Here is a 72,089-nt window from a genome sequence, read left to right as displayed (position 1 = left end):
TTTACACTTTATAGTCTCTTATGAAATAGGTTGAGGAGGGGAGAACTGTTTGTCTCATGTTGGTCATTCAGAATTATATCTGTGTTTTTTAATTTGTTAATTGCCATAAATTCTAACAAAGATAGCTTAAGGCCTTTATTTTGAATGTAAAAAATTTTAAATTTGTCAATAATAATAATAATAATATTGTATGGCTTTTTTGCCGGGGAGATCCTTTCGCATTGTTCTGGCGCCAATTGCATCTTTAACCCTGTTTTAAGTAGCTAGTGCGATGCACACTAGCTCAGGGGAACCGACGGCTTTACGTGCCCTTCGAAGCACGGTGAACGGCTCGTATCATTTTTAAAAATGAAAATGTCGTTGTTGGTGCCGAGATACATACGTCCATCAAAATTAATTGACGTAAGATGCCTCAACTAAGCAGATGTAGATAGCCACCATAGCCTAGTATTATGTAAAATAAGAATTATCAAGAAATACCTCATATCCAAGGGAGCGGCGTCAACACAATCAAAAATCAGAGTCGAAGGACCAAATACGGACTCCACGGAATACTTACAGAAAAAAGAATATCAGAGAATATTGCTGAGAATGAAATATTAGAAAAGTATAACATCAAGAAAAGTTTGGAAAAACTAAAAAATAACATAATATTAACGAAGCAACAGAATCACTTAGAGAAAGAAAAGTAACGAACACTAATATATCAAAAAACAAAACCCTTTGGTTTAAAGAAAAAAGTAAAGACAAACAGTAAAGTAAAAAAGAAAGCCTTTTTACAATACAGACCACAACAAATACAAAAGGTATACAAACACTATAAACGAATCAGGAATGAAACGAATACTTTAGTTGGACAAATAAAAAGAGAACACTGGCAGAGCTACTCAAAACAGATGGAAAGCGACTTCTACGGAGCACAAAAAGAAGTATGGATCAGAGGACAAAGAAAAAAAATGAACGAACTAATAAAAATGAAACAAATTCAGAAGGAAACATGAGCAGACTACTTTTGATCTCTATTTGCTGAAGCTGACGATAATGAATTACCAACACCAGAGGTGACGTCAAACAAAGAAATTAATTTTGTGGAGGAAGGAGGTAAAGGAAGCATTAAGGAAACTAAAAAAATAGAGATTGACTGAAGATCATCATCGAGTTTTAGTTCAAATCTAATTGACTTGGTTTGTAGACCTATCTCCAAGACTTTTCCATGTTTAGACTCTGCGTATGTGTAGTAGACTTCTTTCACCTATGCCAAATTATCTAACTTCTTCTTCTTCTTGTAGTTCCTTCTCCTATCGGAGGTTGGCTATCATCACAGCTATCCGTACCTTATTGGCGGCTGCTCTAAGAAGATCTACTGAGCTGCAACTATACCATTCTCTTAGGTTTCTCAGCCAGGAAATTCTTCGTCTTCCTATGGATCTTTTACCCTTGATTTTAACTTGCATTATGAGCCTTAATATCTCATATTTCTCACCTCTGGTAATGTGACCTAAATATTCCAGCTTTCTGTAATATTTAGGCCAGAATTATCCAACACTATCCTAATATTATGTGTGGTGTTGCCAAATTTTACCGTAGAATTACCGGAAATTATGATTAGCTTCTTATTTGTAATTAACCATATATGTGTCTGTAATTTTTCGTAAATTCTTCGATGTACTATTCTACTAAAACAAGAAAAATTGTTAAAGATAGAAAGTCTTTTGTGTCTGTATTTAACAATATTTTCTTTCATACGGCTCTACAATTATCTTCTAAATCTAAACACATATTGTTTGTACTATATTGCTACAGTAAAACCTACATTAGTCTATTTTGCAACCTATGCATTATTTAGAACACATTTTGTTGGGAAATCTCATAAAAATAAAAAAAAGTCGCTAAACCACGAGAAATTTGTAAAGTTTTGTAAAAAATCTATGTATGAACGATGGTAATTTGAAAATAGGTTGTTTAGTTCTCCACACTATATTTACCTTAAAACTATTTCATCCTTTAACGGGTACGCAGTTGTGGTATACTGTTCCAATTTAAGAAAAGGTTCTTCTCTTCCAAGACGATGAACAACTTCATTTCTGTCAATATAGAATCCTGATGAAAATGCTTTTACGCAGTTTTCTGACACATCATAGTGGGGACCATTTCTGTCATATAATACACAAGACATTACGTTAACAATAATTTTGGATGTGGTCCTGTAAATATAGACATGTCCTTTCTTTATGATTGGTCTGGAACATACCTGCGCCTGAGTTTTTGTATCATATAGTATGATTAGTAGAAGAGACAGCAGAATTTTCATTCTAAAAATACAAAAAATATAACTGAGACACTCAAAACTATTGGTCAACTTTTTATATTAGAAAGATACCTTTAAGCAGAAGAGACAGAATTGAAAACTTGCTACAAATAGAAATGAGAATGAAAAATACGGTTGAATATTAAAGCAAAAGTAATGAACAATATATACCAATATATAAAGATGATAATATATGTATATATATATATATATATATATATATATATATATATATATATACAATTATATACATTAAGAAGAAGGTAGTAATAAAAGCCTTTCAACATTGTAGAGTCAGAAAAAAAATTTTAAAAAAATGTTAAAAACCTAAATGAAAAGAGTATAATGCAGTAATATTACTTCAGTGGTTTGCAGCCAACCGACTACTCCACAGACAGTCGTTGCGAACATCTCTAATAATCTCTTTTAGGTATTAAAGCAGCTAATAAGACTAGCCCTAAAGTTATAAAAGACACTGACGTGAAAGATTTTAAGTTAGGCAACGAAGCTGCTGATCGAGCCGCAGGCCGCAGGTATACTGTAAGAGTAACGTGACTCCCCGTAGCCTATCGCGCTAAGAATTACACAGCCTTATGAATAGGGTATGAATAGGATACTTAACCAAGGTAAAGAAGAAAAAAGTGGCAAAATTTTAGAAAGAAAAACTCCTGACTTACCATGACATCGGCGCGTAGGATAGCTAGTCTGGTTTTTCGGTAACTTGCACGATTAGATAGCCAGCCAACACTGGATATTGAATAGAGCTGTTTCTTAGACAAGGGCCTCTACTTTAAAAATGACTAAAAAGGAGTAATAAAGGAATATCCCTTTCTATTCTCAACGGGATCCCATCTTTACAAAAGAATCCCGCCTCTTTCTCCCAAAGAGATAACACGTTAACTATCTTTCGATCCACCAGTACGTTTTTATAATATCTATCACCTTATCAAGACTTTTATTAAGACCTTATTAATTCCCTTAGGGTATCAAGGTCAAAATTGAAAAAAAATACAATAGTTCCGATTTAAACTGCCATCCAGCCCAAGAACCCACAAATATCCACCCACAACATTTCCATCGAATCTGTTATAAGTAAATCGAAAATCAAACTCAAACTCCACCAATACAACACAACGTTGATTATGCTCTATATCTAGGTGTACAAGATATTTTCTGTAATAAGAATGGCTCCTCCCAACAGCAGAAGAAAGTAATTTCTTATATTCTTATTACTCTTATAGTATGCCTTAAGCATCTTCTCGTACGATGGATTCGATTCTGTCTCTCTTTTAAAGAGTCTTTATAGTAGTATGTTGTCTATTTGTATTAAATACCTTATTTCTCCTTGTCCATTAGTGTAACATACGGGTTTAATTCATGTCTTTTCTGGATGTCTCTTTGTCAAATATGCTATATTTTACAGAGATGTCTTATTTGGTTATTTCTGATATTCCAAGTATTTCTTTCTTTTTGTTTCTGCTGTATCTGCTCTCGTTTTTATTGCATATGTTATTACATGATGTATTCCTTAGTTGTCCTACACTATCTTTAACCATAAAAACGATGTTCTCAACACCGACACGATGCTTTCCAATGACTAGTAAGTAAGATCCCATGAACATATAGGACAGGTATGAATCACGTATAACCAAATAAACACCCATGTATAAAGTGAGAATATGGCACAGAGGCTGCATCTGTATCATTACAGAAGATTTGCTAATTAAACATGACCCACATAAACGCACGTATCCCACTCTTAGTGAGTAAATTACAGACAGCCGCGCCACAACTGATATGAGAAAAAAGTAAGATTAATAAACAAGAAAAATGGCAACTGGGATCTAGACAAAAGAAAACCAGCACAAAGTCAGATCCACAGAAGTATTCAAAGAGGGAAAAGGAGACCTCGAGAAGATACTATAACCCCTAAGCAACAAAGAATTGCAAAAAAACCTAGGTGAGCTAACCAGCAGACTAAATTATATAGCAACATCAAAAAGCTTTCAAGATAGGGGTCGTACTCCTACATTATACTACAGATACTCAACGAAATCAGGCTCAAATAGATTTCATGTTCAAAAAATTAAAACAAGCAGTGAATCAGGCTCGCATTAGAAGTCATAATCAACTTTAACGGTTCAATAAAACAAACTTTTAGCCCAGAGACCTTGTGTGTAAATTGTGCTAAAGAATATACCAAGAAAGTAATTATTAAAGTGGTAATAACTATAATAGATATATAAAAGGAAGTAGACTTGAATATAGTGGACCTCAATAACATGCCTAAGTACTTTATTGTCCTCACCCGCGTAACCGAGAAATAGGTTGAAAAAAAAATCACAGAACCCACCAAATGAAAATAATTAAAGCTTAAGATAAAATCCTAGTTATTAAAAAACAAACGATTGAAGAGGATAAATAAAACAAATAGTCTTCTGGATAAACGAGGTCCTTTAAAAGACTTGGAGGAAAGTTATACTTTCAGAACATCAGAGGCTTCGATGTCTTCAACAAATGCTCTAGTGGAATAAAAACCTTCCTGGCAAAAGATGAAGTCAGTGGGAGGATTATCGTAAAGTTAGGAATGAATGTGAATAACAGGAAACTAAATCCAATAATTAAGGAAATAAATATCGCGGAAAAAGACTTGTGAGAAGATAAAGTACAAGATAGACTACAAAAATGACAAGGATCTATAAAATTCTGCTCAAGAATCTTTAGATAAGTATACCCTTACTACAAGACATATCAGGTCAATTCATTTAGAGTAATAAAGAGATCTTAAAGGCACTTTTCTAAGTCTGAAACGAAACTGATACTACTATAGACATAGCAGTACACTGAACTGGAGATTCAAACTTATAGTTGTAAAGTGTCAAAATAAACCCTTCATGGTTAGAAAAAAACCTGAATCCGAATAAAACATAACTCTAAATGGAAATTTTACCTAGTAAATCACATAGCAATATTGTAACAATAACGCCGCCTGAGACCAGCGTTGCTTCCCAACAGCCAGCTTTCTATGCGGTCGCACTCACATCAACAACTAACCACTATCCTCGAGATGCACACTTCTGGAGATGGAACAGCGGCCTAGAGTATAAAATGCCATAAAGAACAACGAGAAATAAGTTCGATCCGCAGTAATAATCTGGCAAGAACTTCTATCCCAGTCTCAGTACTTATCAGAACCTTTCTTATTGCTGCGACTGAGTGTTGATCGATTGTTTCCATACCACACCTCACTTGGCCAAGTATTGATCGGCAGCTCCCAGATTTTTGGGTATTGACTAAAGATCTTCCTTCGACCCAATCTTCCGAACACTAACATTTATTTTCGTTAACCGGAACCAACTTCGAGGACCAAAGTCAGTTTGTTATTGATTTTAGTATATATTCAGGGATTCTAAAGTATTCACTGCCTTCCCTCGCTTAACCGTTTCCATCTCTCTCTGTTGTCCCATTCTCCATCGTTTAGGCCTCTCTTACTCATGGCGTCGTCTACTTCGTTCCTCCAGGATTTTCGGGGTCGTCCTCTTTTCCTCCTTCCTATGGGGCTCCATTCGGTATTCTCTTTATTCATTTGCTGTCGCTAGTTCTTCTTACTTTCTTACAAAGACTAAAGTGGTATGGACATGTAAGAAGAATTTCGTCTTTATGCATGATAATGCACGGCCTAATACTGCAAGAATCGTGACAAATTACTTGGGGGAATTAGGAATTAATACTTGCCAGTCTGCAGCCCTGATCTCAATATCATCAAACATCTTGAACATCATGAACTTCATCATAGGGTTAGAAGTCAACCAGGCCGCCGGAAAGTCTTGCAGAACTTTAAAACATGCTTTGTAAAGAATATGAATGTATTCCTTAACTTTTTATTTAAAATTTGTTCTTTTTACTTTCAAATTATATGCAAACGTTTATTGATGTTTAAGAGCATAATCCCCGATATTGGACAATTTTGTTCAAGTTCAGTCGTAATTTTTATAGTTTCTAATTCGTTTCGAAATTCATTATTTTCTTTTGTAGCTTTCTAATTAAATAAATTGTGCTAAGGAATCAGGTAGCAATGACCATTTTTTGTTTTAAAAATGAAAGATATTGAGTATACAATATGAAACAGTGAATAAAACTTTCAATAAATTTTTATTTTCGGAAATTTATAGTTGCCACTTTTTTGTCGGTCAGTGTATTATATATACAAAAAAATTAGTCGGACATATATATCTTCAAAATTATACGGTGGCGAAAAAAAAAAGCAAAAGTAGCATCAGCAAGAACTAGAGCAGTAGCGTATATGAATCTTTATTAAAAAAGCAAAAGATTTTGATCAAATTATGTGTATCCGATGATGAAACTCCTCGAGAGATTCTATGGTGGGCACTCAATAAGAAAGTAGTCCCGGTGAATATCTAGAGTGATATATGAGGGAGTAACAATTAGTGTAAGGACAAGTAAGTGGAAAATACTGATAAATTGCAAGTGAAACTAGAATGGCATCAAGGCTCGGTGCAGTCTTAGGTTAAGTAAAAATGGGTTAAACGCCCACTCATATTGAACCTAACCTATGGCTCGGGCTTAGTCCTTATTTATTCTCATTAGCGTTGAATCAGATAACAGCTAAACTACAGGGTAACGTTCCCTAGTGCTTAATGTATTCTGATGATGTAGTATTAGTAGAAAATATTGAAATCGATTTAGAACAAAACTGAAACAGTGGAGATAAGCTCTTAAGGAAAAAGTATTGAAAAAGTACCTAAGGGTGGTATTACAGAGTAATGGAAAATAGATGCAGATGTGCGTAATAGAATTAGATTTTGATGGATAAATAAAGGAAGTCAATGTTGTGTTATGCGAGAGAAAAATCCCAATGAAGATAAAGGGAAAATTCTATACAACTGCCACAAAATCAGCTGTAACGTATAGAACTAAATGTTAGGTTACGGTAGGTTGTAGCAAAAAAAAGAGGAACAACGGATGTACGGGGCGGAAATTAAAATGCTTAGATGGATAAAGAAAGTGAAAAAAAATCTAAAATTAAGAATGAGTATATAAGGGAAGGTTTAGGAATGGCACCAATCGATACCAAAATGAGAGAGCATAGTTTAAGATGGTTTGCTCATGTTCAAAGTCGAGATAGTAGTAAACCAGTACAAAGAATTGCTGATTTGCAGGTTCTTGGGACCTGTAGGCAACGATAGAGAAGTAGAGGCAACGGTAATGATGATTCATATTTTGTGCATATAAATCTTATAATTGAAACCGAACTTATTCTGGTGCACTCCATTATTGGAGGTTTTGCGATTACTAAATTACTCTTCTGCACCACTTTAAGTAATTCTTGAACTTGCATGCCCGTCAAATTTCTGATTACAGACCTGAATGCATTAAATAAGCGAAAAAAGTGTCAAATCTTTAAGAACACTATTGAATGAAAAAAGTAAATAATATATTTTTGATAAAAAGAATTAGATATTATAAGTATATGTCCAAAAATTGACAGATAAATTATCTGACGATAAACACATAACAAATATGCAAAAACACTCTGTAAAATTGCATATCCAGTTTACATATCGCATTTGATAGATAGTTTATATTATATTGCACATATAAATACTTACTTTGATATTAAAATTTCACAGTTAATCGCAATAACAAAACTCCATATATATTAAATATTTAATATAACACTTTTTTAATTCGCAATCATTTCACATAGGTATCAATAATGAATATCACTGTTTCAATGAATATTTTTAGTATAAAATGATAAGCAATTGTTTTAGGAAGACACGATTTTATCGTCTTCACATCCCACAGCCGATTTCATATATGCGAGGGAAACACTTATGCGTCACTGAGTGATAATAAATTTACAATAGTGGTTAATTTTGCATGTATGTTTTTCAATATACAATTCTGATTATTTTGTAGTACACTACACATAGATATTGGTGCGTGATGGATAATAAAAGTGCGAAAGTAGTTTTTGTCAAGTGCATCAAATATGTTATTACAATACAACAGAGAGAAAACTCTATTCTATTCTTCGTTCACAAATTGTTGATAGCACGAAATATGCCTCAAACTCATAAAACGGTCGCAAATCATAGGCGTTCCTAAGGTGTTTATTCATTAAATAATAATATAGTGTTTTAATACTGTTATATATAATATTGATAATATTTTAATACTAATATATTTAGCAAAAAACAATTAAAACTTTCACGACTAATGTTGGTTATTATATTATATTAATAAAAATAAGAATTTAACCATTAACAATTTTGTAAATAAGAATACCTTATCTCTTTGGATATTTCAATACTAATCTTCGCGTTTAATCACTGGAAGACACAGAAAACCTGGAATTCATATCCGAAGGTACTATTCGTTGCAAGATAATTAAGATGGAATTCCCCAGACTTTTAATAATATAATTATATTCGAAACTTAACTTGAAAGGGTGAAGTTATTACGAACGAAAACAATTTTTTTGTTTAGTATGTTTTTGATCGCATGTAATTTACGGCTCGTCGGTGTTTCCGCGTCTACGGCAGTAATTAGCGTCTCGAATATTTCTTTTGCGAATTATATGCAGTGCGTGAGTGATTTTTTATTCCATATACCTACGAACATATACGTACCTTTCGCTCGTGCTCGTTTTGTTGGATTGTTTATGATGGCTTCATCATCAAGTTTTACACCGGTACTGTTGCGTACAGTCAGTAAGTCTGTCTATTCACCAAGAGAGAAGACTATTGTCCTGAATGTTCACGATGCTCTGGTTTCTCAGAATCCCATAAACACTGTTCGCAACATAGTCGAAAGTTGTGCCAACATGACTGGCGTAGGTGAGTCAACTTTATATAGGTTCCTATCAGAAAGAAAAAAACACGGCATAGCTAATCCAAACACAAACGAACACTTAAAGAGAGATAAAAAGCCTATTGAAATTGATGAATTTGTCAAAAATGGTATTCGAAGGAAAATTCATGGATTTTTTTTCAAAAAAAAAGAAATACCAAACCTAAACAAAATTTTACAAGAAGTTAGAGACGACCCGGATTTGCCTCATATCGGACGAACTAAATTGTGGCAAGTTTTAAAAGAATTAAATTTCCGGTGAAAGAAATCAAACCGAAAATCACTTTTGATTGACCGGGAGGAGAAGATGATGTTGGAGAAGAAATTATCTAAGATTCATACGAAAATTCCGGGCTGAAGAAAGGCCCATCTTCTACCAGGATGAAACGTGGGTAAACTCAGGTCATACTCTAAAAAAATTTGGTCAGATAAAAATATATTAAGCTCCAGGCAAGCTTTTATGGAAGGTTGGTCTACTGGTATCTCCCCACCTTCTGGTAAAGGCAGTAGATTAATAATTTCTCACATTGGCAGTGAAAAAGGATTTGTTAAGCATGGTTTGTTGGAATTTCATTCCAAAAGCACAAAAGACTATCACGAGGAGATGATAGCTGATGTTTTCGAAGAGTATTTTGAGCAAATGATTGAACACATACCACCAAATTCAATTATAGTATTAGATAATGCACCTTATCATTCACGACTAGTAGAAAGACTTCTAACGAATGCGTGGAAGAAACAGGATATTCTTGACTGGCTGCGGAATAAGTATCTGCCTTACGAAGATGGAATGGTAAAAGCAGAACTTTTAAAAATTGCCCGGCAACACAAATCTAAGTTCAAGAAATACGTAGTTGACAAAATGGCGGAAAGGCGAAACATCACAGTCTTTAGACTTCCACTCTACCACTGCGAAATAAATCCAATTGAACTCATTTGAGCACAAATGAAAAGTTATGTGGCTAGAAAAAATACGTCATATAAAATACAAGTTGTACGTGAATTGTTATACGAGTCTTTATAACATATTACAAAACAAAACTGGAAAGATGCAGTAAGACATTTAATAGAAGAAGAACAAAAAATGTGGGATCTTGATAACATAATTGATGCGACCGTAGAGATTATTAACCTAATTATTAACCCTCAAGACGACTCGGATTCCGAAGTTGATCCTATTTATTTTGAATTTGAATAGTTTTCTAATCGTAATTATATAAGGTAAGTAATAGTAGTAATCGTAAGGTATTAAAGGGGAAAGGCGCAAAATGTCGCCTGTCAAAATGTTCAATGTGTTTTAAATGTATCCATTTTTTCTTCAAATCCTGAAAAAACTAAAAAGCATTTTTTAAAAATTTAAAAGCAGAATGAAATATTTTTTAGAATAAATAAAAAGTTTCTTTTGCATGCAATATTTTCAATTAAAAATTATACTATATTTTCTCTTTTATTTTCACCCCTGTTACATAACATATTAAAATAAACACTGTAGAAGTTTTCAGGGACTTTCTGCCCTGAGTAATAATGTAATCTTTCATTCTGCGTTTAAATTTTTCAAAAATATTTATTAGTTTTCTCCGGATTCGAAAATAATGGATACATTTAAAACACATTGGAAATTTTGCCAGGCGACATTTGGCGCCTTTTTCCTTAATTAAATAAATGTATCTTTTACAAATGGCAAGAAACTTTTTATTTTTGAATAAAATAAATAAGTTTTATTAAAAAATACAATTTACATAAGTACAATTTAAAAAATATATTTATTTATTTCAAATAAATGTTTCAATCATATACTCTACGACACTGGTCGTTCATATCTAACCATTCAAAATACCCACGTAATAGGATTATAAGGTATTGTATTCCTTCAGATATAAGGTGGGTTAGTCGAAAACGTCTTAAACCGTCAGTTTTAGGTTGGTTTTTACTATTATATCGTATTACCTATCCTCTCTGTATTTCAGTTTTCTAATTAGGGTTAAACTTGTAGTGAGTTATCAACAAATTGTGAACCGTGTATAGCCCCCTCCCCTACGGTGGAAGTTTGAGGGGAAGCCCGGAGGTAGAAGTGACAAACTTGTTTGTATCCTTTTGGGGTCTTAAAATTGATATTATTAGGAAAATTCAGCTTTCATCTTATAATTTTTAAAGATTGAGTGGAATTTTCGTCTCTGTCGTCTGGACTATGAAGGAAAAACAAATTCGACATAATCTAGAAAAAGTAAGAATAGACAAAATACATAAAAGAACATCATTTTATTACACAGTCTGTTTGATTGCATTCATTATAAGTACATTTTGAAGTCATTTGTATATATCTATCGATTCTCCTTTTTTACCTTCCTCTTATTTTATTTTATGTTAAATTCATTAAATTTTTATCTTGCAAACTAAAATAATTTTTATTTTCTTTTATTCTTAGTAAAACTGTAACGTACACCAATAGATATAAAACACCTAACACATTGAGCAAATTGAAAGCCCCATATCTTTCTTATTCTAAATCTCCACGTTCCCGTTAAATAAAAATCCCCTCGAATAATATGAGCAAACATTTGTATTCGGATTGTAGCAGCGAGAAGAATATTTCAATATTTGCTTTGACTTGATTTATTCTAAAAATGTAAAGAATAATACCTCGTTTTCCGATATTTCGATTTGTAGGGGATGAAAGAGCAAGGTTGTAATAGGGTTGTGAAGACAGTAGAGGACCTCCAATGGTTTTCTACAATTTTTCCATATCTTTTTCATCGTACAGTTTCTTCATCGTCAAACTTTTTCTCTTTATGACAGCTTTCATTTCAAATAATACTTTAGACATTTTCCTTTCGTGTAGTCTAAAATCATTTTTTATTCATAGTATTCATTTGACTTTTGTCAAGCAAATGAATAAAGCCTTACGTACGGTAATAATTAAAAACTGATTGTGATACAAGTTTGAAAGTTCTAACCTGCAAAATTAAAATCCTATTATCATCATCACGTAGCGCTACAACCCTGGGTTGGTCTTGGCTGACTATACAATTTTTTTCCAATTTGTTCGGTCTTCCATCAACCTAGGGTCAAATGGAATGTTCATTTTCCGGAGATCTGCTTGGATATTATCTCTCCATCGCATTCTGGGACGTCCGAGTGGTCTTTTGCCTGTGGGAATCTCCTCCCATACCAGTTTTACAAGTCTCTCGTTATGCAGTCTGTGCACGTGGCCTGCCCATCTTAGTCGATGTGATTTAATTTCTTGAGCAATATCGGCGTCATTGTAGAGTGCTTCCTATCACTTTAATAACTAAAACAACAATCCTCCTATAACTTCTCCTGCAACTCCTACAACAAAATCCTATTATGATAAGGTAGAAAAGTTTTATATTCACAAATAGATAGTTAACCTGTTAAATCTTTAAATAATCCAGGCACTGCCACACCATAATATGAAATGGGTGTGCGTAAATATAGAACAGAGAATATTTTTCCCAAACAGCAACACCTAGTGAGGAATAAACTCCTCACTGAAACAAAATCAAATGCTCTTTACTGAAAATCAAGCAACAAGTCAAAATAAGTAGATGTTATACGCCTGGGTACAGGAAATACAAGAAAGAGAAAATGTAAATATGGTCATACACCAAATAAAATGGTATGGACATGTGAGAAGAACAGATCATACAAGGTGGATAGCAAAGATTTCGGACTGGAACCCAATACGAAGGAGGAAAAGAGGTAGACCCCGAATATCATGGAGGGATGAAGTGGACGAGGCCATGGAAAGACGAGACCTTAAAAATGGAGAATGGAAGAACAGAAAGGGCTGGAGACGTTGGCTGAAAGAAGGAAGGCGGCGACAGCTGTAAAAATCCTTGTATAGATAGACCAAATAAAAATCCAAAAAGATACACTACAAATGCAAATAGATAAAAAAATAACAGCAAAATAAAGATATAGAATATCACATAGACAAGAGTGAACTAAGTAAAGAAAACAAATTTATTTGAGTTCGAAACGCAAAAGAAGGAAGGCAAGCAAGCGACTTTTCAAAAGAAGTACAGCCCTACTTCCACCAACAGAGAAGTAAATTAGAATAGACTCAAATCGCACCTAAACCACCACCAATCATCAGAAAAAATTGGAAAAATAAGATACCCTAATGAGACATCTATCAGGTGAGTATATTTATCATCGAACTAGCGTCCTACCAGGTGGAAAGATAAAAATTAATGTAGACCAAAGATCCGAAACTACGTATAGAAACAATTAACCGTGGTCACGAAAACCGATATAACCGTACAAACAGAGAAGTGTTAGAACTGCTAGATAATCAACCTAGTCCGCAGGCTCAAACGCACCACAACTTTCGAAATTTCTTTTAAACCTCCACATGTCCCTCAAGTTATTTTCCACCTCCATGTGTTTAAGTTTAGCTCAGTTCAGTATTATTTTTGCTTCCTCTTCTTCTTCTTATTAGCCTTCTGTCGTTCATGTTTGGACATAGGCCTCTCCCAACTCCTTCCATCGGTCTCTATCCTGAGCAACATATTTCCAATTTGTTCCGGCTATTCTTATAATATCATCAACGCATCTCATCTGGGGTCTTTCTCTTGGTCATTTACTTTCGTAAGGTCACCAATGATGTATTGTAGTATTCCAAAGTTGGTCTTTTTGTCTAGCAGTGTGGCCCGCGAAGCTCCATTTAAGTTTGGCAATTTTTGTTTCTATGTCTTCGAGTTTTGTTTTGGATCTTACCCAGTCGTTCCTCTTTTTATCTGACAGTCGTATACCTAACATTGCTCTTTTCATTGTTCTTTCTGTTGTGGCTAGTTTATTCATGTTTGCCTTGGTTAGGGTCCAGGTTTGACATCCATATGTCATGATATAAAGGATGCATTGGTTGAACACTTTGCTCCTTAAGTATTGGGGTATTTTGCGGTTCTTAAGTATCCAACAAATTTTTTCAAATCCTGCCCATGCTAGTCTTGCTCTTCTAGTAATTTCCGCACTTTGGTTCTCTTTGTCAAGTCTCAGGATTTGGCCTAGGTAGATGTATTCCTGGATTTGTTCTATCTCACTGCCATTTATAGTTATACGTCTGGGGTCATCTGTGTTTGTCATTATTTTTGTTTTTTTCATATTCATTTTTAGGCCGACGTATTGGGAGCTGGCTGCTAGTTCCCCCATCATAATTTGCAGTTCCTTGAATGTACTCGCTATAATCACTACGTCGTCAGCGAATCTGAGGTGGTTTAACTTGTTGCCATTAACGTTAATGCCATAGGTTGACCAATTTGTAGTTTTGAAGACGTCTTGTAGGGCTAGGTTGAAAAGTTTTGGCGATATTACGTCTCCTTGTCTCACTCCTCTCTTAATTGGGATGGGATTTGTATTTTCATCTAGTTGTACTAGCATAGTTACATTTTCATATATATTATGTATTAGTTGCATATATCTCGAATCTATTTTACAATTATTAATAGCTTGTTTTATGGCCCACATCTCGATACTATCAAACGCCTTTTCATAGTCGACGAAGGAAAGAAATACGGGTAGTTGGTATTCATTTGCCTACTCTATCAATATTCTCATTGTCAGCAGATGGTCTGATGTACTATATCCTTTGCGGAAGCCAGCCTGTTCAATCGGTTGGTAATTGTCCATTTTGTAGGTTAACCGGTTGTTAATAATTCTTATAAATAGTTTGTATACTTGACTGAGCAACGATATAGGTCTATAATTCTGTAGATCACATGTGTCCCCTTTTTTGTGTAAGAGTATTAATAGACTCTCGTTCCAGTCTTTAGGGATCTTGCTATTATGGAGACATATATTAAATAGCTCTGTTAGTACAGGGATTGTTAATGTCTTGCTTGTTTTCAAGAGCTCGGCAATTATACCGTTGTGTCCTGGAGCTTTATTATTTTTTAGCTCTTTTAAAGCTCTTTCTATTTCGAATCCCTTTATATTTGGTAGTACTTCTGATCCCACGTTTTTTATTTTTCTTTTGACGTTCAAGACAATTTTATAGTTGACAAATGACAATTGTTAGGTAGTTCTGATACTTATTGAATTTGGTTCTGAACGGTGCTAAGGTATAAGTCGTCGGTAATTCAGATCCAATACTTACTGACATTGGCTCCTGTGTTGTCTGGAATGTCTGACACGGATAACCCATAGGTACTCTACTGAAAAGCAACAGCACTAAATAAAAACAAATACATATTTGTAAATATTTAGTGTATATAATTAAAACAGTTTATTATACGTTATTCAACTAAAAGCATAAACATTTTGATAATTAAAACCACTAATTACTCTATAAAATAACGTTTATTTTTATTTTTCACACAATTTTTACCAAAAATGTTAATTATTTTTCTTGTTTTTCACTCCCCCCTACTTTACATGCTACACATATTCTTTGGACAAAGATACCAGCGGAACAAACGAATAAATATAGTAAGATATTGGAGATTTGTGTTAGATTTATTTGTTTTATTGACCTAACCAATCTTTAAAAATGTGTTGAGTTATGAACGGCGCTAAAAATAAAAAATTTACCCAACAAAAAAATAAAAGCTACGAATACACGCTGAGAAGAGTTTTAAAACCAAGGGGTGAAGATTGTATAAAAAATTACATCGGTCATACAGAGAAAACCTTTAAAAATCATTTTTTGCGCTTCTTCTTAGAATGCCTGTCCTTTCCGAATGTTGGCGATCATTCTGGCTATGATGACGTAGCGCCCACTATAATGATGCGCAAAAAATGAGAATACTCTTATGTCAAACTTCAACTTTTTCTGATGTGTCGCTGACAATCCATGATCATTAATGTTTTGACTCAAATTATTTTTAGCCATGATAGTTAAAACTAGGAGTACCAAGAGGCCTTTAATACAGCAGTTCTCCTTTGATTTCTGCATCCTTACGTCGTTAACTAATTTATAGTTTCTCCGCCTTCGAAACCAATTTGGAGCTCTGGATTTGCCGTTAACCAATTGCTTATACCGGCAAACACTTGGACCTCACACTCAGAGCCTTGTTTTTTATCTAGCAGGATACACCTGATGAGCAGAATCAAGATTATCACACGGGCACCACACAAGGCAAGACATACGAATTGTGTATAGAAAGAAGACGAATAGTGGAACGAAAAATCATGAGAACCATACTAGGACCAATAAATATTGATTATAATGAATAGAGAAGCAGAACAAATGCAGAGATTAAGAAAGTACTGAAAGAAGATATCGTGACTAATATAAAGCAATGTAAAACTAAATGGCATGGCCACATCTGGCTAGCGGGAGAAAAAGCAGTGACATACGAGATGATACGAAGGAAGGAAGAAATAAAAGGGGAACACCAAGATCAAAGTGACAGCAAGGAGTTGAAAAAGACTTTTGATTTGCTTGTCCTTTATCTTTAATTACCTATGTACCTAGATACTTATATTAGAAACTATTTAAATGTAGATGAGAACTATGAGATTACAGTTAGTGTCAGCGTGGTACTTAAAAGAAGGATCCTGGTTCTACAGAAAAATATAAGCGAGTGCAGGACAATGCTGTACTTCGTTTGCGTTGGTAGATTGATACAATATAGAGCTTATAGCCAAATTATGTTGGAAATAATGCTGATAGACCATAAAGAAAGATCAATAAATAGAAAGATTATAAAATATTTTGAAGATGCAAAAAGAGCATTTCTTCAGATTACCAACTGAGAACTATGTCAAAACGAATATCACTACAGGTTATAAAAATCAGTATAGGATGTTAGAAACTTAAAAAAGTACTAGAAAGTAAAACATGAACATCTTCTGTCACTCATCATCATCAGCCGTTTTGAGTCCACTGCTAGGCATAGGCCTCCTGTAAATAATTCCAATGCATTATATCTTGAGCACCCTGAATCCAATTGTGCTGAATACGCTTGACGTCATCTGACCACCTTGTTGGAGGACTTCCTCGATTACGATAAGCACCGTGTCTAGGTCTCCATTCCAGAAATTTTCTTCGTCCACCTTCCATCTTTTAATCTGGCAACATGCCCCGCCCAGTTCCATTTCAATGTTGTAATCCTTCGAACTGTGTCAGTAACACCAGTTTTTCTTCTAATTATTGTATTTGATACTATGTATCTGATTGATATATTCAGCATTGACCTCTCCATCGCTATCTGTGCCACTTGTATTTTATTGATTACTTTTCTGGTAAGGGTCAATGTTTCTGCTCCATACGTTACTTTATTCAAAGACCTTCCTTTTCAAGCACATGGGAATATCTTATCTAAAGACTTCTCTCAGTTTTCCGTAAGCCGCCCATGCCAGACCTATTCTCCTGTTTAGCTCCGGTGTTTGATTATATCTTTCTAATTTAATGTCGTGGCCCAGATATTTATAGCTATACATGTGTTTAATTTGCGTGCCGTTAGTTGAGATGTTTTTCGCCAGTTCTAGGTTGGTCATATATTGTGTTTTGGAGAAATTAATTTTAAGTCCAACTCGTATAGACGAGCTCTGAAGGTCTTGAAGAAGCTGGCAGGAATAATCTACCCGGTCTGCAATAAGGACTATCTCGTCTGCAAATCTCAAGTTGTTCAGAAATTCTCCATTTATGTTGAATCCAATATTCTCCCAATTATTGTTTCTCATAGGATTCTGCAACAAAGCGGTGAATAGCTTAGGAGAGATGGTATCTCCTTGCCTAATACCCCTCTCAAAGGGAAATGTATATGTGTTGCCATAATACATTCTAACTGCAGCTGCTGCCCTATTATATATTTTTCGAAGAAGAGTTGTGTACCTATGATCAATACTGCACTCTGTAAGAGCTCTTAACATGGAGCTATGCTGGACTGAGTCAAACGCTTTCTATTAATATTAATATCAATGGCTTTTGGTATTCTGTAACTTTCTCTATTAAGAATTTTATTACTTGTAGGTGGTCATTCGTTCCAAAGCCACTCCTAAATCCGGCCTGCTCTAATGGTTGGTAAAAATCCAGCTTAGGTTCCAGTCTGTTAGTAATTATTCTCATAAAGAGCTTATATAAATAAGATAACAAGCTGATAGGTTTGTAGTTTCCAATTTCTGTTACATCTCCTTTTTTGTATAATATTATCATAATGGCACTATTCCATTTTTCTGGTGTAGCTCCTTCAAAGAGGCAGGCATTATAAAAGGTTTTTAAAGCTTTTATGACGCATTAGCCTCCTAATTTTGGCATTTCATTTACAATGCCATCTTCTCCAGGTGATTTGCTGTTCTTCATACCTTTCAACGCTTATTCGATTTCCTCTTCGGTTATATCTGAAAGTTCCTCTGATCCTTAATTTTGTATGGCTGGGATTTCCAGCTCTGGAATGTGAGTATCTCAACGATATATTGTTCTATAGTACTCTTCGATAATTTTCATAATTTGTTGTTGTTCATATACAGCATGTCCTTGTCTATTTGTTAGCTTATAAATGTTCCTGGTTCCTGTCTTCAACTTTCGTTTTAGAACTTTAAGGCTTTTATTTTGTTCTATAGTAGTAGTTGTTTCTTAAGTGTTAAAATCCCTTATGTCTTTCCTAACAGCTTTTGAAATGGTTTTATTTAAATTCCTCAGCTATGCGATGTTCACTGTGTGCTTATCTTTCATTTTCCTTCTTTTTTGCATTAGGTTCCTTGTGCCTTCTGTAAGTTTTTCATTTTTCCTTGTTTGCTTAACTTGACAGTTCTTCTGTGCCTTCCTTAGAGCGTCCACCAATCTTTCGTTAAGTTGTTCAATATCGGTTTCATCTTTCTTCTGTCACTAATTTCCAATAAATTTAAATGTAAACGGTCTATTTCAAAAATAATTTTATTCAATCCTCTAGAGCCACACAGATTAACAAAATTTTTTAAATATCTAACTTCTAACATTATCGAAACAATCAGGCAACTTCCACTATTGGCTAAGAAATGCCAAAATGCTCCATTCTCTGTTATGAGGAACGGCATTAGAGAGATAGAGGGGAAAAGATTTTTAAATCGTATTTTAATATACCTAATGTAATATAACTAAGATTATAGATCTCCTTCTTCACGTGCCATATCAGAATTATCCGATGTTGACGTTAACCATTGCGAAGCCTTCTCAATCTTCTGCCACATCAAATAATTGTCTTGCACTTGATATCCGAGTCCATTCATGAATGTTTTTAAACCAAGAAACCTGTTTTCTACCTTCTACTTTACCTTTAAGGATCAGTTGTAGTATTCTTTATCAATTTCATCTTTCTCCTTGTTGACCCTCGTTAGTACTTCCTCATTAGTTTTTCTTACTTCCCAAGGTATCTTCAGCATCCGTCTATAAATCCACATTATCAATGCTTTAATTCTGTTATTGCTTGATAGTTTTAGTGTCCACACTTCTGGTCCATACAAAAGTACCGACCAAATACAGCAGTTAAATATTGTTTGTCTTAGTTCTAAACTGACATAATTATTGCAAAGAAATGCCTTCATTTTTATAAAAGTGTTTTAGTCATTGCTATTCTGCGTTTTATTTGTACCTATATCCGGATCTAGTAAATTCATTATAAGATTTCCCAAATATGTAATTTCCTGAATTTTTTGTGAAAATGTTATATGTATATTCAACATTTACATAATTTTCGTTAACCTTGTATAAATACCCAAGCAGGTTTTTGATTTTTCTAATGTGCCACGTTTCTTCGTCGTCCTAATTAAGTGAACAAACCAAAACAGCGATGCAAAGACCCTCCCAAAGACAAAAGCCAGCCTGTGCTTTCTGCTCAACACTTCAACTGGAAGAAGTTAACACTCTTTTGTTTCCGTTTGTTGTTGACTTTCCTTTGTTTTTCACGCGACAATGTCGTAATCGGCTGGAGAAAATAACACGCGTTCCACCTAATGTTTTCAAAGAGATTCTCTTTTAGTCGGAATAAAGAGACGAAAAGGAAGCGTTGGGGTGACACTAACATTGTCAGAGTCGGTGAGTTGGGACTACATATTTATATATTTTTAAAAGATTCTGTTGAATTTGTCATCAAGTTAATTTATTATATATATATATATATATATATATATATATATATATATATATATATATATATATATATATATATATATATATATATGTATATATTAGTATTATATAAACATTAATTGTTAAACAAAGTGCAAAGTCACTAGGGACTTCAGAACTTCAAGAGACCTAATTAATTCATGTTTGCCGTGAAGTTGTACGGATCGAGTAGTCGATGATCTGAACTAAACAACTAATTCCTAAGTTGCCGGCTCTTCCTGCTCGTATCGTCTTAACATCTCTTGAATACATATTCGTTCCCTAATATCTGTTCCCTTGATTAATTTAACGAGAACATTGTTTGCCAAAACGTTCCAAAATGTAAGGGGTGCAAACAAAATGAAGGTTTACTAAATATGTTTCAGTCCGGATTGGTATATGTTAATTATTAATAATTGTATTTGAAGACAGATAAAAGTGGTGGTCATCTAGCTTAATATATTTGGTATGGTTTCATTTAATCTCAGTTGTGGTTTATTAAAACAACATTTTTTTCTTGTCTATTACGATGAGATTTATAATCAAAGAAGAGTAAAACTTTTATAAAGTGACCGTAAACTGCAATGAAATGGACAAATACAAGAATTAGTATATTAGCACTCGTTTACAAACACAAAGGAGATGTACAACATTGCGCAAACTACAGGGTCATAAAAAGTACATCATGCAGGCCTCTGTTCAGGAAATATGGTATCTTGACATTTTCTTGCATGTATATCCTTGAATTAGGGTGCTTAATTTTTAAAAAACATAAAGAGGATATTCGGACAGATTCCCCTTATAATACTCGTCTAAATTATATTATTCCACTTCCAATTCCCTCTTCTACATTAATTAAAAAATCATTTATTTACACTTTCTCAAGCAATATTTTTGTATTCCGAAGAGCAATCAAGAAATTTTTACTATCTAAATGTTACTATAGTATAGAGGAATTTTTTGAGGACAGTTGCACTAATTGACGTAATATATATATATATATATATATATATATATATATATATATATATATATATATATATATATATATATATTTTAATTATGGAAATTTCATAATTAGTATTTTAACGTATCTTGCACCTTGTTTATACTATACCATGTTGTGTTTTATAAATGTAAACTCATTTTAAAAAACAATAAATTTCTCTCATTCTCTCTCTCTCTCTCATTATACCTACTACTTTGGACAAATGTCACTTTTCTTATATACTACGTATAAGAGAAAAATTTTTAAACAGTACAAAAAATATTTATAACTACCGAATGAACAAATTTGAAATTGTTCAAGTCACGTGTTGGAAAATTACCATCATTTCGCTGAGGCAAACGCGTGAAACTGCAAGAGGCAGCTTGAAACGCCTTTTTACTATTAATAATTTCAGGGGTAACTGTTTAATAATAGAAAACGTGACGTTTTTATAAGAAGGGTCCATATTAATAACTTTGGGGTGACTGTTACGCCATGATCGCTAATATTTGCTACAACTGGATAATGATGTCTATATTTAATAAAAGCCATTAGTCAGCAACAATAAAAAACACCAACTTTAATGTGACTGGACTAAATAATATAATTTGTGAGATAGGCTTACAAATATTTAGTGCCCATTTGACATATATGTTGGCGAGACCAGGAAGCCCTGATGATCGTTGATCTGGGGTAAGTGTTACATTTCTGGACCTCTTGATGAGGTTTCTTATCAGTTTTCACTTAACGTATAGGTATTCCTTCAGATATAATCCTTCCCGAATATAACAAAATACAAGCAATATCAGAATACCCAAGTACTGATCTATTTTTTGATCACAAAAATTTAAAATTCTTAATTGCGATAAAAATATATCACAAGAATATAGATAATGTCCAAAGAGACGGCAGAGCAACTAAAATCAGTCATCAATCTTTGCCGTTTTTCTCAGCTTTTGCCTTTTTAAAGGTCGCTCTTCCTTCTCTTCTTCGCCACTCATTGCTGTCCATCGGGTCTTCTTCACCCAAACCTTTCAATCTCAAAACAAAAGATTTCATAATAGTTTCAACAGTGTTAAAACTTACCCACGCCCTGATATTCAATCTGACCACAATCCTTTAGTGGGCGTGTATAGAACCAAGTTAAAGACTACACGCGGAAAAATTGTAAAAAAAACAAGACATGAGAAAACTGAAATGTAGTGAAGTAAAAGAAATAGTCAGCAAAGCAATAAATAGGACATTTAAAGAAATCGATAATACAACGGAAAGCACAGAAGAGAAAATAGAATCCCTTAATAAAACGATAGACGACATTAAAGACAATTTGATGAAGAACGAAGAAGGTAAGAATAAGACGTGGATGACGACATATATATTCTGCAGCTGATGGAAGAAAGAAGGACAAACTAGAAAAATAACTCTATGTATAGAACATTACAACGCGATATGTAGAGAAAGATCAGAGAAGCCAAACAGAAAGAACTGGCGAAAAACTGTCAAGAAATCGAAATTCTACAAAGTAAATATGACGACTTCAACTTTCATAAAAAGGTAGGAGAAATTACAGGTCAATTTAAAAATAGAAGAGTAAGTACTTGTCAATGACAACGGAGAGGTAATCGTGGACAAAAAGAGTATTGATAATACCTGGAAAAATTACATACGAAATTTATTTTTTGATGAGAGGAAGAACTAGTCCCTAATATCTACGTAAATAGGACACCCTATACTGGTGGCAAAAATACGAGCAGCCATAATATCACTAAAAGAAGGGAGAGCTCCAGGAATAGACGCAGTAGGTACAGTCTGAATTACTTAAACTTCTTGATGATGAATCTTTAAGAATACTATGTAAAATCTTCAATAATATCTATGACGCAGGCAATATTTCAAAAGATTAGCTAGTTTCAGAATTTATTACGTTACCAAAGAAACTAGAATGTTTCGAAATAAGCAGTGGCCTAAAACAAGGAGATGCGCTGTCACCTCTCATCTTTAATATCATCCTGGAGAAAGTAGTAAGAGCAGCTTAAAACAGAATTACTGACAGTAAATGGACCAAAATTACTACTAGCACACGCAGATGACATTGACATTGTGGGAAACACAGTCACCAATGTAAAGGAGGAGACTTTTAATAAATTGGAGGTAGAAGCTGATCTTAGGCTAAACGAAGAGAAAACCAAATGCATATGCATCAACAGACAAAAGGGACGAGATAGAATAGGGCAAAATGTTACAATAGATCCATAAAGTTTAAAAGAAATAATATACGACAATATTATTAACTATCAAAAGACGAAAACTTTAGTACTTAGGACATGTGATGAGAGGGCAAAAATACGCATTATTACAACTTATTATGCAAGGCAAAATTCGAGTAAAGCGAAATGTGGGAGGACGAAGAATATCCTGGCTTAAGAACTTAAGGTAATGGTTTGAATGCAGAAGTGCAGAACTTTTTAGAGCGGCAGTCAACAGAGTCCGCATAGCCATGATGATTTCCAACCTTCGATAGAAGATGGAACTTAAAGAAGAAGAAGTTTGAAAGAGTGGAGAGTTTTAAATATCGCGGAGCAACAATCACTACAGATAACGATAGAAGATGGAACTTAAAGAAGAAGAAGTTTGGAAGAGTGGAGAGTTTTAAATATCTCGGAGCAACAATCACTACAGATAACGATATCGCGGAAGAGATTAAAAGAAGAATTGAGGCAGCAAACAGATGTATGTACAGCCTCCACAATACTATTAAATCTAAAAGCCTAACACGAACATCAAAAATTAGAATATATAAAACGGTGATTAGACCGGTGCTCATGTATGGATGTGAGACGTGGACCCTGACCAAAGGAACTGAAAGAAAACTTAGATGTTTTGAGATGAAAATCCTCAGAAAAATCTTTGGGCCTTATCACGACATTAATAGCAACCAATACCGAATGAGAACAAATGCTGAAGTCAAGCAGATGTAGAGCGAGCGATATAGTCCAAAGATTAAATCACAACGTCTAAGATGAGCTGGCCATGTCCATAGACTCCCCTAATAACCGCCTTGCCAAACTAATATGGGAGGAAGCCCCCACCGGAGGAAGGCCCTTCCTTCGGTGGGGGCTTTTTTTTACTTTTTTGATAACATAACAAAATATGAAACAAAGAAGCAAAATGAAAGAACTAGTTGAAATAGAACACATACAAGAGGATACATGGGTGGCCTTCCGGACAGAAATGTTTAAAAAACAAAACGAAGAACCTTTACTAGAAACGCCAAATATAATAACTGAGGAAAAGACCGAAATCTCCCAAAACGATGCGAAAGAAGGAATAAACAAATTAAAAAACAGAAAGTCACCAGGAGAAGATCAAATACCAAATGAACTTGACCTACAAAGATTAATTAAAGAATTCGAAGATACGGCGCTCATATACAACATGGAGATCTCAACACAGAAAACTAAAACGTTAGTGATATCAGCGGAACCGAGACGATGTAAACTAGTCGTAAATAATAAAATAATAGAACAAGTGATGGAAACTGAATACTTGGGAATAAATCTGTCAAGCTACGGAAAAGTGGAAGAAGAAGTACAAAAACAAGTGAACATGGGAAACAGAGCAGCAGGATGTCTCAACAACAATCTAGAGAAACAAATACCTTACAACGGAAACGAAAACCAGGATATATAAATCAACAATAAGACCGATAATGACGTACACAGCGGAAACAAGATCAGATACGGCGAAAACACAAAGACTACTGGAAACAACAGAAATGAAAGTCTTACGAAAAATAACAAACCAAACTCTAAGGGACAGAGTAAGAAGTGAAGAAATACGAGCGAAATGTGGTATAGAGGAAATAAACGCGTGGACCAAAATAAGAAAAGTGGAATGGAATCAACACATCGAAAGAATGACAGAAAATAGAATAGTACGAATAGCAAGAGACAAATCGCCAAATGGAAGAAGATCATTGGGACGACCGAGGAAAAGATGGTCAGACAACGTCAATTGAGGCTAAAAACCAAAATAAAACAGGCATTAAGCCTATTTATAAAGTAAGAAGAAGAAGAATTAAGAAAATAATAATTTTAGACTATAAATGCCTATATTTTTAAAGTTGTTTTGAAAGTCGAATTCAAAAATGAAGTAAGAATATTATCGTTCCATTTGAAAACACCCCGATGACGTCATCAGTATTTCGAATCGTACAACCCGATACGCAATCCAAAATATAAATCGACCTGTCCGAGGATTTCATCAAAATATTTTTAGTTACAAAAATATTAAATTTATGCAAACCTTTACGTTCTCACTGTATATAGATAAATCAATCAATAAAATATCTGCATAGTTTCGTCGAATACATTTTTCTAAAAGATATTTTAAAAATTTTTAATAAATATTTGAGGCTATGAGAGCAAGAGTGGGCTAACCCCAAATATTGAATAATGGATTTACATGAACCAAGAATATATGCGTTTTTTTGAAATTTTATAAAATTAAAAGATGATGCCAAAAGGTAGTCATTGTTTACAAATCATTAACTAATAACAAAAAACTCGAAGATCTTGCAGTATATTTAACAAAAATATTAAAATTTCAGCTTTTTTGTGGATTAGACCGCTTTTGCATCAGCGTGCCCTTAAAAATATTAATAGGAATGTGGATTAGACCTAGAGTACAATACAATTAAACAGTATCAATGTTGAAAATATGCTTTATTAAAAAAAACAAAGTAACAAAAATACTTAATTTTCATCGTTAATGAACTCTTCTTTCTGCTGTATAGTGGATATTATTGTTCTGGTTATTGTGTAAAATCGATGATGTATTGGAGCTATAAATGAAAGTAATTCCAAAATATCTTTATTTTTGCTTCGGTTATTGGACGTCTTTAGGGATAAAGAAAACCTAGCTGAAGTATTTCCCTGGGTGTCCTCTTTTTGTCATCTAGTGAGTAAATTATCTACATTATTGCTCTATTTGTAGTAAATTGTAAATGGATTTGTTTTCTTGTATTGCAACCACTGATTCTGTAAACATTGGACTTTTTGATTTTTGTGTATCATGTTTACAATTTGTTATATTTCTCTCTAACTTCTTAGTAGAATAAAAATCGTTTTCTGTCATCTTTATTATCGTAAAATATGCTTTCTTTCGTGCATGTGCTATTACCTTTATTCAGTCGTCAGGTACGTAGATACCTTTAAAAAATCTTTTTTGCTTACTTATTACTCCGAAATCTTGGTCACAGACAAGGTAAGAATGTCGGCTGACTAAAAACTTATGATCAATATTTTCCACCACAATATCAGGATGTGACAAAATAAAATCGCAAAGGACAGCCATTTTAATGTTATGGTTCTGCCCCCCGCATTGATCGGAATATAGTATTGCATTTTTTGTTGTAACAACATTTTTAAAATAATGCAGTAAACAGGATCCTTTTTTTTGAGGTCCTCGTGATGCTTGTGTCTCATTCCAAACATACATATGAGCATTATTAGTAGCCAAATTATGGACTCCTAAGCCGTAAGTCAACAACAACTGGCGTTTATAGTAAGAAATTTGAGTGCTGATAACGGATGTGGGCAACATTCGCATCAAGTCAAATGCAATCACTGTAATTTCTTCAGGAATATGTTCTGCATACTCTGCATCTTGTTTCATACCACATCTAGCACGGTCTGCTTTTCGTTGGTGAACCTCTAGTGTTACTTCAAATTCACGTTTTTCTGCTTGCACTGTTGAGAACTTTATTTTATCGTTATACAAATACAGTATTAAATTGGGTATTAAATATTACTGATGGACGATGGTTAGCCCACTCTTGCATTCTTTTACGTATTTATGTATTGAACAATTTTGGTCTATTCCACAACTTCGTGGGTTAGCCCATTCGTGTTTTCAAATTTTTGATATTTTCTATAATGCAAAATCACCTTACTGGCGAGATTTATGTTATAATATACGAAAATGTTGGTTAGACCGGTTTTGCTTTAAAACTTTAGGTCGTTAGAAGTGATTGCAATATATAACTCAATTATCAACAAAACGTTGGTTAGCCCACTCTTGCTCTCATAGCCTCATTTGCTCTTGATCTATTTGAACAATGTTTTAAATTCTAATCGCAATAACATCTAAAAAAATTTTATTAATCTATAACCCTAACAAATTTTTGGTTATATTGTTTCTGTCTTGTTCCCGTATATTCTGACTACATAATTATGTTTCTAATATTTCCCTTTGCTGTTAAAAATCTAAAAACCCTGTAGAAACTCCCAGCATATTTAAAAACGAAAAACATCCCTAAAACACGTAGATAACTCACCGAGCTCCACTCTCTCTGTCCCTTTCTTTAAAATAAGCCAGGATCGTCGGTATAAAGTTGCAAATGCAACTGAACTTCATCAAGTTACCTTCGGGATAACAGCTGAAAAGCGACAGTTGTGGTGGGGATGAGGGGGCGGCTTGGTGTGGTGCGTGGCATGTTAGGGGAGGGCCTAACCACGGCTAGGCCTCAAAAACCACGCAGGGGATTGGCTATATACCGTCTCTCTCGTTATGTTTTTGTTTCTCTCTTTGTCCAGCCGGCGAAAGACTGTTTTCTGTCGCTTTTCCTTTATTTCTCGCTCTAATGCACTGTGATGCGTATAGATTGCGCTTTGTCTAATGAGGTGTTATGTACTCTGGACCGTATTTGAGATTTTTTGGGACAGTGTACATTAATATACTGGCCTATAAAAAAGGAAGGCATGCGAGAGGAATAGATCGCCAATTTATCAAGTTCAAAATATATACATAGACACAGATATTTAATTACTGCTGAAATGTACATGCATACTTTACTTGGTTTTATTGTATCTAATTTTTTTTTGTGCTATATGGATAAAACAATTTGTTTTTATATTATATAAACTTTTTTATTTCTTTTAATGTTTTTCTAGCAATTCTCTTGGTGGATTAAGTAATGTTTCCCATAAGGCAATGGAAATACATTTGTTTGTCATAATTGTCATTGTTTCTGCGACTAATTTTTTTTGTAAAAACTATTTTCTTGTTCATTTTTTAATTAATCGCTTATGACTAAACTGACTATTTTCTTATAGACTATAGTCTTATATTTTCTTCATATAAATTGTATTAAACATGTCATCGTTAAAGAAAGTACGGTATTAGTAAGTAATTTCTCTCTCTATATATTTTTCTTTACTTTTCTTTTGTAAAGTTAATGCCAAATAAAAAAAGAAAACACAAGTCACAGAAATAAAATAAAAAGAAAACAAATCAAGAAAGATATAGGTCTAAATATATAGATCTAAAACTAGATTAAATAATGCCACACAAAAATTAAAAAGAGAAATTAAAAAATTAAAAACGAATCGGTTAGCATCTACCTAAGTGAACTATCAAATGATAGCGCTACTGATTACTCATTGTGGAAGGCTACCAAACGATCAAAAAGGCCAATCTTACAGAATCCACCAATTAGAAATACTAATGGTAGCTGGGCAAGAAGCAATATACAAAAGGCCAATAGGTTTGCTGACCACCTAGAAAATACTTTTCAACCAAATGAAGAACAAGAAATAATTAACTGGGAGCTCCCTGATCAAGATGAAATGGAGATTAGCCCTGTAACCCCAAAAGAAGTATATTTGGAAATACAAGAAAATATAAATCCAAAGAAAGCTCCTGGATTTGATCTAATTACTGGAAAAGTGTTAAAGCAACTTCCAAGGAAAGCTATAATAAAATTAACACATCTTATAAACGCTTCCTTTAGGCTGAGGTACGTACCAAAGATATGGAAGGTGGTAGAAATTATAATGACACTAAAACCGGGAAAACCTCTACAAGAAGCTTCTTTATATAGGCCTATTTCACTGTTACCTGTCATGTCTAAATTATACGAAAAATTACTAGTGAAGAGACTAAAACCTATTATATTATATAACTAATCATCAGTTTGGGTTTAGAGCAAGCCACTGAACGATAGATCAGGTGCATAGAATAACAGATATAGTAGAAAAAGCTCTTGAAAAAGGAAAAGTCTGTTCCGCAATTTTCCTCGATGTAGCGCAGGCTTTTGACAAAGTGTGGCATGACGGATTATATCATAAAATGGGATGTTACTTACCAAAACAATATTCTGAACTACTAGAATCATATATATATATCATATAAACAAAACCTGTTCATGCCAATTAACAAAAGAGAACAACATATCCCAGTTAGTATAAATAGAAACCAAATACCTGATGCAAATACGGCAAAATATTTGGGTATGACATTAAATTCCAAGCTACGTTGGAAAGCACATATTAAGAAAAAAAAAAGAGGAATTAGAAATTAAGTTCAGAAAGATGTACTTGTTGATAAGAAAAAAAGTCCACTTTGTGTACTTAAAATTGTTATTGTATAAGCAAGTCCTTAAACCGATATGGACATATGGGATACAGCTATGGGGCTGTACAAAAGAAAGTAACATCCAAATTATACAACGATATCAGAATAAATTATTAAGGAACATCGTTAACGCTCCATGGTACTTCAGAAACTGTGATCTTCATGGAGACCTCCAGATGGATACGGTTATTCAGACAATAAGTAAGTTTGCCGAGAGTCATGAACAAAGGCTCTCCAACCACGTGAATGTCGAGGCCATCAAACTCCTAGACAACACCAACCAGATAAGAAGACTTAAGAGAACAAAGCCGTTTGAGTTGTGCTAGGTATAAGTGAGTGAAAGTGAAAAAGCAGAGCAAAGTGCAGCTAAAGTGTACAAGTTGGCTAGTAAAACTATAATGTATTAGAGCCTAAGGAATTTTGCTGAATGTAACCTTAGATAAGTTTTTTTGTAATATTTGTATATAGAACTAACTTGCTTATTGATCATAGTGAATGATCAGATAGCAATAATCATAAGATTCCTGTTGAAGTTTTATTAAAAAAAAAAGATACAGGTACTCTGTTTGACAATATATGATAGCATAGTTTTTATTTCAGGAGATTACTATGGTCTATATACAGGACTGTTCAATGCAAAAATAATAAAAATCACAACCTTCTTGTCTTTGATTTGTACAAGAATTTATAAAAATAATAATATGAGCACCCAGATAAACTTTACCTACATTACAACATAAAATGCAATAATTCTTGGTACTTCCAAAAAGATTTAGTGTATCACAAACATTCCTATTAACAAAAGCTTTTTTTATTTCAAAATAAAAGGGGACAAAAGACTATTATGTATTAACATATTTAAAATTAATTAAGAACTTAATAAAAGCGCATACAGTGACATCTAAAAGTAAGTTATTTTATTATTACTTCCTTTGCCGGAAAATATTTGATTTTGCTTTTTATGACTTCCTACTGAGACGCTCTGATGAGTCCTAAGATGACAAAATACATGTAAGCGAGTTGTAGAAGTACTATACGTGAAATCGAATCTTAACTGTCTTTTCTATATCTTTATTAGCTCGTATTTTGAGTATTAGAAGCCAATTCATGAAAGGTTCTTACTTAGACGAGTCGATATGATGAGGAATGTAATTTTAGATGACCATGTCGCTTTATGCATCGTCTTTTTGCTTTTGAAAATCGTAGAAGCCATAGACTTGGGTAAAAATCTGAATTTTCATTTTGAAAAAGTAGCAGAAATCTTTGGATTTTTACTTTTTGCTTTAGTATAATATTGTTTACTTTCTGAAAGTTTTTCTGATTATTAAAATTGAATATTTTTTTCTTTGGGTGATTTTTTTCGTAACAATCTTTCATAGCACTTACTTATATAAGGAGTTATACCATGTTCAACTATCAAATCATCAGAAAGTAGCACTATAACTGACACGTGATATTTGTTCTGGGACTAATGAGGTCCAAAGTTCCTAATTGTATCACCATTATTCCCAAGGATGCATGATAACGTGGAAAAAGTGTTATAATACAAAGATATGTTGAACTCTAGAGAATTATACCTGTCGTGGCTGATACCTTGCTATTTATACTTGTAGGATTTGGAGATGGAGACAATAGGGAAAAATTGGTCCACAAGAGGACTTAAAGATGAGTGATTCCTCTTCTTCTTCTTCTTTCAGTACCCTATCCGATTATTGAACGTTGGCGATCATATTGGCAATAATAACTTTGTTTACGGCGGCTCTAAATAAATTAGCGGTGGTTTCTTGATACCATTCTCGGAGATTTCGGAGCCAGGATGTTCTTCGTCGGCCTGGGCCTCTCCTTCCGGCGATCTTACTTTGTATTATGAGGTGTAGAAGGTTATACCTCTCTGGATTCTAAGTAATTCCTCTTAGTTTACAAATAAAAATATTAAGTAAACCAAAAATGGAGGTAAACCTTAGCTCAGACTCTGTATCTGCCCGAACCGATTCAGCAGAAGTATTAAGATTTATTAAATAATCATAATCATAATATACTAGATGATTTATTACATAATCATAAGCTCTCTACAAAGGATACTATTGGTCATTACCAATGCAGATTCACTGCCTTAAAGTCAACTATACACCAAACACATGCTATGACAGTGTCAAAATTACCGCACTAAATAAGGAAATGGTAGACTTTGGGATACCACCTGTTAATTAAAATGACAAAAATAACAATGCAAAACGTAAGTTTGTGCGTTAGAATTCAATGAGAAAACTTTACGTTTTTTAATATTAACAATGTTATAAGATAGAGAGGCACTAGCGCCCCTCCTCTTTAATATTGCCTTTTAAAAGGCAGTCAGGCTGATTAATTATAGATTGAATTGAAGCATCTTTAATATATCGACACAAATTCTAGCATTAGCTGATGATATAGTTATAATAGGCAGAAGTATGGGAGACGTAGGGCAGTGTTATACAAAGTTTACAAACGCAGCAAGTAAACTAGGTCAACTAGTTGGAAACGACAAAAAACTAAATATATGTTGGTTGCTAAAAACCCTCAAAATGTTCAACTGAGAATTCAAATTAAAAACTAAACCTTTAAACAAGTCAAAGAATTAACATATCTTGAATCTAGTAGAATACTACAACAAACCTGATAAATGACGAAGTAAAAAGATGCATATTAATAGCAAACCTCCATGGTTGTTTAAAAATAAACGTGCAATGAAGCTTTACATTTACAAGACCTTAATAAGACCGGTTTTGATATATGAGGCTGAAACATGGACTCCAAACGACGAGAAACTACTTAATATCTTTGAAAGAAAAACATTTTTGGGGTCGTAAATCAAAATAGTCTATGACGTCGAAGATATAACTTTGAATTATTATACCAGCTATATACAGATCCAGATATTGTGAAATTTATTAAGGTGTAGAGACTAAGATGGGCACGATACATTGCTAGGATGTCAGATAGTGAGTACGCAAAGAGATTGACATTATCAAATCCAGGGGGCAGAAGTAGTGAAGGATGACCGAGTAGAAGATGGATTAATGATGTGTACGAAGACCTTAAGATTCTTAAGATCAAAACGACGGTAGTGCAGATCCACAAAGGATTGTCGATCCAATGATGATGATGAACTCTGTTTTGTTTTATTTTTCATACGTTCAAAAAACGTTAAACCTTCAGTTTAAAATGGTTTACTTGTCATATAAGTCATAAACGTTTAGATAATGAAGCCTCTCTTCAAAGAGGGACAATTCTCTCTAAAAATTCACATTTATCTTGTTGATATAAAAAAGTTGTTGGCCGTTCAAAACATGTATTGATTAGGTAATTGATTTTTGTCATTTCCTTTCACCAAAAAAGTTCATATTTTCTCAAAAATCTAAAAAACAGTTTGATCTACTTACATTACTAACTAAAAACATTTGTGTACAATTTACACAAAAATTTTCTATCAGTTATTCTAAAATATTTGTTGTATTGTTTTCGTTTGGAATACCCGTTAAAAGTACCAAGCTGTTCAACAACTATTTACTTCTTTTCTTTTCATTGTTACTAATACCACTAATCTACCTGTCTTAATTATTCAAATCTTTATAAGCTAAACAATTCGTTGACCACTATCTACCTGCTGTGATTCTAACTGTTCTTGAAAACTTTTGTTTAAAGGGCTACGGCTGGGAGCCAAAATTATTGCAAATAATTCGTACCAGATGTTTTCTGTTAAACTTCTTTATTTTACAATCAAATACTACGAAATGAGGATTTATTTGACGTTGATGAAAAATTAAAAGTGTTCTTTGTGTGGCTTGTATCATGACTTGCATTTTGAAAGACCGTTAAAGAAAGTTAGGTATTGATACAATCAGAAATACATATTATATTGTATAAGGATATCACTAAATTTTTAATTATAGGTAATATTGTTATATAAATAATACATTTGCCTAAATATCGTGATAACTAAAGAAGAATTAGAGCGACGTGTACATAATGGTCAAACTTAATTTATGGAAACTAAAATTTACTTTAAAAGAGAATTTTATAGAACATAATCAGAATTTGGTCTCAATTGCTTATAAAAAAGGTTTCTTTTTATCTGATAAATCTCTTTTTTTGTTGTACCACAGTTAGTCAGATATAATAAGTGATTATTTATAAAGACAATAAAGCCCATTTCGCTTAAAAATATGGCAATTATTCAACTCATACATACAATATAATATAGATATATACAATGGAAACATTGTACATACATCAAATAATCATTATTACAAGATTTATCCTACGTTACCATTCCTAACAGAATTAGCACACTTATTCCATTAAAGCATATCCAAACGATCGGCAGCAACTATCACAAGATTAAAAACTAGTCACGGTGCTGTTCCTGCTCACCTGGCTAGATTAAACATTATATAATCAGAAAAGCGCTAGTGCGATAATATTTTCAAGTGTGATACTAATTACATACTTTTTGGATGTATTAAATAAAGCACTTTTAACTACATTTTATAAAAACCTGGTTAAAAGTAATGTGTAACTTCCAGCGTAACCCACCTACTGTCAGTCAATCAGAAATCAATATACGAACTCGTATGTAATCACTTATATGAATCTGGATATATAATATATATTTGTTACAATCAAGTTTCAATTCTTAAACAATACAAATCATTCAAAGATCTGTGGCAAGTGGACTAGTTTCCATGCCAAACACCTTATCATCAGTATTATCATCATCATTATCATCATAATTATCATCATCATTATCATTATCATCATCATATATATATATATATATATATATATATATATATATATATATATATATATATATATATATATATATATATATATATATATATATATATATATATATATATATATATATATATATATATATACAATGAGCCAATTGGCAGCAGTACAACTACAGTAGTTGGTCTGATTTATATCTCATGTCAAAAGGTTTTCAAAAAAAGACTCGAGACTTGTTTTTGAAACTTTACAAAAGTTAGGTAAAGAGTACGACGTATTTACTAAGTCACTTACTAATGTTTAAGACAGTTATGGAATTAGACTGAGAAATACCAAGTTCTTTACGTTAACTCGAATATAAAGATGAATAATTAATAAGTATATAAACTGAAAAAATATTCATCTACATCTACTGAATAGAGAATTTTCTTAAATTTTAGAGGTAGAGTTTTTATTATTGCGTAAGTTTCGAAAATATATTTTTTTCTCAGATATTTTGATATACTTTTTGCTGAATTTCAATTTATGTTCATTGATTTATATAAGTACTGATTTAAAAGTAGTTAACACGAACTAGCCAATAAACTGTTAAAAGGTTTCAAATAAATCAATTAAAATTTATTTTGCAATTGACGAATGTCGTGATGGTGATAAGGGAAATTAACATGAGAAATGCTGGCATAAACTCGACAGACTGGCGAAACATAACAGTGTTACACTGGTATGGGTTCCAGGTCATCGGGGAATATATGACAATGAACCAGATGATGCACTTGCTAGAGCATCAGCTACAGAATACTTCGGTTCAAAGCCGGCCGTGGGAGTGCCAAAAAGTATTGTCCGTGACCGGAAAAAAGACTGGATCCAAAGGCAGGAAAACTCACACCGAGAACGTATATCCAGTCAAATGCATAGCAAGGTGTATATTGGAGGTACATATGTTAATCAGGCTGAAGTACTGCGGAAACCAAGCAGGAATTAGTAGTCATAACAGGCTTCCTTACTGGACATGCGCCTGTTAAGATACATCTACATAGAATGGAATTGCTCCATGGAGACTTACTGCAGACTCTGTAGCAGAGAACCTGAAAGATTCAACTGTATCTTGCAATACTGTGCAGAATTTTAGAATACTGAACTGGGTATCATAAAGGAATCCAAGATGTACTGTAAGCCAATTGGCTGTAGTGCGACCGGTTTATAACAGACGGCTTCCAGGAAAAAGAACTCATGTTCTCTGTCACTGAGGCATGCAAACCATTAAGGTTCGCTGATTTGCATTTAATGTTGAGTTTTAAACAGTTTTATAAAGAGACCATTTCCAAATCAAGTATATTCTTCTTCACGTGCCATATTAGAATTATTTGACATTGCTGATCACTATTGCGAAGGCGTCTTGATCTTCCGCCACATGGAATAATTGTCCTGCATTTGATATCTTAATACATTCACAAACGATTTTAACCAAGCGACCTGTTTTCTTTCTATACCTGTAACGACCTACTATTTTGTCTTTGAAGATAGATAAGTTATAATATTCTATATCGATTCTCCCTCATTGTATCTCCTAGGTAAGACATTTTCCGATCTTTAACAGTCTTTGTTCTTCCTCCTTAGTACTTCCTCATTAGTACTTCCTCATTATTCCAAAATATCTTCAACATCCGCCTATGAATTCACAATTTTAATGCTTTAATTCTGTTTATGCTTGATACTTTTTTAGTGCCCACATTTCTGCTCCATACAAAAGTACAGACCAAATATAGTACTTAATCATTATTTGTCTAAGTTCTAAACTAAGTTGATTATTGTAAAAAGGTCTTCATTTTCATAAAAATGGTTTTAGTAATTGCTACTCTGTTTTTTTACTTTTATGTCTGGATCTAGCTGGTCCGATATCACAATTCCCAAATATGTAAATTTTGTTAAATTTTTTAACGGACTCGATTTAATTAAAAAATTTGGTTATAATTAAAAAACAAAGACTAAAAATTTGGTTTTGTTTGAGTTTATTGTAATGTTTAGGTACCCTGTTACTTCGTGAATATGATAAAGCAAAATTTGAGATCCAGTATACATATACAAAACACTAAAATTAAATACTGAACAAAAAGTTGGTGTATTTCAAAAGAACACAATGCAATTGCTAGATATTTTGTAATAAAATTAAAACTATAAAAGAGAAAATAATGTTAGTAATGCGTTTTATGAAGTAGAGCAGGTAGTAAAAAATTATAACGACGAGTTAAAATTTATAATAATTGTTTAGTTAAAGACAGGCAAACTCAAAAACTATTATACTTCGTCTTCTTTTTTGTAACTGGTTGCTTACAACAACATACGATGTACAGTCAGAAACGCGCATAAATCGATGTAAAAGTAAAAGATACATAAAGGTCCAATGTAAACTTTATATTTGAAGTTTAAAAATTATATCTGTTATACCTCTTCATACTGTTTGTGAAGGATTTACATCTTATGACTTTTCTTCTAGTTTGATATATTCATGTTAGGTTTTTTATTTAGTGGAAAGTTAAGGAATTTTTTTAAGGTCGTCTCTAGTTTTAGCTTTAATTATCACGTTATCCTCAACTAAGATCGTGCTGATTCTTTTGTTGTTAATTTTTTATCGTATTTTGAGACCGGTTAGGTCTTTTATTATTTTGTGCATTGATGGATTACAAAGAAATGTAATTAAGCTTTTCTGATTCTTTCCAGATACACAGTTTTTTTCGCTTGCGTTCTTTTTGTCCATGTAGTGTTTTTTTATGAGGTGTTGTAGGTGTTGAATTATACCGATTTTTTTTTATTTGTCTTATTAAATATAATGCATGTGTTTTCGCATGCGCAATATTCTTGGAAGAATAAAAAGTCATTGCGAAGGAGACCTAGATAAAACCAGATTGGATTTAGGAATGCACTGAGTACCCGTGAGACACTTTTTGGCTTAAATGTACTTCTCCAAAAATGTCGCGACCAACATATAGATATTTATGTGGCTTTCATCTATTACAAAAAAGCTTTCGATAAGGTACAGCACGGAACGCTTTTGAACATATTAAGAACTAAAGGCGTTGATGGTAGAGACCTACGTATCATAGAAAACTTGTATTGGAAGCAGCAAGCAGTCATACGAGTCTATGAGAGATCAATCGGCGAATGTCATATTCAAAGAGGCATGTTATTTAATATCTACTCGGATATAATTTTTAAACAGGATTTACAATATAAAGACTTTGGAGTTGAAATCAATGGTAAACTCATTAATAATTTTGGATATGCTGACGACACTGTTATCTTATGCAATAGTCTACAGAGCCTTCAAGAGTTATTGAATTTCGTAAATACGATATACATAAATGGGTCTAAAAATAAATGCTTCTAAGACAAAATTTATAACCTCACGAAACTGCTTCCCAACAGATAGATTAACAAAACATTGATAGAGTTACTCACTTTAAATATATGGGTGCTACATTACAGACCAGCTAGACCCAAGTTAAAATTTCAAATGTAGAATTGAAGTAGTTGACATAAAGATTCTATAAATCTGTAGCCACAGCTTAAACGTAAAATGACGTCAAAGAATGATCAAGTGCTATATTTGGCCAGTGTTGTTACATGGCATTGAGACTTGAATTGTAAATGTTGATAGAGGCTTGAGACGTGGTTGCATAGAAGAATGTTCTGAATATCCTGAACATTGATGGAGACTAACAAAGTTGTTTGGGTTTAAACTATTAAAATGAGAAAAAATGGCATACCTAGTGAATATTCTTAGGGAAGACCGATACATACTTCTTTATCTTATCATGAAAGGATAAATCGAGGGCCACAGAGGAATTGGAAGGAAGCAGATATCATGACTCAAAAACATTCGCGAATGGACTGGAATATGCAATGTCAAACAACTATTCCGATTAGCTGAAGATCTTAAACAACTCGCTAATATAATTGCCAACGTTAGGAGAACCTAATATGGCACCTAAATTAGAGGAATTCACGTCTTCTGAACTTTACTTTCATAAATTTATGTTTCTCTTTCTTGATTTATATTAGTTCTTCTAGTGTTTCAATATTGCACAGACTAACATGATTGTTTGATTTAGGGGTGTTATTTACCTCCTTCGTCTGGTCTGGTAGTTTATCCCCCATTTAAGATGGGTATACTTATGTTTTCTTTCCAATCCTACGATATCTGAATTTTCAAGTATTTTAATAAATATTCGGGGACTTTTTCTTAAATACTTTTCCAGGAGCCTTTATACTATGTTATTTTGTACTTGCTTGATCCCTTGACTTTAAAACTATTTATATAAAAATTGTATAATAATATGAAAAAGTGTTACCTGATACAATCATATAGTCAACTAAATTATTTAATATAAGATGATATAATTTAAAAATGTTTTTATGTTGTCATTATTTTCAAAATGAACAAAATTTTTATAAAAGTTTTCTATTACTTTGTGACCTAACTTTCCTTTCTTATACCAACAAAACAAAATAAAATTTCTATAAAGTCACTTATAGTTGATGTGAAAGTCCGGATAGGCACATCACATACTTCAGTAATAATTTTTTTAAAGCCCAAAAATTAATTTAACAGTGGTGCGAAGTAACAGACTTTAATTCTTATAATGTGTAAGTTGTTCGTGTATTTCAGTTTTCTTTTTTTATTTTCCTAATGATACTTTTAATGGCCAATAAGTTTTTGTAGGCTTTGCTGATTTCTAGCCTGGAAAATTTTGTGGAGCTTTGAAAACCATTTTGTATTTTCAAGAAAAAATTCTTGAAGATGTCCAACTTCTCTACCAGTTACAAAAGTGACTTAGTTTATCCACTTTGCAATGTGTTTACACCTAAAAGAGGTTAAGTCCTCTCATTACTTCTCCATTCACTATCCGCGATTTAACTCCCTATTATAGTAAAATAACATTTTTCAATTTTATAAAGTTGGTATGCGCTTTTTTTATTCTAACTTCTATGTCTGCAATGTAGCAGCTATTTTAAAAACGAAAAACTACTAAAAATGATCAATCAACAAAACTACTAAAAATTATTACAATGCCAAAAACATACATTGATCATAAAAACGTTATGTTAATGCTGCTTTAAAACTAAGAACCAACAATAGAGATACCAGCATGATAGAACAATTATTTACTTAAGCTTATGTTAGTAGGAAAATTGCTGTAATGATTTACGCCATCTCATTTATAAACAATCTTGTATTGTCTAATTTTTGTTATACTACTACATTCTATTACATATACATAAATTCTCTTGTGTAACGAAAAAATTTGACTTAATAAGTTTTAGTTTTTTCCATGCTGTAACATCTTTCGTAATGTTTACCACCCATGGTATTACTATACCATGTATACTACTTTGGAATAACTTTCCTGGTGCAGAGTTTGTTGACTTTTGTCAATTGACAACTAACTGTCTAAAGTTCTTTGGAAATGTATGGTCCAATCATAACAAGAGCGAAGTTGACTAGCCCAACCGCCTACATGCAGGTCATACTTGTCTTGTCATAATTATATATATGGATGAAGAAAGAGGCAAAGATTTGAGCATACAGAAGGTGGATAAGACGCCAGGAAACAAGTTAAAAGTAACATGGATCAAATCTAAAGAGAAAATAAAAAAATCATCCAGAGTTGAAAATGGTACCAGATTCAATTTAAACCTATAACCTATTTACCTTTTACCTGTATATTTAACCTATTACCTATTACAATTACGAAAAGCCATTGAGTTTTTCCAAGAAGGGAGGAATGAAAGTCGAATAAAATGAATATTATATTGGCAGATCAGTGCTGGTTTTAAAACGGCTCTAAAACTGATGAAGGAGTTGGAGCGGCAGTATATGAAGGGAAAACAAGATTAAGCCCTTAGTAAAAGTCTAGGTAATCACTCCAGTATATTATAAGTAGAAATGTATTCTGTAAAAATGTACTTGCAGAAACAAATAAATAGGAACTGCAGGAACAGATCTATAAAAATTGTATCAGAAAGCTAGGCGGCATTAAAGGCACTGAAATGTAATCGTATTGGTTTTAAGTAAGTTTAAAACTGTCTGCAAAAGCTAGTTCAGATCTTAAAAGTAACAAAGAATGTTTGCTCTAGGTATCTGAAAATACTGGTATTAAAGGAAAAGAAAAAGTGGACCTACTTGCCAGGGGAGACGCATCATAGGACCAGAATCTTCGTTGGTATAGCAAGAAGCGCAGTAAAAAGAACGATATCGGACTGAATAAAACAAAAGAAAGGTAACGATGGATTACGAATAAATGGGTCTTAAATATTCGAAGGGTTTTATATATGAACTTTTGAAGAAGAGATCCAGAGATCTATTAAATATGAATAGAAATGATCTGCGAATTATAATTGGTCTTCTAACAGGGCACTGTTGCCCCAAGGGGCACATGAATTCAATCAAACTGAGAGAACGTGTGGATTGCAGATTTTGTCAGACTGAAGACGAGAAGGCGGAACTATTTTGATGCAACTGCCCAGGGTTAGAGAAAATAAAGCGCAATACATTTGAGCATTATCACCTCGAGCTATACTATCGCATATTAATATCACCAAAGACCATAATAGACGACTTGCTTTATTTTTATTGCATTTAGATCTTTGTCTTTTAAAATCACTTAGCCAAACGTTCAAACCATGAAAAGGTTTGCACTTTTTCTTCTCAGTCATGGTGTATGGAGGCAACCTCCATATAAGAAAGCCAACTTTACAGTTCAACTGAACTTATGTTCAAGCTTCAGCATGACTGAAGTGAAACTGGGCGAACCATGTGGTCAGAATAAATGACAGGCGGTGGACCCAAAAAATTACAGTGTGGAGACCACGAGCACACAGAAGAAGCCGATGTAGAGCACTTACACGATGGACAGACGACGTCAAAATAATCGCTGAGCATTGGCTGAAGGAAGCTCAAGACCGACAGAACTGGAAGAAATTAAGGGAGACCTATGTTCAACTGAGAGGAATTGGATGAAGTAATACAGAGAAGCAAAAATGGAAAAGCCCCTGGTAAAGATGGCATTAACATGGAACTAATAAAATACGGGGGAAGGGAACTAAGAGGAAAAATACTGGCACTATTGAAAAATATATGGAAAGAAGAGAAAATGCCAGCGGACTGGGAGGTAGGGCAGATCATAACAGTACATAAAAAGGGAGACCAACAAATCTGTGAAAATTATAGAGGAATAACGTTACTAAATACAACATATAAAATATTGACATCAATAATAAAAAAGAGGTTATCAAAGATCACAAAGAAGACAGTAGGACAGTACCAATGTGGATTCACAGAAGGAAGATCTACAATAGATGCAATACACACAATAAAACAAATAATGGAAAAAGCAAACGAGTATAAATTAGAATTGGAAATGTTATTCATAGACTTCAAACAGGCATTTGATTCAATTAAAAGGAACGGATTAATGATAGCACTTAAAAAATTAAAAATTCCACATAAACTCAGAAAATTAATAGAAATGACAATGAGAACTACAAAAATAAGCATAAAGACACAAAGAGGAGAGACAGAGGAATTCATTATAAATAAAGGGATGAAACAGGGAGATACCTTATCAACAACGCTATTTAATCTAGCATTAGAATATGTACTACGAAATATAAATAAAGGAAATCTCAGAACAAGAGGTGGTCAAATAATTGCATATGCAGACGATATTGCTATTATTGCAAAGAACAGAAAAATAATGAAAGAAATGCTAGAAGAAATAAGAGAGAAAGGGGAGGTAATGGGGCTAAGATTAAATCAAGAAAAGACAAAAATATTAAGATTAGGGAAAAAAACAATGAAAGAAAAAATCAAAATAGGAAGTTCTGAGTTTGAAGAAGTAGAATACTTGAAATACCTAGGAGTTACAATAAGTAAATCCGGAGAAAGGAAATCCGAAATAAAAGAAAAAATATTAGCAGCGAATAAAGCTTATTTTGCAAACAAAACATTACTTAAAAGCAAAACACTGACTAAAAAAAGTAAGATGAGCATTTATAACACCATAATTAGGCCAATATTATTATATGCAGGAGAAACAATGACGATGGTTAAAAAAGATGAAGAAGACTTAAGAATAGCAGAGAGAAAGATTATGAGAACCATACTAGGACCAATCAGAACAGAGCAAAATGAATATAGAAGCAGAACAAATGCAGAAATTAAGGAAGAACTTAAGGAAGACATCGTAACTAAAATAAAGTAATGCAGAGTTAGATGGTTAGGTCACATTTGGCGAGCAGGCGATGAGGCAGTGACATACGCAATGATGGAATGGAATCCAGGAGGAAAAAAGAGAAGGGGAAGACCTAGATCAAAGTGGCTGCAAGAAGTTGAAGAAGACCTCCAAAGGGCAGGAGTCAGAGAATGGAGAGGAAGAAATAGAGACAGGAAAAAATGGAGAGATATTGTCAAGAAGATAAGATAAACAAAAAAGACTGATCCACTTAAGAAATCGGATCTAGAAAGCATTTGCGGTTTAACCCCATACTGGGGTGTATAGCCATTATATATATATATATATATATATATATATATATATATATATATATATATATATATATATATATATATATATATATATATATATATATATATGTTCAACTTGGACACAAAAGGATGATACTGTTCAATTATATATATGACAAAACCGTAAGAATATTCTGGTTTCTGTAACATTATTTATTTCTGGTTGAACTTTTTTAACCTAACTTAATTATAAGTATGTACCTATTTCCATAAAATCTGAATACTGCGCTGAGAATGAGGTTTGTTGAATGTTACGTCTGGTCGCAACTATTGTACGGGGTAGAAACATAGACATTAAAAGCGCAAATAGTTAAGAAGCATGAAGACTTTGCACTTTGGATATACCGGAGAATGTTAAGAATTCCATGGACTGCCAGGGTCACCAATGAGGAAGTGCTGAGAAAGATGGGTCGAGACAAAAAATTGTTGAGAACAATAAAAGTACGCAAGACTGCATACCTTGGACACATACTGAGGAATGATAAATATAGTTTTCTGCAGGTCATCATGCAGGATAGAGTCGATGGCAAAAAGGGAATAGGTAGAAAGAGGAAGTCATGGCTGCGAAATATTCGAGACTGAACAAACATGACTGTAGACGAATTATTCCACGTTGCAAAAGACAGAGAAACTTTTAGAAATGTGGTCGCCAATCTCCGTTCATGGGGACGGCATAGGAAGAAGAAGACCTATTTCCTAACTACCTCGTTTTATTGTTAATTTGGTTTACGCAAAACAAAAGGCTTTGTGAAGTTAAGTTGATTTTCGTAAATCACTAAATTATACACTTTCAGTTTTTTGGAACACGAGAACTTAAATTTTTGAATGCTTTTGAATGTTTTCGTAAAAATCTTCGGCAAACTCAGACTGCATGCATTCCTTTGAAAGTGATTTATTTTGCATACATCCAATTTGACTGATCTCACCTTTTCTTGGCCTGTATGTTTTGGCAAATATGTGTCAACATTTACTAGAAAAAATCTATTTCTTACTCAAATTCTTTAAGAGTAAGAAATTCCATTAAGATTTATATCCTTTCACATTGCATGAATTTTCGCACGAAATAGGTTGATCGTTTTAGGAGGTCTTCACTTCACGTTTCTTAAATTCAAGATCTTAAAAATAGAATAATATTTATAATTTTATAATAAACGAAATAACAGACAAAATCGTAACTAGTTAGTTACCCCTTGATTTGTCAGCAATCAATTCATCGAAAAAATCTCAAAAGGGTCAAATTTTGATTTAGTGAGTTATTGCAACAAGTTCACGGTATATATTTCCAAACATAAAATATCCTCATTTTTTTAAATTAATAAGTTTTATATTCTTTTTGGCATTATGTCTATGATCTACTTATTATTTAACCTGTTATGTTAATATGCAAATAGTGTATATTTTGTATTAATCCGGCCCTGTCCAGTGCAAACCAAAAATTCCATCTTCCTTCATCACAAAAATCCGTCCTCCTCTAATACATAAATCGCACACATCTCACTTTCATTCACTAGCGCCAAATATTTTTTTCTCCCTCCACGAGTAGTCAACAAGATTTTCCCGTCTCTGTCCCGAGCGCCGGGCCGTCCGGTGCATCTCTCTTCCCTATGTATTATAAAAGTTCACCCAAACGCATAGAAGTTTCGCATCTCTGTCCCACCTGGCCGTCCATAGCTACGTCTCCTTCTTCACCGGTCTAGCTATTTAAAAACTACCCTCCTTTAGAACGTAGTGGGAGGGGGTGATTCACGAAAGCGTTAATATTCTCGTCCCGAAAAAGTTTTGAGACTCAGTGTGACGTTTACTCTTGAGTTGGGAAGTGTTTGAACTTTTGATACTTTGTATATATAGTGTTCTCGTTAAAATTGTGATGCATTTGCCGAACAATCATAGTTTATCAAAAATGACGGATATGTATACATCATTACAGGAAAGTCTTCAAGAATACCACGGTGAACTAGTCCAAACTGGCAGCCCGGCTATTTTGTGTAGTGTTTTACCGACCCACTGGCGCTCAAACAAAAGTTTGCCGATTGCTTTCAAAGTTGTAGCTCTGGACGATGTTTCTGACGGGACTGTAGTGACCTTAAAAGCCGGTAATGATGAAAACTATTGTGCCGAATTAAGAAACTGTACCGCCGTTATGAAAAATCAAGTAGCTAAATTTAATGACTTGAGGTTCGTTGGACGGTCTGGAAGAGGGAAAAGTTTTACGCTAACTATCACCATTAGTACAGCTCCTTACTACCAAATGGCTACCTATTCCAAGGCTATTAAGGTCACCGTTGATGGACCTAGAGAACCACGAACGAAATCAAGTAAGTATTTAAAACTTCTTCTCAATAAAACTTCCATTTCAAATTTATTTATTTGATTACTTTTGAATGTTTTAATTCAGATGTATTTGCTTTTTTGCTCACCAAACCATTTACTTTATCTGTCATAACTTCTTTACTGCATATGAATATGCAATTCATGCTACATTCTCCAGAGTTGCACCTTATTTCGTATAGTGAAAATAGTCAATTACATACATACAAATAAGTCAATACAATAAATTAAAAAAAAACAATCTATTATGTACAAAAATCATAACAAATGTTCTTTAGATCCATACAAATTATGTATTGTGGAATATATGTAGATAATTGTTATAAAAGGTCAACTGCAAAAGAAAATGAACTCTGCTTTTATATTGTTTATTTTCTTTGGGCACTTGATATTTTCCAAGTAAACCTTTTTTCAAGCAAGCTTAGAGTATTAAAATAAATCAGTTTTTTCTTAAAATATCCGAAGATCTTAAAGTCCAACTTCTTTAAGGAAGTTTAGATATCAAAGGAAAATATACTTTTCTCTTTAATATGCTTCAGATAAATTTAGTTTATAACAGATTAGTACTTTCTAGAATTCGGATAAAATTACTTTACTTTTTCGTTACTTTCTACGGTAGGTACATCTATTAATATTTTCCAAGTTAGATTGTTCTTTCAGGTTTTTGATATCTTTATCTATTTCTGTACGCAGAATTGATATTTTACATATCAAAGCCTTCCAGATCTATTATTTATGTATAAATAGTGGCCTTCATCTAAAATATTAGTTCATTTCCAATAGATTTTTATCAGTATTCACGTGAGCCAAAACTAGAACTGTGCCAAATGCTATATTTAAAACCATACATTGTCATCGTTCAAATAGCGGTTTTGTGGTATCCCAATCCACAATCATTTTATTTATTTGTTATATATTTATCACTTTTGAACTTTCCACATATGTCTTGTCGATAATAATACGAATTTTCAGTGTCGCCGTCGTGAGAATATATCATAGCAGTAAAATCCCGGGTTGTAAAATCCAAAAATCCCCAAATAAAAAATAAATCTTCCCAAATGCGAGACATATGCTCCAATAAACCAAATTTAAATGTTCTAAATCAAACATTAAACGAAGTTTCCTTGACGTGGCCATTTAATATGAAATGCCGACAAACCTTAGACTCCGTATTAAAAGTTTTATATGTTTACAAGTCTAACAGATGTTTACACATTGTTACGGTTGTTTATCAAACATTAAAAGATGTTAAACTGTCGTTTAAAACGTATTATTGGTTTTTTGGCTGGTTTACAAAGAGCGCGGACTCAGGAGGTATTACTATTTTTAGCTATAGCATACAAACTTAATTTTTAACATTCCGTAAAAACATCAAAACGAAAAGAATTTTAGAAAGGTGTTTTAGCGTTTGAGTATATAATTTTCATCCAAATTTAAACCATGCGATTCTTATTTACTTTTAAGAGAAACATTTGCTTTTTCCATATACCTACCATATTATAATAAGATAATACTTATCATCTTAGGTATCATTTGTAGACATCACTTTTCGTATTACCAAATCTTCAGTGATCTTGTATATTAAGATTATCTTCTAAAAATTGTTATTTGAACTCAACTTTTTATGTGGTTTTATACAAATACACTGTGAAAAAGCTGTTCTTTTGGAAGCTTTGGGAATAATATGAGTACCTGAGAGAATTAAAGATCAATATAAGATTTCTATCTTTGACGATCTTATTTAACGATTATATTCTAACACGCAAATTCTCTTCGCAAAGTTAGTTTATTATCTAAACTTTAAATTATTCATCTTTTAATGAATTAGTTTTTATTTTAAGTAACGCGTTGCTTATATCTTTATTTATTAAAATCCGTAAACTAATTTTCGAATCCAAATTCAGATTTTTGCTTTAATCTGTGCCTTCTAAGAATTGCAAGGCAAAACAGACGTTGATAAAGATGTTGGAGACATGGGGAATCTAAAAATTGCACAGACGCACTACACGTGAAATCAAATCTTAACTGTCTTTTTCCTCCTATATTTATTATTTGACGTATGATAACTGAAGATCATTATTAATATAATTCAGCGGATACTTGTAAACTCATCACCAAATTGCATAATTGAACTCGTAGATAGTACAAACCCATTACCGCAATAAAACCAGGGATTTTAAAAAAGACCTTAACAGATTTGCAAATTGATCATTGACCGACCTGCACCCCGTGGCAGATAAAGACCACAACATGTTTACAAACCGCTAGGGTTTGATAATTTAAAAGAATAATCAAAGTACGGATTTATTACATGCAAATAGCACATGCTCACAAATATTTTGACCAAAAAAGTTCACTATCAAGAACCTATGCAGCTGAATTTTCACATCTCAAATCCGTTTAGATTGACAGATACGTTTAATAGGCCAATGATATAAACCATGAGACACCCGATATAAACATATTACTTAAATTTTAAGGCAATTTGTTTAAAATAAAATCTAACTTTTAAGGAAAATTACCACGTAAGCAGGAAGTACAACAGGTACTTAACAGAGAATCTTCCACATTAGAAACCAGCGCTTTGGCAAAAATGCTGGTGATGAGTTAACTATCTGCAGTGATGAGTTTACGGTTCTCCAAAAGATACCGGTGACCAGTATACTATATCTTGGAGGGTCTAATAATTTTTGAATTAAATTACCTGATTCTGAAAGGCAAATAAGAAACACCCTCTTCTGGGAAACATATTTGCTTATGTAAATGCTATATTGTCCATATAGTCATTGGCTATGCACGTAAAAATATATGAAATTTCGCGAAAGAAAAACAAAAGAAATAAATAAAATAATCACAGGCAAAATGGCAGAGCTCCGTTGCATTTTATATTGTATTATATTTGAAATTTTTCCAGGTGATCATATTTTTATAAATTCTTGAACAAAACTGAGACAATAATATTATATCCACATTAATAATTTTTTAACAGTCCTTTATAAAGACCGTTATAATCTTCTGTCATAAAAACTGTACTACCACGCTTTTCCAAATCTACTATATATTTAAGAAGAAGTCGCAAATAAATTAAACATCTCCAGGAACTTCTTTTACTATTAACAACCTTTCAAATAGTAGTTTTTCAAACACACCTTCCAGAATTGCATCTTTACATAACATGTCTGCCTAAATTATAATTAGGACAAAAAACCTTGACGCTTTTAACAAAAAAATTATTGTTTTTTTTTACTTTCGTTGCAGATTACCAATACGGATATGGTATGCCTGGATTGCCGGGAGGATTCAATCCTTTCCTGATCAACCCTGGATGGTTAGATGCCGCTTACATGTCCTACGCCTTTCCTGATTACCTGCGAAGATCTGCTGGTATGCCACAGCAGCCGAATATACACACACCTCTAGTTAAAGGTAAGTTATAAAAAAATCAAGGAACTATGTATTTGGTATATTCCATAAAATGGTGAATGCACATGATACACCCACCTAAATTTCATACAAAATATTTAAATGGAAATAAGTATTTTAATACTTAACCGTCTTAACCACTTAAATCTAAATCACGTAAAGAAGCTACAAGGGAACTTATTTTCAAATAATTTAAAAGACATTATTTATGATGATATCAGTTGTCTATATGGAATTAATCATAGAATGCACGAACTCTTGCAGGCGATCACATGAAAGAATAGAACAGCAATCGGAGTAGACCAAACACACATAAAATTCTAAGATACGAAGGTATCTTGCTACACTTAAAAATGCTGCATCTTATAAATCAGTGTTGATTGGAACCAAAAATATCTAAAACCTGCATAAAATCCAAGCTAGCGAAATGAGATGTTTCAGAAAAATGACAGGCATTAGAAGACTTAATAGACAGTGCAATTGATACGTAAGACAAGACTTAAGTTATGCAAGAGGCTTCTTAAAAAACGAGAATTGTCGATAATGTATTTATGTCACCAATCAATATTTTTTATATTTTTGTCTATATCGGCATCAAAATTCAAGTACGTCCAGTCAATTGACTATTTTTTAATTATCAATGTCACATGATGTCAATCAAGTTTAATTAGGATAATGTCAAATTTAAGTTGAGGATTTCAACTAAAAAAAAACTAGAAAAATAGTAATCAATAAACAACCAATAGGATGTAAACTGGTTGATTGAGTTAGCATTGAACAAGAAATGGAAACAAAGTAACTAGGAATTACACTGCCTAGCTATGTAAGCGTTGAAAAATGAATAAGGGATACAATGCAAAGAGCAAATATATTAGCTGGATACCTTTCTGCTAAAGGAAATCAAAATCAAAAATCTATAAGACCAGTGAGATGATTCTTGAGTAAGTTCGCTATGGCCCGATACAGTCAAAATGCAGATAGTGCTGGAAGCAACAGAAATGAGAATAGTTTAGTTGCATGAAACACGCTGAGAGACCGAATTAGGAATGAAGAGATCAGAACACAATGTAATGTACAGGATACAAAGGACTGGACACGAAAAAAAAAAGAATTAAACAATCGCATCAGTAGAATGACAGATACAATATTCATTAAAATACCATGTGACAAATCACCAAGTGGTAAATGATTGTGCAAGATGTGGAGTGACAATCATCCCCAGAGGCAACAACCCACCAATGAACAAGCAAAATTTCTTATATAAAGCAAAAAGAGAAAGAAGATATATTTCCTTAACAACATGTGCAAGATAAAAACTCTTAGAAATATTGTACTATTAATGACATTATTATATTCTATAAATAAATAGAAAAGTTTTTAAAGTATTTCGTTTTTGTTACAGGTTCGCCTTTAGCTCCGAACGTCCAATCCCCTCACGACTTTTTCATTCCTCCACCAGCAGCTCCTGCTGGACCCTTCCACGCCGGTGCTAACTTCCTACCTAGTGCATTACCTCAATTTTCCCAAGAACTGAACAAACTCTCCGGTTTCGATATGCCTTTACGACCTGTGATGCCTAGTCCTTTAGATCAGATGAGCCTGAGGATATCACCAGTCTCTAACAGCCAATCAGTCAGTCCGCAGCTGTCGAGTGCCCAGGAAACCAAAATACATTCGACGGTTGATCAATCGTCGTCTTCGGATAACTCCGATGATGAAGATATAGACGTCGTAAAGTCGGCTTTTGTGCCTATCAAATCAGCGAGTACGCTGCTCCAAGAAATTCAACATCCTGACTCAACGGTGCAAGACAAAGAGCCCTTAGTTGTAAAAAGTGAAGAGCCGGTTAGGACTGCTAAAAGTTCCTTAGTTAATTTGAGTTCGCCCAATACTAAGTTAAATTCTTCTTCAGTTAATTCAATTAAATCGGTGTGGAGGCCCTATTAGCCAGTTTACAGATGACTGTTTAAATTTATATGTAGCTTGCGTGTGCCATATTTTTTCGGTGTATTAGCAAGCTTAGCATTCCTCGATTAACTAATGAGTCACAAAATATTTGAATACTTCGGATAAGCTATTGTTTAAGCTTCCAATACTTTCTTAAAATTTATGTTTTACGCACAAAATTGAAGCAAATCTATAAAAGACTGGCAGTCATCTATTCGTCATATTTTCAATGATTTGTGTCTCTAGTTACAAATATTATGTATTTTTGAAAAACAGATATTAACCTATAGTAATTTATGTTTTGGTTGCCATAAATATAAATACAACTAAAAATTGATACAAAAAACCGTAAGTACGAGTGATAAAAAAGATGTTTGTTTGGTGTTTATTTTAAAAAATTGCTGTGTATTTTAGTATTTATTTAAACAAATTTTATGTGTAGAATCAATTTATTTTAACTTTACTTTCTAAATTTCTTTCTCATGTTTCTGATTTAGAGATTTTATGTCTTTTTTAAGTGTTCCTTATGTATATATACTTTTTATTTTGATATTTTTCTTTTATCTGCCTAGTTTGAATATAACTATATATATACAAGGATTTCCACAGTTTTCACTGTATTTCTTCACTCAATCGTTTTCTTCAATTTTTCCTGTTTAGCCAGTCCCCTTCCTGTAGGTTTCTTTTACTCATTGCTTCGTCCACCTCATCTCTGAAAGATCTTCGGGGTCTGCCTCTCTTTCTTCTTCCTATCGGGCTCCACTCTGTTATTCTATTTATCCACCGATTTTGGTCTGCTCTTCTGACATGTCCGTACCAGGATAACCTCTTCTGTTCGATGTAGTCTATTATGTCGGAGTACATTCCCATTCTCCTCTTAATCTCCATGTTATTTATTCTATCTCTTCTTGTTACTCTGCAGCTTCTCCTTAGGAATTCCATCTCTGTTGCTCTTATTTTGTTTTTGGTTTTCTTATTTATTGTCCAATTTTCACACCCATAAGTGAGGATACTTCTTGTCATGGTATTATATATTTTTTTCTTTGTTTTCATGCTGATGTTCTTATCCCATAGTACCGGGTTCAATTTTCGTATGCAGTCTCTTGTTTGTCCTAGTCTATTTTTTATATCTTCCTCCGTTGTTCCTTTGTTTGATATTATGAAACCTAAATACTTATACTTGTCTGTTCCTTTGATTTGTTTACCTTCGTCTATTTCTAGCTGTTTTATTTCTGTATTCTCCGTTGTTAGGTATTCAGTTTTCTTTAGGTTTATTTCCATCCCATTCTTTGTATATTCCTGCTCCAGTTTTCTCATCATAAAACTGAGGTCATCCTCGTCTTGTGCGATCACTATTTGGTCGTCGGCAAAACTTAGCGTATATAACTAATATAACTAATGTTCCTTATTCTTATATTCGTATTTAAGTTAAATGATATCTGTGTATTTTATTTTCTATAAAATCTGCGATATTTTATTCCAACCCTTGTCAATTCACTCTTGACTGGCCAGATACATGTTCCTTCCTGACTTTTTATACTTTTCAATCTTCTGCGACTATGGTCTAGCCTTTCTCAACTATTTTTTAAATAGCATCTTCATTATTTTACTAGAGATCTTTCTATATTTCTCGTTGTTACAGGTGGTCTACATTATTTTATTAAGCTGATTGTCAAAACGTCCATGTTCTGCCTGATTATATATAGCTCATTTCCACTTAAAACTGAAAATTTGTTCTATTACATCAGTGACCCCTGTTCTATTTCTAACGCCTAAGTTTCTTAGTCTACCCCTTAAGGTTACTCTTTTCATTGTTTGTTTCTCCTAGTTTATCAGCTGACTTCTTTGTCAGAGCTGTAGATTCTCTTATTCGGCTGCTAGTACTATGCAACTTTTCCTTAAAGTTAGTAAGAATCTCTTCATCCATAAATATAAAGCTCGGCTTCCAAAAGGGATCCACATGTTAATTTAATCCAGCGAGTAACTTCGAAACTGTTTCCATGCGAACTTACTAATTTGTTCAAGGCAGTCAAAGTGTTCAACATTTTCTATTGTTGTGATTTTAATTTGAATATTTTTAAATATTTTGATTTTATTTTAGATTAATTTACAGTCATTTCTATTTTGATACTTCATTTAGGTCTAATGGGAATTATTCACCATTTCAATTTAAAGATGAAGGCATTTTTATTTGAAAATCTAAGTAATTTTCCGTAAATATGGCAGATAACACAAAAATTCCAAAACAAGTTTAAAACCATATTTATTTAGTTCTTTATGATTGTTTATTAAAGACTCTTTCAAAAGACTAAAAGACTCTTTAATGTTTATGTTTATCAATGATAGATAAGATAAGAAAAAAACACTTTTTTTGACTTTTTAACTTTGTTTTAAGATCTTCGTCGATCTTTAGGTAAAAACTTTTTGTTCATCATCTAGAAGAGTAGAATATCTTGTGTTGTAAATTGTTCATATCATACCGAAATGTCAATAATTCGATCGTTTCCGACTGTCGTTTTTGAATAGTTTGTGAATCCCATATATAGTGGGCTGTTGTATTATCTGGATTTCTAGATTGTCGTTAAGTAAACTAAAACTACAGTATAAATCTTTAAAATTTTTACCCTACAAAAGCCTTTTCTAAATCCAGATTGCTCAACTGGTTAATACAGATCAAGTTATTATTCCTGTTTTTATAAATTTATGCATGTGATACACTTCACTTACAGTCAAATGGTTCTCAGCATTCTTCATTATTTTACACTCAAGTAAACATTTTTAATGTTAGATGTAGTGTTTCCTCATTTTTAACATTTCAGTTTCTGCATTCTAAAAATTAATATGTAGGTAAAAGCTTTGATGATTTAGTTAAAACATCTGTTAAACCAAGAATATGACTAATATAGATTAATATTTGTTTGCTACCCTTTAACCTGTTGCAATATTTTATAGACGATTTGTAAATTGTACAGAGTATTTATTTGTATATAGTATATATGTATATAGTGTATAAAAGATGTGTTATAGATATTACCAGATTTTAAAGAATTTGACAATGTACTGCAATTGTGATAGCAGATAGATTTTTAGGTATTTTTGTACAATGATTGAATTCTTTAACGGATTCTTTAATATAGTGAATAAACGACTTTTTATTGATTTAAACTTTCTTTTTATTTTTAATCTTATTAAATCCTTAAAGTGTAATTAGATTTTAAAAAACCTAATTAATTAAAGTCATTGAAAAAGTCCTTTTTTAAAATATTGTGGGTAAAAAAGTATTTTTTCGTAAATCGCTATAGAAAACAATATAAAATTGAGTATCAAGTCATAGGTACGTGACGTACCTGCTTTAAAAAGTCTTCTTCTTCCTTTATTGGGTAATACCCCAGGGGATAATTTGCACAGCTAATTCAGGGGGGATATTCTCAACTTGCTCTAGACAATCGGGGTAGCAACCAAGTAGAACACATACCAGAAATGCTACCAACGGATGATAGTCAGAGAACCCAGGTATAAAAAAAAGAGGAATTTATAAGGTTATGTTATAGTAGAATATAAGAAAGGAATATATATTATAGATCGATTTTGGCTAAATTAAGAAAAGTATTCAACAAATTTAGTCTATTCAACAAATCTCTATAGGAGTTTGTAGTTTTCTTTTAACCAATTCTTTGTAGAGGTCAAAATTTGGAGAAACGTTTATTGGACACTCTAGAATAATATGATTCAGAGATCCAATTTGACCACATTCACAGTATGGGTTGTCACGAATACTTATGAGGAATAAATGACTATAAGAAATCAAATTATTTTTTCAGTTTCAGGCAGAAATTTGTTTAAAGTAAAGGTTGTATAATGTTTCGTGTTTTTGAAGTGTTTGGTATTATTCTTCTTCTTCATGTGCCTTGTCCGTTCCGAACGTTGGCAATCAACATGGCTATTCTGACTTTGTTTACGGCAGATCTGAATAGTTCAGCAGATGACAATCCGAACCATTGCCGCAAGTTTTGGAGCCACGAGTGTCTTCTCCTCCCTGGACCCCTTCTGCTGTCTATTTTCCCTTGAATGATCAGTTGTAGTACTCTATATTTATTATGTCTCATAACGTGACCCAAGTATTCCAACTTTCTTTTCTTTATACTTATTCCTACCTCTCTCTCTTTACCTATCCGGCGTAGTACCTCTTCGTTGGTCACGTGCTCAGTCCAGGATATACGTAATATACGTCGGTAAGCCCACATTTCGAAGGCCTCTTTGGTATTATATTAAATATAAATATGTCTACAATTCAAAAAAATGCTTGGATACAGTATTTTCCCCAGTTAAATCTAAGTGGAGACAAAGTATTTTTTCGAGACCAGTTAATTTCAAAATTGTAAGTCACATTAATTTTCAGATTTTTTTTTCTTAAATGGGTAACTCACAAACAAACGCATCGAGTCCCACAAAGGACATTTTTCAGTACAGGGAATTTTTATTGGACAAATTTTTGTCCTCTTACTTATATAAAGACATGGAGAGAAATATTAAAATGCAAAAATTCATCGAATTGTAGAAATTCCGCTATGGTGCTTTATGAAAATTGATATCTTTTTGGTGCTTGAACATATTTTTCTTCTACAGATATTCTGTGAGAAGAAGTTTCAAGTTGAGAAGCTAAAAAGATTGCTTTAGGACCCGTTCAACAGTCGATTCGTATATTTTTTTAAAATGTTGAAAAAAATTTTTTATTCACAACCTGTGTAAAGCTCTGTTGGCAGCAAACATTCAATGTTTTCAAAAATATTGCAACTTTAATATTCCTAACGAGGCAACACTATGAAACTAATGAATGAATTGTATGATGAAGTAATTGAAGAAATTTAAGTTTCTTTAAGCGATAACAACTTTTCAAGATAGTGCAAACACTCCTGACCATGGAGCTGCTTGAAGGCGGAGTCAAAATTCACGTAAAGACAGAAAGGTTCTATTGTAAGTGGAATTATACAGTGCATAGTACAGTGCGTTTCGCATGGAAGTGGGGACTAAACCAAATTTCGTCTACTGCGCCGTGGTCAGAAGTGTTTGCACTATCTCTACATAATCTATAATATAAAAATGAATCGCAAAATGTGTTGGTAAGCGCATAACTCAACAACGCATGGACCAATCTTACCAATTCTTTTTTTTAAATGTTCTTTGAAGTCTAAGGATGGTTTTTACGGCGAGTAAAATTTTTTATTCGAATAAATTCGAATAATTTCCGGGAAAACCCTAAAACAGCAATCTTCTTTTTCCCATACGAATATTTTCTAACTAAATGTAGAGTCAATTTGAACTTTATTGTTATTTAATAAAGTTTATATTAAATTACAAGCACTCACTTTGGCCTAAACAATGTAGGTGTCTACCTAACGTTGAAGAGTCAATTTTCGCTTTATTGTCGCTGCACAAAGTTCAAATTCAATCAAATTTATGTGTGTACGCGTTCGTGTGTGTGCGTGTTCGCGTTGGAGGATCTAATGCGTTCACACAAAAGTGATAATATCGTGAACCCGACCAAATTGAAAAGTCAAAAAATGTAAGAGCTATAGATTTGATTGGCCTTGCAATATTCTTTCTTTTGTTTTAGTTTCGGAACGCGACAAAAATTGCATCAGTTTTCACGTCATTGAATCTGTCAAACAAACCGCGTTAAAAAGCGTTTATTATCTTTAATAATTAATTTATTGTTAATTTTATATACTCTATGTACATACAATTTTGTTTTGGCTTAAAGGACTTTACTCCAAGTCATATCAAATTAAAAAATATTTAAAAAAACTGAAACGTAGTGTTATATCCTCTTTGATTATATTTTCTTTCACAGATAAAGTAGAGATTTCACAGACAACAACAACCTGTGAATTTGCCGGTGTACATTGATGTACACACACGACGTGTTGTTTTTCTTGGATTTTCTGTTACCTTATCTACTCAGTTTTCTTTTGCCAACTTGATAAACGAAATAAATTCGCCAGTTTTCTTCGATTTATTTTTGATTGATTGTTTTATATCGTGTTTTGTGCAAAGTGTTTTACTACCTATGAATAATAATTATTAAGTATATTCGATATGCCTCCTATAAGACGAAGTAATTAGGAATAAGAAACCGAAATGCAACAAACCAAACTAACTACCGAGTCAATCATACTGCACAAGAACGTGACGACCGAAATGAACGTGAAAGAATTCGTATATCACGAACGCGGGAAACGAGAGCGAGAGATTCAACTAATAATCGCGCTGATTTCAATTACGATTTGTCAGTTGACTACAGTAACTACCAATGTGTTACTATTGGATCTATGAACTTGGTTTCCTCTCATTGTAAAGCATTGAAATACAAAAATGAAGCCAATGGATGACTGTGCTGCGCAAATAGGAAAGTAAAATTAATACCATTGGATTCACCACCAGAGCCAGTGTACTCATTGGTTTCAGGAATATGACCAGATTCCATACACTTTTTCTCAAATATCCAACAATATAACAATTGCTTTTAAATGACGTCATTTGGGACAACAAACGTAGTTCGGGAAAATTTTATGCCAACTTTTAAGGTATCTATTATAGCAGTTAATCATTCAAAAGGTGTTTCCAGATGTTGCTCAAAATTACAGAAACTATGATTGGTTTAGCGAACGGGCTATATTGGCAGCAAAAAACATATATGTAAATGAATTAAATTTCAAAATTCAAGAACAAATTACAGGCGAATTGAGGATATATAAATCAGTTGATTCGGCTACTAACCAAGATGATGTCGTCAACTATATCCGCCTGAATTGTTATCCTGGTAAATCCTGGATTTACCAGGATTGTCACCTCACAATCCTCAATTAAAGGTTGGATCGGTAGTTATAATGTTGAGAAATTAATATCAACCAACCGCGTCTTTGCAACGGCACACGGTTAGCGATAAAAAAATTATTGAGCAACTATACTGAAAGAGAAGTATAAAGGAAAAGACGTTTTGATACCACGCGTACCAATGATTCCGACTGATGTACCATTTGAATTTAAACGACTTATTACAGAAAATATTTATATACGTTTTATTTCATTATTCTTTATTACATCGGTTATTAACCCTATGTTAATAATAATAATAATAAATAATTAATTATCTCTATGTTTTGCCATTGAAGCACCCACTTTATAAATATTTGTCACCTTTAGGTTCCCACTATCCCTTTAGATTATTTTTCAATCAGGTTTGAACCTTAAGTTCCCCTCTTATCCCAGTCGGGGTTTTTAGTGGGTCCAAAAGAGCCAAAGTTCGTGGAAGCGAAGATACTTAGGTCATCCGAACTGACCCTCACACACCGTCCTATCATCATGGTGACGGTTCTGTTCAAGAGAATTAAAGAAATAAACTGCCACATTCCAAATCTATTTGACAGAACGAAGTCTGTCGGGTCCGCTAGTTGCCAATAAAAGTACAGATGCATGTGGTCGGTATATGATGCATCTTATAATTGGCGCCCTAAAAGAGGATGAACCAGGAAACCCATATTTAAAAGCTGCAAAACAACTGAAGAAAACAGGGGTGGATATACGGGGGGTGAAAATTGAGAAATTTCCCCTCCCGAGAAGGTCCAAAATAAAAGAAAACTTATTATTAATGTTTTTTTTTGTGTATTTGTGTTTTATGTCTTTTGGTTGGTGTTTTATTGGAAGTTCTTCCCCCCAAGTTGGAAGTTCCCCTCCCAAGGTAAATGTCTAGATCCGCGGCCGCTGGGAGAAAACCAATAATCTGTAAGCCATATCAATAAGCAAACATTTTCTGCTTTCTTTTTGGTAAAATAAATAAAGATGTTTTAATATTTTTATTAGACGCCGCTCCGTATGTGATAAAACTAGGACAAAATTTGAAACTATTTTATTAAAATATGGTACACGTCACTTGTCTTCTTCTTCTTCATTTTCTTCAAGTGCCCCCTCCGCTACGGAGTTTGGCAATCATCATTGCCATTCGTATCTTTGAAGCTGTTGCTCTAAATAATTGGTTAGATGTGCACTGGAACCAGTCTCTTTAATTGCGCAGCCAAGATATACGTCGTCTCTCCACGCCTCGTTTGCCCTGAATCTTTCCTTGGATAATTAACTGGAGCAATCGTTACTTTTTCCCTCTCATCACATGACCAAGATATTCCAACTTTCTTCTCTTGATGGTGATCAACAGCTCCCGTTCTTTGTTCATTATTTGAAGAACTACACTATTTGTTACTTTGTCTGTCCAAAGTCTGTCTGTCTAAACTTATCCTACTGCTTTAAGTGATATTGTATTCAGTCTATAATATTAGTCAAGACAACAATCAGGTGGTACAACATATTCTATAAATTAATTCAGAAAAAAACCAGTCCCTTCTACAACAGAAAAGAAATAACAAACAAAAAAATACAAATACAAAACTAACAATTTTTGACAGATTACATAAAAACGTAGATAGAACGTTAGAACAGGAAAATTAATAAACAAAAAAGTTTAAGAACGATTTAAAAGCGAAATCACTCATAAATTTATTAAATAAAATGGTAAACAAAATTTGTAAAACAAATTGGTAATAAAACTATACTGATAGAATTAATTGAAAACTATTGAAAAAACATTTTATTAATTCGTTCCATTTTAATAAAAAAATATTCAGAATTTTTATCAATAAAAAATATTTAGCCAACAACAAGTATCACCCCCAAGTCCATAAATCTCGGCAAATTACCCCCTGCTCAATCCTTTCACACCGTCTGGGAACGACTCTATTTAAACCTACAGGAGAGTCGCAAGAGCCCCAGCAGACGTTGAACGGCCGTGCTCCTTGTTATGATTAATATCGCCCTGTCAACCGGTGTGTTTATACCATCCACATTCAGCCCTTTCTACTCTATCACGGTTCGGTGCACACGTATCAAAACTCTGCCGACGGGGCGCAAGGAACGCAGAGCACGAGGTGCTAAATCAAACTCGAAAGTGCCCTTTTGGACCCTTAACGTCTCTTCTCTTTGACGATTGCTCGCTGGGTCGCCGCTCGACGGTGGTGAATCGGTCGAGAGGTGGGAATTTTTTGGGTAAGTGGACCAACTACCGCGAATATATCAACAAATATGTCGATACAAAGTTGTTACTCTATTTATATGTATGTATATTATTCAAGAGGACGGAAGTAAATTTGCTATTGTCAGGTAACTCTTACTGTAAAATGTCCGTTTACTATGTTATGTATTTGTTATGTAGGATACAAGGAGTAGCTGTTTAGTCCTTTTTAACTTTATTCTCCAGTTATATGTATGCAGTTTCAGGTATCAAACATTTAGTATGTAAGAGTTTTCATTACAGCGTTATGGAATTTACTTTGAAGTTTCATTGTGTTTCTTGTCGCGCAACACAACACTTCCTCTTTCTTTTATCCTCATTCTCTTTCATCATCGAATTAGTTTTCTCTATCTTGGACCATAAAATATTATTATTTTCACCAATATATCCTGCCTACGCGTGTTCTAAAAGGTCTTCTGTGGTGGTCTTTTTCTACGTCTTACAGGCACTTGGAACTCGACAATTTTTCATATTGGGTGATAAGAATCTTCTTATTTCCGCTACATACGTTAATTGATCCTCTTACTTTTTAACTGACTAATATTGAGTTTCATACATCATATATTTTTCTTCAAAAGCTTTACTTTTCTAAATCCCCTTCAGTAATCAGCACGCGGTAGTTTTTTTCTATCAATTTGATTTCACACATATATAAACTTTTCACAAAAATTATTAAAAAAAGACTGAACGCTAACTGAAGAATCTTCTCTGCAACTTATCATTACGTATCAATATACGCAGAGAATTCTTAAATCTTACGCCTTAGTTTCCTTCTCTACGGAGTAGAAAGCTGGAGTCTTACAGAAGATGTCATAGTAATTGCTAGAGGCATTTGAGATGTGAGGCTACCGACGTATGTTGGGGGTCTTATATATACAGGTACGGTTAGCTTCAATATAAGTGGCTGATTTACCATTCATCCACTCGAAGAGATCTGTTGCAGTTTTCCCTTCAGTCCAGCCTTTTTAACAAAGTGTATTATGACCTAAGGTGACACTTCTACCTTTATAGACCTCGAGTTGGTAATGCTCAAATTCATTGACCCTTTAGCCCTGGGCAGCTGCATAGAACGTGTTTGGCCGTCTCGTCACCAGCCTGACAGAATCTGCAATTCTCATTTTCTGCTAGTCCGATTTTGTTCGGACCTACGGACTGTTCTTTTAGGAGACCTACGACAATGCGTAGATCACTTCTATTCATATTTAGTAGATATTTGGATCTTTTCTTTGAAAGTTCATGTATAAAAGCCGTCGAGATTATCCACTTTTTCGATCTAGTGGTTACATTTCACCATTCACCCCATCCAGTAATGTTCTTTGACTGTGCTTCTTGCTATACTAACAGGTTCTGGGCCTATGAATGTTTCTTTTGCTTCTCCCTTGGCAAGTAGGTCCGCTTTTTAGTTCCCTTTAATACCAGTATTTCCCAAAACGCACCCAAACTAAACTTACTTTTTCCGATTTGAATAAGATTTTAAAGACAATTCCAGACTACCTGAAATAAGAAGTGAAGTAAATTTATTAGCATAAAATTGTTTATTATCAAACCTACACCTTGATTTGTACACGGTAAAAAAATACTTCTTCTCTATACATATCTCTATACATTCTACGAAAATAATGTGTTATAGTGAACTGGTTTCTATAGCGTATTTCAATTTCTTGAACTTCGTTTCAAAATTGTTCCAAATAAAATGTATTGTTTTTTTTTTCTATTTTTGTAAATGTGTATGGTATATTTTATATATTTATTTTTTTTGTGACTTGCCTTCATACTTTTGTGAATCAAAAGGCCAAGACGATAATTTCAAATATGCGACAGAAAAAATAAACAAACGTATACGATGATAATAGGAGACTTCAACGCTAAGATCGGACAACGACTTAAAAAAACGGAAAACTATATAGGAGAATTCGGCTCTAGAGTTATACTATGCAATGAACACATTCTATAAAAAAAAACCTCAAAGAAAGTGGACGTGGCTATCCCCAGACAAAAAACTCGAAACGAAATAGATTACATACTGTGTAACAAAACAGATATCATACAGGACGTAACAGTAATAAATACCGCGTCAGTAAGTAGCAATCACCGAATGGTTAGAGCCAAATTAGAGATAAAACATAATATAATATAAAATATAATAAAAATAAAAATAAAAATAAATTTAGAAAAACTTGGAATATAGACAAAGATAAACTAAAATCTAATACAGAACAATATAAAAGAAAGTTAAAACCCGCGAAAGGGAGACACTACAGACCTGAAAAATTATCAACCAATTTCACTTCTTTCACAACTTTACAAAGATTATTACAAACAGGTTAACAATTAAATTTGGCCGATATCAACCAGTAGAACAAGCCGGATTTAGAAAAGGGTACAGCACCTGTGACCATCTATATACACTCTTATAAATACTAATAGAAAAGACTAACGAATACAATCTCATATTATGTCTGGCTTTTATAGATTATGAAAAAGTTTTTGATAGTGTAGAACTGTGGGCAATGGAAAAAGCATTAGTCAACAACCGGATCTACTCCAGGTACAGAATATTAATACATAATATTTACGAACAAGCTGAAATGATAGTGACGTTGGGTAATGGAATCGAAACAAGAAAAAATCAGAAAAAACAGTGAAAATCAACCGAGGCGTAAGACAAGGAGACACAATATCTCCAAAATTATTTACAGCTACCCTAGAAGATATATTTAAGTCAATAGACTGGGAAAATAAGGGAATCCCTATTAATGGAAGATACTTAAACCATCTTAGAAACGCAGATGATGAAGTACTGATAGCCGACACGTAGAATGCACTGAATACGATGATTAAAGAGCTACACACAGAATCTCTAAAAAAAAGAACTGAAAATGTATGTCAGCAAAACTAAACTAATGTCAAACAAAGATGACAAACCTATGATAAACAGCCAAGAGACAGAGATAGAACACGTAGATGAATATACATATCTGAGTCAAAATGTCAAGGTAAGCAAAGAAAATCAGACTACCGAAATAAGCAGACGTGTAAAAATAGGATAGACAGCATTCGGAAGACTGTATGTACTACTCTACTGTATGTATATACTCATATGTACTTAAAAATAAAAATATACCTCAAAGACTGCGAACCAAAGTGTTTAATTCCTGTATCCTACCTCTACTTACATATGGAGCTCAAACCTAGACATTCGCTAAAATAAACATGGAGAAGATCAGGAAAACTCAGAGAGCTATGGAACGACAGATGCTGAGTATCTCACTCAAAGACCATAAATCATCAATCCAATGAAGACATTCGTAATAGAACAAACGTAAAAGAAGCTGTCGAACAGGCAGCTAAACTGAAATGTAAATAGGCTGCATATAACGAACGTCTTGAGGATGGCCGATGGAATAAAGAAATCGGGAATTGGCGGCCATATGAAGCCAAAAGGCCACGAGGAAGACCGCAAATGCGCTGAAGCGACGATATTATAAGAACTGCAGGACCAATGTGGAAACGTCTCACAAACAAAAGAGATGAATGGCGAGAATTAGGAGAGGCCTATATTCGGCAATTCGAATAGAGGGAAGGGCTTAAAAAAACAGATATGGATAATCATTTTCATTTATATTTGTCCTCATTTTCATAATAATAAATTATCAAAATCTAATAACTTAAATATAACCAAAAACCATCAATCTTTCTGTAAGAGATTTAATAAGTCATTACCGTCGATGATTAGTATTGTTTTCCTTTTTAATAAAAACGATTTTTCGTCGACATACGTTTACTACAACTCTCGAGCGGTTCATTTTCCTCCCTCGAAATTTCAAGTGGTGCACATGTACAACTCCAATTCCTCTCCTAATATCATCATAAACCTTTTTAGCAACACAAATAGAGAGTAATAAATCAATAGCCGTGTGTAAAATCTGAAATCTCACCCTATATTCACACACGGCGGCAGAACCGAACTAAGGAAAGAGATTTAATCGGAATATACATCATATAAGTCATGTTCGTCGTGATTGTTTTACTCTTTAGTAGAATAATTTTAATGTGTTTATACAGTATTTAAAGTTGCCAAGTTATTTATAGAGTTGTTTTGTCTGTTTTTGTTCAAGATCAGCTTGTACTATTGATATAAAAACTCGAAAGCATTCAATGATTTATAGAAAAGATAAAAAAGAAGATGAAGAGAAGTGAAAAAGAAGATGAAGAGAAATGAAAATGAGAAATTTCAATTTACTAGCAAGATTTTAAAGCACCTGGAACTCTTCTCTCTACTTTTTGTCTTCTCTTCTTTCATTCAACAATCAACATAACAATCTATCTCAAATTATATATGAACAATTTTCCAATTTTTTCGTGTCTTTGTTCATATATGACAAAGTTTTTATTTAAATGGTTTATGTCATTTGTACACAACATATTTTAAATTTTATAATTCAAAATTCAGAAAAACGGATATACATAAATACAAATTCATCTTTTTTTCAAAATCCAACGCAAAAGTCGGCTTCTTTAATTACCACCCGTTTAACGGCACAACTGTAGCATTTGTGTCTCACCCCGTATATCATAAAACATTGAAAAAGATTCTTAATCTTTTTATGTCTCTGAGATTGAAAATATTAATATTTTCGAGTCTGTTTGAAATAGACAAATTGCTCTTTCTTTTGATCTTTATTAGGCCTGTAACGATTATTTTGCCTACCACATAGGGTATTACTATAAGGGTTGAAAATTTGGGACTGAAAATACTGGGGTAGAGATAGGGTAAGCAAAACAAATCGAAACGTTTGCGAACGTCTACTCAGGCTTTATTTGGAGAGCTGGGGTCATGGATAAGTGAATTACAGGATGGGATTGGATTGGGGCAACTACAAAAATGAAACAAAGGGGTACTTACATGAGTCTCCTGAACAAACAAGACACAAGAAGGTTCTCAAGCTATTTAAAATGGACGCCGCTTAGAAGAATCTTCCTGCTGGATGAAAGAAAAGGCTCTTCCTTACTATATTACTATCCATTTACAAACTCTAGGAATTGGAGATACTACAAAACTTACAATTGTTAATGGGCGACAATTTGTAACGTAAAAACTTAGAAATTAAAAATAGCTTTGAAATGGAACTACACATAGTGGTTAACCTTTTTTTAAAAAACAAAAACAAAACCTCTATTATAATTAGGTATATACCAAATGTCAAAAATAAAACTAGCTGTCAGATGTCAATATTGAATTTTAAAACTGATAATTAATATGACAGCAAGGCCACCCCTAATATTAAAAATTACACATTTATTACAATTTCTTAACCTGTTATGCAAGAAATTATTTAACAAAACAGATTAAAATTTATGTGGTTATAATTTACAAATGTTATAGTGTTACAAATGAAAAACTTTACTTTTACATGAAAAAAGGTTAACTTTAAAATGGCTGGTATTTCACTAAAGGTTAATTTTTTTCTTTTGAAATTTCTGGGGTTGGAACTGGACTTTACTGGAGATTTACTGCCACGCAAAAAAAAAGCAGACATATTCTGGAATGACGACCAGGGACAAACCAAATGAGGATGGAAGCTACCACTGGGCAAAATTGAAACGCATGGTTATCGTTCAAATTTGTTGTAAACGCCGTTTTACAAATATCTCAGATGAGAGATGGCACGGAAAATAAAACACAGTGATTACTCGTTCAAAATTGACACATTACATTGAGTATAATTTACCCCGACACTCGCCGAGTGTTGTCTCAATTAAGTCTCCTCCAAATCTCTGTAACTACATATACTGCACAATTAACTGCCACAATACTACACATTTCCCCATGAAAAGGGACAAAAAACAAAAAAATTACGAATTTGAAGCAAAATTCGGACTCCAATAAAACTAAACGCCTTTAACAGCGGCCGGCCTTATAGAAAGTGATGTAATTATCTTTAAAATTTATTCACCCAACTCGGTATAAACAAAACTTATACGGTTAAATTCCTATTTATTTGACACGTAGAATATCCTAACAGCGGCTCTCGATCAAAAGAATACCGAGGAAATACACATCTATAATATATTATCAAACTTTAAAATGTGTTTATTATCAACTCGTCGACGCAAAAAGGATTGAAATAATATTTCGGTGTTTTAACTTATACAAGGTAATTTGAAATGCTACACGCCTATTAGATATTTACGCAGAAAATAAACAGGAATCTTTCCGTTTATGTTAATACCGATTTTTGGAGGAGAAGGTCACTCTTCGACGGATCGGCCGCGAGAGCAGTCAATTTCTTTTTTGATGTCATGAAGAATTTTGGCATCGAGAATTCGATAGTGTAGCAGTCAAAAAGAAAAGATTAGTGTTCTGAAAGAGGAAACATGGTTCTCGAAGAGGTTTAAAAACCGGCAAATTTTCATCTAATTCCATGAGTTTTGATAAAAAAAGGGATTTAAGGTCAAAATGCTATGTGGCAGTTTTTGTAAAGTGAGATAATCACCGGTTTGTTGCTGTATTCCATGTCAAGTGATTTTGATAACAGCGTTTCTGGGGCTAAGTGGGCCTACATGGCTTTGAGTGAAAAATAAGTAGCCGAGTTTTAAAAAATACATATTGTTATCATCCAGGATAATCTAAAGTCCAATTTGATGTTTGACCTCTCTTAAGATTTGTCCAGCTTCCATTTTGTGTCTCCCATGGGTCGGATCTAGATCGTTTGAAGTTTGTGTGGAAAAGTGTTTTTTGTATTGAAATCTAAGGTTACAAATTAGTATTGTTAAATTTATCTAAATAAACAATTGTCTTTAATTTACTAATATTTGCTCTCACTTCAGTTTAAAAGTTTGTAAATAAATGTAAGTTTTATGAATAAGCTAATTGTCATATTTTAGTTTTTTTTTAATAAAATTAACCTTGATAATTAATTATGAATTCAGAAAAGTTTGGTATTTTTCATTTCGACATGTGACAGTTAGTACTAGTCTTCTTTCTGTCATTTGGTACATAACCATAGTTTTAAAGTCTGTTTTGTTAAAAGGTTCAATGTAATATTTGTTAATAAACATAGTTTTAATTCTGTTTTGTAAGAGGGTCCAATTCAATGTAAGGTTTGTTGACAAATTTAGATATTTTTATTTCTAACAACTTTTTATGTGAAATAAAAATCAATATGTAATGTGTTTCTTGAAACCAGGAGTTTAAAATTATTTTTTTTAAAAAGATATTCATCCTTGAAATTTTTTAGGAGAAAAAACTTTTCTCTCTAACCAGCAAGAGGATTTTTTAAACGACGTCTTATTTTAAATAGTTTAGGAATCTTTTTGTGTCCTGTTACCCAGGACATCTCTGTAAGTATTTTTTTATTTCTTTTTTGTAGTTAATCCTCCCAGTTCTCCCCAAATAAAGAAATCCTTATCGACGACTCAGCTCTTCAACCAAAACACGAGTAACCGTTCGCAAACGTTTCAATTTATTTGCTATCCTATCTCCAAGCCCAGTAACTGTTCAGTCCCATCTTTTAGCCCCCTATAAGCAAATTATAATTGTTACACAACATCCTAAGTTGAGCCTTGGCCTCCTTCAGCAAGCTTATCCAATGATCTCGATACCGCTGTTCTTTTCCATCAATGTGTTTTTGGCAGATTTTTGTCTCCGTAACTTTCTTTCTTAGGTCATAACAATATCAGTCACTTTTAGGGCAATTATTCTTATTCTAATAGTTTATCCTAACCATCTTAACTTTTGCTTTCTAATTTTGGCATCAACCAGTGCCATGTTTAGACTTCTTTTCCTAATATGTCCTTCTTAAAATTGTATCCTTTTTTATCACTACAATCTTCGATTTAGGTATTCTTATTTTCGCATTCGTTGCATTTGTTCTTCCTCTACTTTTTGTTTTAGCTTCATTAGGATCTTTCTGTCACAGAACACGGCATCCGCCTCCTCCGATTTCATCCATCCCTTCGTAACTTTTTACTCCCGTATTCCAGCTACTTAGAAGTCGAAATATCTTAAACTGAAATTGAGGTTTTCTCAGTAAAGATAGTAAACGATCATAGCTACTTAAAACTATTACTTTTTACAATCGTTTCAACAGCCAAAGTTGTCACCAAATGCCACAAGAAAATCATCATTCTTAATATACAATAGGAATACAACTTACCTCATAATAAAACATGCTTTTCTAGAAATGATTGAGCAAAATTTGAGACGGGAAACCGTTTTTTTTTTAATTCAAATGCCGCCATTGTTCTACACGTGTTTCGAGTTATTCAACTCTCATCAGTAACACTTGTGGCTAATCAGACTGAAATAAAATGTAATCTATTTTGGCTGTTTTAATAAAATAACACTCCTGAGTACGCTAGCAGTATAGAGGAGAACTCGAAACACGTGTAGAACAATGGTTACATTCTTATCCATCAATAAACAAGGCCTATTACAAGAACCATCCCAAAAATAAAATTGCGATATACTCGGTATGTTTATTTTGAAGTTTCGATTTTCACTTCGAAAATCGTTAACAAAATACGTATTTAAAATTCGGAAGTGGAAATCGAAACGTCAAAATATACATATTTTCAACTAAAATTGTGATTAATATCACTAGTTGATGAGCAGCAAATATCGCAAAGTCCGTCACTGTCCTCCTAGTCACTCGTACACACTAAACATTATAGAAAACTTTGAGCCAACAATGGGAGTGTGTAGATCCGAAAGAGACTTGCTCTGGCAACAGCTGTGAACTACTGGCTTTACTTCTGCTTACTACTGCTGTTACTTCTGGCTACTGATTGAAGAGTGCCAGGTTGCAGTGGCGTGGTAAACGATTACGGTATAATGATATGTTAACCAGATGAGTCATTGTTAAAAATAACGATTAATCAAAATGTATTCGTTTTAAACAGTTAATGGAATCGAACGAAGGAAGTGTGATTTATGTTGGACAGGTTTGAAACTATTTGGTGTAAGTTCTTTCAAAAGAAAAAAAAATAAAAACTTTAAATTATTTAGAAAAGAAAAAAAACACGATTAAACTATAAAAAAACGGGGTACGGTAACTTTATTATTATGTTACCGTCGTTTTTTTTTTGTCGCTCTAATATCCTTAGTGAAGATCCATGTTTTTCGTGGTCGTTAGTTTATTGGTTACTTTTTTAACCTATATAGGGGAGCTGTTGTTCAAGAATGTAATAAAACTCAAACAAGGTCATATAAAATTAACTTTATTTGGCTGTTTGTGATCTATTTTATCTATGTTCACAAGTTCTGAAGCTAAGGATCTCCCAAAAATGAGCTAACATAAAAAGTAACTCTGCCATTAGTTTTTGTGGTACAAGAGTCACTACATTAAAGAAAGAATTTACTTCTAACTTTAAACTAACTCAGTTTGAACATTAAAACTAACAATAAAATTATGAAATGTATTATTAGGAGCATAAAAAAAAACAAAGTAAACAAAAGGTACCCCCTTTTAGATAGGCAAAATGCCCTCACTCTTAGAATTAATTTTTTTCTTATTTTTAGGTTCTACTCTAATAAAAAATAAGACTTAGCGCAATTTACCCCCCTCAAAAACGTAATTTTTCGTTTTTTTTTTCGTGTGTTGCAATCAACTTAAAGATTTTTAAAAAATATAAACGCCTAGTGAACGCCCTTACAAAACTTTTTTATTTTTTTAGATATATAGATTGAGTTTACATAACCTAAAATTCCTTTTTTTCGAGTAAACTTTTTCTTGGAGATAGCTGCAGGTCTAGTTTTTTTGAAGTTATACTTCTATACGCGCGCTCCACGTTAATTTGTATGGGAGGGAATCTGTGAAATCATTACATATGTAAGATAATGAGTAAGAGAGAGACAGAAGATATATTTTCTCTCTCTTCCTAATATTATATATATTCTTTGATATATATATACATATATTATTATATATATATATATATATATATATATATATATATATATATATATAGTAATATATATTATATATATATATAATAATATATATTATATATATATACATATATTATTATATATATATATATATATATATATATATATATAATAAAATATTTATTAATATTATTATTTATGTGATATGTTTTGTATTATTTATTAAATGTTTATAATTATATTAGTCTTTTGTATTTCAAAATAATAATCTAAATAAATCACTGTATGACCCAGAACTGCCAATTTTGAAATACGTTTGTGTCATGTCCTCGGTAGTATAGTAGTCAGTATCCCAACCTGTCACGCGGGAGATCGGGGTTCGATTCCCAGTCGGGGAGGACTTTTTTATTAATATTATTACATGGTAAATTAAACACATGCGTAAATAGAAAAGTTTATTAAGTATATTATTGTCATTTTTAAATACTTATCAATATTGCATTTTAATTTGTATTGTATTATTATATTGAATTATGTTGCAGTGTATTGTATTGTATTTTTATATTAATAACAAAATAAACAATGAATTTTACTGCAGAGTATGTGTAAAAAAATTTTTGGATTCAACTCCTTTCATACATATATGAAAATAAAAATATACATTTTCATCAAAATATTGATTCAATCAATTCAAAGCTCAATTCGTGCATTTTTGCTATCATTTTTATTGACTTATGACACGGTGCATTGTCTTGGTAAAACAACAATTTTTTCTAAAACAAATAAGGCCTGCTCTTTGCAATTTTGGTCTTCAAACGCTTCAATAAACCAATATAGTAGTCGCTGTTAATTTTTTTCTTTATGTTTCAAATAGTTCATGAAAATAATTCCTTACAGAAAATACAGAAGCCATAATCTTTTCAGCGGTTTATTGCGTCTTTGATCATTTTGGAAGGCTTTCTCCGGGTGCTGTCCACTTAGATGACTGCCAATTTGATTCTGTAGTAAAGTGATGAGTCCACCACTCATCCACTATAATATACCTATGCAAAAACTCCAACCTATTCCGATTAAATACCACACAGCGCCGAAATTCATCAATTCATTGTTATTTTTGCTCTGGTGTAAGAAAACGCGGCATCCATTTGGATGCCGCGTATTTGAAGCTTTCTCATACCCAAATTTTAATGTATAATAGTCAATACGCTGCCTTTTTATAGAGTGTCAGATATCTCTTGCAACTTTACTCTCTGGTTTTCCATAATCATTTTTAGCATTTTTTCGATGTTTTCAGGATTAACTGCATCATTTTGCCTTCCGGAGCGCTCAGCATCATTGGTGTCGGTACGAGCGCGTTTGAATTCAGCAGACTATCATTTAATCGTTGTAATCGATGAAGCTGAGTCTCGGTAATACTTTTTAAGCAGTTGCTCAGTTTGGACGGGATTGTTTCCTATCAAATAATAGTGATAAATCAGCACACAAAATTGATATGAATCCATTGTTTATAAAAATTACAAACGTAGCGTCAGTTCAACCACTGTAACTCGGTAAATAATAATCTGAATGACATGCACATTTTTACAGTTCTTCTACTTCTTTTTGGCTTTTATTATACTGCATAATCAGCCAGTACATTTGTTTTGTTAATTTTTGGGCCACTGTCGTGAGTCTGAGAATATATCTCATGCCCTATTATCAATTATCAGTGAATATAGACATTTTTTCTACATATCTACATTTTATTTATGTTTTCTATTTTCTAATAGTTGGTTTAAATGTTAATATTGGATAGGTTATTATTAAGGTTATAATTTTATATGGTTTATCTGTAGGAATCTGAGAAGAATTTTGATAATTATAGGGTTAATCTCGCATAGAAGCATTGGTATGTTAATTGGGGTTTTAATATTAATTTTGATCAGCTCCTGATAGACATCATAATCTTTTATTTTGTTTATTGGGCATTCCCAAAATATGTGTTCTAGTGTATCCATTTGCCCACATTCACAGTATGGGTTATCGCGAATGTTGATTTTATATAAATGTACTCCTGTCAGGCAATGACCAGTCCTCATTCTAATAATGGTAGTAATATGCCGCCTATCTATGTATGGGATTGTGTCAAACCATGGTTGATTAGGAAAAAAATTTTGTATGTTGTTGTACCACTTGCCTTTATATTGAAAAGAATTTAACCAATTATTTTGATGCATAGAACATATTTTATTTTTTAATAATGGCATGATATCCAAGTTACTTAATCGAATTTTAGCAGGAATATTTAATTCAGCCCCAATCTTTGCCAGTTTGTCAGCTATTTCATTTCCCTTGATATCATTATGTCCAGGAATCCAACATAATCTAATATCTTTCCCATATTTATTTAA

At 33.0% G+C, this 72,089-nt stretch overlaps 2 protein-coding genes across 3 annotated transcripts in view; one reads left to right on the top strand and one right to left on the bottom strand.

The window, feature by feature from the left end:
* The window catches only part of LOC140446014 (uncharacterized), a 15,653-nt gene extending 7,488 nt beyond the window's left edge, over positions 1-8,165 (bottom strand). For both annotated transcript variants that reach the window (XR_011951455.1, XM_072538508.1), the window contains exons 1-2: positions 7,939-8,165; positions 1,986-2,312 (exon numbers count right to left, since the gene is read on the bottom strand). Coding sequence is in view for 1 of the 2 variants with exons in the window: in XM_072538508.1 (XP_072394609.1) it covers positions 1,986-2,311 (326 nt within the window). In the remaining variant the exon portion in view is untranslated. The remainder of the gene's footprint in view (positions 1-1,985; positions 2,313-7,938) is intronic.
* Positions 8,166-44,737: 36,572 nt separating this feature from the next.
* On the top strand, positions 44,738-53,854 carry LOC140446013 (uncharacterized). The gene is made up of 3 exons (XM_072538507.1): positions 44,738-45,306; positions 48,578-48,745; positions 50,145-53,854. Exons 1-3 carry the CDS (start codon positions 44,859-44,861, stop codon positions 50,687-50,689), a joined length of 1,161 nt encoding a protein of 386 aa, XP_072394608.1. The 5' UTR covers positions 44,738-44,858; the 3' UTR covers positions 50,690-53,854.
* Positions 53,855-72,089: the final 18,235 nt, after the last annotated feature.

Source organism: Diabrotica undecimpunctata, chromosome 7 (assembly GCF_040954645.1).
Source record: "Diabrotica undecimpunctata isolate CICGRU chromosome 7, icDiaUnde3, whole genome shotgun sequence".
NCBI classification, from domain to species: Eukaryota; Metazoa; Arthropoda; class Insecta; order Coleoptera; family Chrysomelidae; genus Diabrotica; species Diabrotica undecimpunctata.
The sequence above is the reverse complement of the archived record's forward strand: the minus strand, read 5'-3'. Positions and strand labels throughout refer to the sequence as shown.

Excerpts from the sequence above, each read along its gene's own strand:
- LOC140446013 (XM_072538507.1), top strand. The coding sequence starts at position 44,859 with ATGCATTTGCCGAACAATCATAGTTTATCAAAAATGACGGATATGTAT. Across the intron at positions 45,307-48,577 it reads AGAACCACGAACGAAATCAA|ATTACCAATACGGATATGGT; the intron begins GTAAGTATTTAA and ends CTTTCGTTGCAG. Across the intron at positions 48,746-50,144 it reads ACACACACCTCTAGTTAAAG|GTTCGCCTTTAGCTCCGAAC; the intron begins GTAAGTTATAAA and ends TTTTTGTTACAG.